A 72089-nucleotide genomic window follows, 5' to 3' on the forward strand; every position below is an offset into this window, starting at 1 on the left:
CTCCAAATATTGTTAAATAAACTTATTCATGTAGCCAACCAAAAGCTCCCCGAAAATTCCAAAATTTACTCACGTAAATCACTTGTCTCATGCACCTCCGTGCCACTGCTTGTTGTTTTTTCTTTTATCTTCACATAAAATGTCATCAAAGCACCAAATAAATTTGATTTGTAGGTACAGCGTGTCTCATACCCATAACCCTTAGCTGTCTGTGTGCCGGCATCTCGTCCTGGGCTCTGAATATATCTCCACAATACCTGGAAGAGCTCATTAGCGCAGGATCCCATGAACTCAACAGAAGAATGAGTTACGAGCAGTTGAACCTTCACCATCACACGGAACCGTGTTCTGAGCATCAGCATATACAAACTAACTACATGGCAGGACCTTAGAATTAATTTTCAGGCTTTTCACCTGAGGAACCAGTGCAAACACAAAACTGAGCATCTCCTCCTGCCCTTTTACCGAGTCTTCGACACAAGGAAGCAGCTTCCTTTTGATCCGGACCCATATTATTTCTGGCTGGAAATTCACAGAAAATCTCTGTGAAGGTTGTAATATGAAATGTCAATTACATACCAAATATTCTATTTGTAATCATGTTAAGGGTTGTCTCCACCAGTATCTTCCTTCTGTCAGTTGTTATGTGGCCCTGAGAAAGCTCTTCTGGAGCTTCTTCACCGCTTCGTGTTTGGTCCACATTCAATTCACTTGCGGGCATCTTGGAATAAGTTTCTGGGCCCTCAGGGACCACACAGCCGCTGGCCCGTGGGCAACACAAGTGGTAAACTCCGAAGCACGAGCAGCGCTAGAGCTGGCTGAGGCTCTGCGGTCGCTAGTCCCTTGGCTCTTGCTGTATGAATGAGCAAATAAGACCCAGAGAAGTCATGTATTCTATTTACATGAGTTGCAAAGAATAAAACTGAATCTCCTATAAAGAAGTGGGGAGGGGGGTATAATGGAATACTACTCTACCATAAGAAAGAGTGAAATAACGCCATCTGCAGCAACATAGATAGACTTAAAGATTATTATACTCAGTGAGAAAGACAAACACCATATGATATCACCACTTATACGTGGAATCTAAAATATAACATAAATGAACATACCTGCCAAACAGAAAGAGACTCACAGACATAGAGAACAGATGTCTGGTTGCCAAGGCAGAGAAGAGATGGATTAAGAGTTTGGGGTTAGCAGATGTAAACTATTATACAGAGAATGGATAAAAACAAGGTCCTACTGGATAACACAGGGAACTATATTCAATATCTTGTGATAAACCTTAATGGAAAAGAATAAGAAAATGAAAATTTATATTTAACTGAATCACCTTTCCATACAGCAGAAAATAACACAATATTATAAATCAATAAAATAAACTTTTTAAGTACCAAAACATTTAAAAAAAGAAAACATCATGAACCTCCTGAATCCTCAGCAACTCAAATGGGACGGACTTTGGGTATTAGACTCACCACAGAGACTCTGCCAGGAGTGGGGATCTCTTGATTCTGTTGTCCCCTCTCAGGCCCAGGCCTCCCTCTGTCCCCACCTTCTAAGTGTCCTTTTGCAGCCCTCCCTGAACATGGCTGACATATGTCTTGTGTAAGTGTCCACAGGCAGGGCCAGCTTCCTGAGGGTGTGACCTGAGTGTAGAAGGGCCCATGCTGGATTACTTTAATTTTTTTTTTTTTTTATGTAGACCATCTTAAAAGTCTTTATTGAATTTGTTACAATATTGCTTCTGTTTTATGTTTTGATTTTTTGGCCACAAGGCGTATGGGATCCTAGCTCCCTAATGAGGGATCGAACCCACAACCCCTGCATTGGAAGGCAAAGACTTAACCACTGGACCACCAGGGAAGTCCCTTCGCCTCCAGCCTCCATAATTGGTTTAATATTCTAACACCATCATTTTGAAAGTCTTAGTCATTTTGGATCCTGGAAACCCATTTTCATTTTGCTCTGGGCCCTGTAAATTATATAGCCAGTCCTATCCACAGTTCATACAATAAAATAGTCACCTTCAACTAGATAGCAAGGAATACAAAGCTTAAAACTCTCCCTCACATCTTGAGTGGGCAGAACACAGACTGATTCCAGAGCAACAGGGACCTCCCCCACAGCTGTCTCCCAACGGGGACAGAGCAAAGAGATCAGTAAGAATCACTGCTCAAAAGTGAGTCAGATATATGTCAGGAAAGCTGGGGAATCAGTGCCCTAAATCAGTGGGGATCAAGACTATTTTTATGGAGATGTAGCAGATTATATCATAAAAAAATCCCAGGTGGTCAAAAACTACAAACTTCCAGTTGTAAGATAAATCCTAGGGATGTAATGTAAAGCCTGGTGATGATAGTTAACAATACTCTATTGTATATTTGAAAGTTGCCAAGAGAGTTGATCTTAAAAGTTCTCATCACAAGAAAAAAACAAATTTAACTATGTGTGGTGATAGGTATTAACTGAACTTATTATAATAATCATTTTGGAATATATACACTTATTAGATCATTATGTTGTATGCCCAAAAGTAATACAATGTTATATGTCAATTATATCTCAATTTTTTTAAATCTCAAAATTAAAAAAAAAAAAAATCATTGCTGAGAAGCCCCTATCCCTGTGCTGGGAACTCAGGGAAACGACCCTCGTTCCTGACACCCAACCACCTATCTGCAGCTGATGCAACCTTGAGCTAATTAACTAACCTCTTCTCTCCAATTATAAAAGCAATAAATGCACATTATAGAAAAAGTGCAGAAAAACAAAAGGAAAGAGCACCTCTAACCTTATTATCTAAGTACCAGCGTTGTTAACACACTTGCCAGTCTTCTTTCTCTAAGTTTCACTCTTTCAGATATGTAAGAATGGCCCACCTTCTTCCCCTTCCCCCAAAAAGAATTTGGGTAACCTTGGGAAGTTTCTACTGCTGGTTGCCTAGAAAGCAGATTGAAAGGGTGGAGAAATAGTAGATGACCTCAAGGGTGGTGAGAGAAGCTGGGTGTTGTCCAGACACCAAGGCTCTTGGGAGGGCTGCTCTCTCTGGATCGAGAGGGGGCCCCAGAGAAGGACCTAGACAGGCCACCCAGCCTGTGACAGATGGTCTCCACCCTAAGTGCATCCTGCTCACTGGTTGCTACCCCAACTCAGATGACCAGGAAGTGGAATGAAAACAGGGAAGGAGAAATCTTCTATTGTAGGAGAGATTGTCAGAGGTAAGCAAACACGGGCTGGCAGGTCAATCTTCAAACCACAGCCCTCCTAGATGAATAGAAAAGATGGCCATTTCTGAGGCCAGCATCTTTCCAGGACCAGAGGTGGGGCCTTCCATGAGGCTGGTGGGGGATGAGTTGGGAGATAGGAGGAAGGCACTGCAGGTCAGTCTCCAACTGACCCTGCGGGCTGATGGCATCTGGGAAATACCTGCAATATTAAGAGTGGATCAGAGTGTATGTAATGGTCTATGCTGTTTCTTCATGAAGCCTTATATCATAAATGATTTTCCACCTCATTATTAATCCTCATAAACTTTATAATTTTCCATTCCATGGATATACCACAATCAATTTGACAATGCAATGAACATCTTAGTAATTAAAGATTTTCCACATTTAGAATTATTTCCTTAGGCTATAATCCCAGGAGAAAAAATTAGATGAAAAGTATTGTACTTTTTTAAGTCACTCAATATACCAATTTCCAAATTACCCCAATTTGCAATTCACAGTTTTGGCTGAAAACTCTGTACAAAGGAGAAAATATAAGATGTCTGCCCTCTCTTGGCTACGCAGCGTCCAAAGCTGCTTGCCACCCAGGCTGTTGGCACATGGTCATCTTGGCTACAATTTTTGCACCCACATTCCTTTGTTCGTGTTAATTTTTCAAGCCTAGTTCTTTCCTGAGCCCAAGCTTGACTTGTCAGTCAATTCTGCATGTTACTCGGTGGCCTTCCAAGGAATAACCTTTTCTGCTCAGGTTAGCAGGTGTCTAGTCCTGATGCTTCCAAGCAAGTGCCCTGACTAATAAACCACCTCGAGCAGACCTGTGCTGGTGCCCACCCTGTGAGCCCTCGAGACAAAACAGACTTGCTCAGGGAGACAAATACAACCCCAGGGTAGTTGTGAGAAGGTAGATGGAGACCAGTAGACGTATCCCGTCACCTCCTCCCACCTCTACTCCTCTGAGAGGGAATCCAGGATGATTATTGCTCCACTGGTGGCCAGGAGTTTGTCTTGCTGAGTGGCCCCCCACCAGCAGGGACCTCAAGGAGGCTGGGGAAGTGGGGAAAGAAAATAGAGAAGAGACCTGGCCAAAGACAGAGTCCAGCAGAGAGGATGCAGGAGAGAGATGCTGAATCTGGAAATCAATTACATCACGCTGAGTGGAGTGTCATGTAACCCCCAAACCGTTCTCCCCTTAAAGTCCTCTCTAAAACTCTAAGAAGTTTCTACCTCTCAGGGTCCTCTCTGCAACTAGCACCTTGAAACTGAGCCTTTATTGTTATTTATGCAGAGACAAGTCATCATCCAGCTCCTCTGCCTCCCAGACCTGGCCTTGTGGCCTCCACACTCCCAGGATATAAAACCACATTCAGTCATCTTTTCAAGTAAGAAGCCCACCTGTTCCTCAGGGGCCACAGTGCCCCCTTCATAAAGGCTGAAACAGCTGAGGAACTGCTCCTGCAGATCCAGAACATGGGGAAGTAGGGACTGGCATCATCTCTGTAACTAACAGGGAGACAGGAAGGGCAGGTCCTGCTGGCCTGTGGCTCTCCACTGCTGGCCCACACAGTGCTGTGTGTTACCCCCGCAGGGTTAGCTTGATTTCTTTGAATTAGCTGCCAATTTTTTGTAAGTTCTCTCTCTCTCTTTTTTAATTAAAATATAGTTGATTTGTTGCTGTTGTTTAGTCTCTAGATCATGTCCAACTCTTTTGAGACCCCACGGACTGCAGCCTACCAGCCTATTCTGTCCATCAGATTTCCCAGGCAAGAATATTGGAGTGTGTTGCCATTTCTTTCTCCAGGGAGTCTTCCCAACCCTGGTGGCTCAACAGTAAGAATCTGCCTGCCCAGCAGGAAATGTGGGTTCAATCCCTGGTCAGGGAAGGATCAATATGTGTATACTATATACATTATATATTTTTTTAATTTTTTAGACTTTATTTTGTATTGTGTCATAGCTGTTAATATTGTGATAGTTTCAGGTGAACAGAGAAGGAACTCAACCATGCATATACATATATCCATTCTCCCCCAGACTCCCCTACCAACCAGCCTGCTACATATTATTGAGCAGAGTTCCATATTCATACACTAGGACCTTGTTGGTTATCCATTTTAAATACAGCAGTGTATACATGTCCATTCCAAACTCCCTAACATCCTTTCCCCCATTCTTCCTCCTACCCTGCAACAGTAAGATTGTTCTTTAAGTCTGTGAGTCTCTTTCTGTTTTGTAAATAATTTTACTTGTATCATTTCTTTTTAAATCCTGCATATCAGAGATGTCATATATTTTTCCTTCTCTGACTTACTTCACTCAGTGTGACATTCTCTAGGTCCATCCATGTTGCCACAAATGGCATTATTGAATTCTTTTTAATGGCTGAGTAATATTCCATTGTATATATGTACCACATTTTCTTTATCCATTCCTCTGTCGATGGATATTTAGGTTGCTTCCATGTCTTGGCTATTGTAAACAGTGCTTCAATGAATACTGGGGTGCATATATTCTCTCAGATAATGTTTTTCTCCAGATATATGCATAGCAGTGGGATTGCAGGATCTTGTGGTAGTTCTATTTTTAGTTTTTTAAGGAACCTCCATACTGTTCTCCATAGTTTAGTTCAGTTCAGTTCTGTCGCTCAGTCGTGTCCGACTCTTTGCGACCCCATGAAGTGCAGCATGCCAGGCCTCCCTGTCCATCACCAACTCCCGGAGTTCACTCAGACTCACGTCCATCGGTGAGTCGGTGATGCCATCCAGTCATCTCATCTTCTGTCGTCCCCTTCTCCTCCTGCCCCCAATCCCTCCCATCATCAGAGTCTTTTCCAATGAGTCAACTCTTCGCATGAGGTGGCCAAAGTACTAGAGTTTCAGTCGGAGCTACACCAATTTACATTCCCACCAACAGTGTAGGAAGGTTCCCTTCTCTCCACATTCTTTCCAGCATTTATTGTTTGTGAATTTTTTGATGATAGTCATTCTGGCTAATGAGAGGTGATATTTCATTGTAGTTTTTATTTCTTTATACATTTATATATATGTGTGTATATATATACACACACACACATTCTTTTTCATATTCTTTTCAAAGGATATTGAGTACGGTTTCCTGTGTTGTACAGTTAAGACCTTATTGTTTATTCATTCTATATATAAGAGTTTGCATCTGCTAATCCCAAACTCCCAATCTTTCCCTCCACCACCCCACCCTCCCCTTGTAATCGCCAATATTTAAATTTTGGCTGCTGCTCTCAAGAATCAGGAGACCTGGAAGCTCTGGGCCCACATGTCTGCAGCAGCATAGGCCACCCAGAGACAGAGTGTGTGCACTGTAGCAGCCCGCAGACCCGTTCTCTCCTGTCTTTTCCACGACAGAGGGCCTGGGCCATCCCCAACTAACCTGCATGGGGCTGGGGTTAAATGGAAGGCAGACCCAGTGGAGGCACTACGCAAGGGCAGCCTCTTTCTGTTCTCACCTCCGTGATCCACTTTTTTCACTTACCCGTCATCACGAAAGCAGTTAGCAACAAAGGAAAAGCAATAGAACAGCAATCAGCTATCTTCTGATGGGAAATCTAACCATGACCAGAGGCTGAAGCACTGGGAAGCCAAACCTTGTTCGAACATCCTCTTACCTAACAGCGGCAAAGAGAGGTTCCCATAGCAACTGGAGCTCTGGCCTCAGTGGTGAGTTTTCTCTGCCTGATGCTAACTACTGTGTTCAGAAAGCAGGAAAAAAGACAAAGACAGTTGAGCAAAGGCCCACAAGCAGAAAAACTGCTTTTTCATGAGCTCTCTTCTGTAGTCAACTTCCCACTGATCAGAGTGGCCAGCTGCTTCTGAATCATGACCTCTAAATCTGGGAGTACGGAGGGCTCTCTGACCCCCAAACACAGGTCACTTTCTCTTCCTCCCTCGTGTTTTGCAACAGCCCTCCCTACACTGTCTTGTGTAGCCCCCACACTGTAAGCAATCACTCAGTCGATGAGCACTTAATTGAGCATCTACTATGTGAACAGAACAAATGTGGTCCCTTTTGCAGGCAAATCACAACAGCTGTGATGGCCACTCTGAGGGGAAAATGCTGGTGGCTATGAGTGAGCCTCATTCACAATGAAAGAGGCTGAAGTTCTCTGTGAGGAAGGACCATTTACCCTGAGACCAGAGGATGAACAGGAGGAAGCTGGGCTGTGAGCTTTCCCAAAAGCAGAGCAAGTAGAAAGGCACCAAGGTGCACAAAACGCAGGCTGCTGGGGGGAAGCTTAGTAAACGAGGGGGGACAGTGGCCAAGCTGAAGCTGGGGACAGAGTGGTAGGGCTGGCCTGCATGGGGCCTTAGAGCCTCAGCAATTATTTTATGTTAAGTGCAATGGAAATGCAATTCAGGATTTCTAACAGAGCTGCAGTATGAAGAAAGATTAGAAAAGAGATCATGACAGGGTGATTTAAGTAGTGTCAGGCAAGGTGGAGGAAAGGAAGTGATTTGAGATAATTTTTTATGTAGACTTGACAAGCCTCTGTGATAGGGACAGGAGGCCAGGGAAGAGTATTCAAGCTCACTCCTAGAAATTAATTTTTCTAAGGTGTAAAATGGCTCTTAAATATATGAAAAGATGCTCAACCAGGCTCACAATAAAGGAAATACAAATTAAAACCACAAGGAGATTCTTTCCATGTCTGGGCAATTGTAAATAATGCCTCTATGAACATAGGGGTGCATGTGTCCTTTTGAATTAGAATTTGTCCAGGTATATTTCCAGAAGTGAAATTGTTGGGTCATATGGGAATTCTAGTTTTAGTGTTTTGAGGAAACTCCATACTGTTTTCTATAGCAGCTGCACCAATTTACATTCCCACCAATAGTGTACAAAGGTTCCCTTTTCTCCACATCCTTGCCAACATTTATTATTTGTAGACTTATTGAACCTAAGGGCCCATCAACAGATGAATGGATAAAGAGGATGTGGTACACATATACAATAGAACACTACTCCGCCATAAGAAGAATGAAATTTTGCCATTTGCAGCAACACGGATGGACTTGGAGGGTATTATGCTAAGTGAAATAAGTCAGAGACACAAAGATAAATATTATATGATATCACTTATATATGGAATCCAAAAAATACAACAAACTAGTAAATATAACAAAAAAGAAGCAGATTCAGAGATAGAAAGAACAAACTCAGTTGAGTTCAGTTCAGTCACTCAGTCGTTTCCGACTCTTTGCCAACCCGTGAATTGCAACACGCCAGGCCTCCTTGTCCATCACCAACTCCTGGAGTTCACCCAAACTCATGTCCATCGAGTCAGTGATGCCATCCAGCCATCTCATCCTCTGTCGTCCCCTTCTCCTCCTGCCCCCAATCCCTCCCAGTATCAGAGTCTTTTCCAAGGAGTCAACTCTTCGCATGAGGTGGCCAAAGTATTGAGCATCAGTCCTTCCAAAGAACACCCAGGACTGATCTCCTTTAGAATGGACTGGTTGCATCTCCTTGCAGTCCAAGGGACTCTCAAGAGTCTTCTCCAACACCACAGTTCAAAAGCATCAATTCTTCAGCGCTCAGCTTTCTTCACAGTCCAACTCTCACATCCATACATGACCACTGGAAAAACCAGAGCCTTGACTAGATGGACCTTTGTTGGCAAAGTAATGTCTCTGCTTTTTAATATGCTATCTAGGTTGGTCATAACTTTCCTCCAAGGAATAAGCATCTTTTAATTTCATGGCTACAATCACCATCTGCAATGATTTTGGAGCCCAAAAAAATAAAGTCTGACACTGTTTCCACTGTTTCCCCATCTATTTCCCATGAAGTGATGGGACTGGGTGCCATGATCTTAGTTTTCTGAATGATGAGCTTTAAGCCAACTTTTTCACTCTCCACTTTCACTTTCATCAAGAGGCTTTTTAGTTCCTCTTCACTTTCTGCCATAAGGGTGGTGTCATCTGCATACCTGAGGTTATTGATATTTCTCCCAGCAATCTTGATTCCAGCTTGTGCTTCTTCCAGCCCAGCATTTCTCATGATGTACTCTGCATATAAGTTAAATAAGCAGGGTGACAATATACAGCCTTGATGTACTCCTTCTCCTATTTGGAACCAGTCTGTTGTTCCATGTCCAGTTCTAACTGTTGCTTCCTGACCTGCATATAGGTTTCTCAAGAGGCAGGTCAGGTGGTCTTGTATTCCATCTCTTTCAGAACTTTCCACAGTTTATTGTGATCCACACAGTCAAAGGCTTTGGCATAGTCAATAAAGCAGAAATAGATGTTTTTCTGGAACTCTCTTGATTTTCCGATGATCCAGCAGATGTTGGCAATTTGATCTCTGGTTCCTCTGCCTTTTCTAAAACCAGCTTGAACATCTGGAAGTTCACAGTTCACGTATTACTAAAGCCTGGCTTGGAGAATTTTGAGCATTACTTTACTAGCGTGTGAGATGAGTGCAACTAGTGGTTACCAATTGGGAGAGAGGAGAGACAATTTAGGGGTAGGGGAGAAGGAGGTACAAACTATCGGTTATAAGATAGGCTCAAGCATGTATTGTACAACACAGAGCCAATATTTTGTAGTAACTGTAAATGAAAAGTAACCTTTAACATTGAATAAAATTTTATAATTTTTATTAATTTTTATTGGAATATAGTTGCTTTACAACACTGTGTTAGTTTCTGCTATACATCAAAGTGAATCAGTTATACCTACACGTATACCCCATCTTTTTTAGATTTACTTCCCAATGAGGTCACCCCAGAGCGCTGAGTAGAGTTCCCAGTGCTATACAATAGGTTCTCATTAGTTATCTAGTTTATACATAGTAGTGTATATAAGTCAGTCTCAGTCTCCTAATCATCCCATCCTCTCAGTTTGTTCTCTACGTCTGTCTCTATTTCTGCTTTTCAAATAAGTTCTTGTCTACCATTTTTCTAGATTCTGCATATAAGCAATATTATACAATACTTGTTTTTCTCTTTCTGACTTATGTCACTCTGTATGACAATCTCAAGGTCCATCTGTGTCTCTGCAAATGGCACTATTTTGTTTCTTTTATGGCTGAGTGATATTCCATCATATATATGGACCACATCTTATTCATGCATTCTTCTGTTGATGGACATTTAGGTTGCTTCCATGTCCTGGCTATTATAAATAGTGCTGCAAGATAGGCTGGGTGAAAGATAGGCTCAAGGATGTATTGTACAATGTGGAGAAAATAGTCAACATTTTGTAGTAACTGTAAATGGAAAGTGACCTTTAAACAATGTATTAAAAGTTTTTCTTTTAATGTTAAACCCACAGGGAGATACCATTTATCACATACCAAATAAATGAAAATCTATAAACTTAACAAAACACACTGATGATAAGGTATGGAGGAACAAAACGTCTCTTCCATGACTAGTTGTGGAACAATCCTTCCAGAGGGGAATTTGGCAAAATTACATATGCATTTCCCTTGTGTACCAGATACTCCACTTCTATCTCAAAGAAATGTCAACAAAAATGAAGGAGAAAAAAAGATCATTGCACAAAGCTATAATCATAGTACTATTGTAATAGCAAAAGACTGAAAAATCCAAATATCCATCAACAGGAAATCAGTTGGATCAACTATGAGACATTGAAGTACTCTGCAGCTGGAAAAAGGAATAAGAACTATCTCTAAACTGATATGGGGTCATCTTAAGGGTTTAACTATGCAGGGAGGGAGGAAAGATCAAAGCACATAAGAGATAAATAGTATGCTATATTTTGCAGAAGACTAAGTGGAAGATTCATTTGTTTGCATCTGCTTATATTTTCAAAAAGAAACATGGAAGCACAAGCAAGCAAAGAAAAATAAATGTACTGGACATCAACCAAACGACAAATATTGTATACCAATGCACGTATGTAGAATCTGAAAAAACTGGTACAGAGAATCTTATTTACAAAGCAGAAATAGACACAGACATAGAGAACAAACCTATGGATACCAAAGAGAAAAGGGGTGGGATGGGAGGAGTTGGGAGATTGGGACTGACACATATACATTATTGATACTACATATAAAATAGATAACTAATGAGAAACTACTTATAGCACAGGGAACACCACTCTGTGATGACCTAAATGGGAAGGAAATCCTAAAAAAACAAGATATATATATGTATACATATAGCTGGTTCATTTTGCCTACAGCAGAAACTAACACCACACTGTAAAGCAACTATACTCCAACTAAAAATGTTTTTAAAACACAGCACCAGGGAAGTGAAAAGACAGACAACAGAATGGAAGATAATTATTAGCAAATCATGTATCGGATAAGAGACTTGTATCTAAAATATATGTGTTTAGTCGTTTGTCACATCTGACTCTTTGCAACCCCATGAACTGTAGCCCGACAGGCTCCTCGGTCCATGGAATTCTCCAGGCAAGAATACTGGAGTGGGTTGTCATTTCCTTTTCCAGGGGATCTTCCCAACCCAGGGATCAAAACTGCGTCTCCCGTGTCTCCTGTGTCTCTGGATTGCAGGCAGATTCTTTACCCACTGAGCCCCCTGGGAAGTCCAGAATTTATAAAGAAACTCTTATAATTCAACAATTAAAAGACAAATAGACTTGAATAGACAAAAGACTTGAATAGACATTTTTCCAAGAAGAGACACAATTGGTCAAAAAGTTATGGAAAGATGCTCAGCATCATTAGTCATCAGGGAAATGCAAATCAAAACTACAGTGAGAGAAAAAAAAAAACAAAACTACAGTGAGATGCCAGTTTCTACCCCTGGGATGGCTATCATCAAAAAGTCAGATAGAAGCCAGTAGGAGCCTGAAACGTCCTGTAGCTGCTGAAGATTCTTCAAGCACTGTGTCAAGTGACAGAGACGTTTCTCCTTTTTCATATGATGAAGATCAGGGATCTAAACTTATCCAAAAACCTAGAGAGGCACCATTTGTCCCATTGGAATGATGGGTTTTGCAGCAATTGTTACATATGTATTATATAAATTGAAGAGCAAAGCAAATACTAACGTGTCTGTTCATCTGATCCACATGCATGTAGCGGTCACAGACTTTGTTGTGGGAACAATGACTTTCGATATGGAATATTCCCTGTATAGAAAATTCTGGGCAAAACTTAAACCTCCAAAGAGGAGATATTGCCTTGGTCTTGTTGGTGGTGCTTGCTTTAGCTAGACATCTCATATAGAGGTGATACGTCTATGTTGAAAATAAATTGTTTGGGTCAGACAAGAATATGGAAATTTGAATACTGTCTTCCTTTCTTGCAGGCTTGTACTGGGTACAAAGGCAGGCCATTCCTGAGGATGCCACTCCAGAAGAGAGTGGTGATGAGGGTAAGAAGACCCTGATAAGCGAATCTCATTGTGTTCCTCAAACAAACAAATTGCCTGTAAGGAACAGTTCTCTGACTCTGATGAGGAGGGAGAAGGCGGTTGCAAGAACTCTTCCAACTTCAAAAAAGCGGAGAATCAAAACAGAAGATGAGAAGGATAAAGACCAAGAAGAGAAAAAAGAAGTCACAGAAGGGGAGAAAACCAAGGAGAAGCAAGAAGCCAAAGGAGGAGGTCAAGGTGGCCTTAACAGACTTCTCCAGTTCTGGCTTCTTACCAAGTCCTCCACCTTTATCTTTCAATCCCTAAAATTGGATATTTTTTATTTTTCTGTGCATTTATATAAAATATATTAAATATAATACCACACATCTTGGATCATGTGTGGTTCGGTGGTTCTTGGTTGTGCAGAGAATTAGTTGTGCCCCATCTTCACAGCTAGATTTTCAAAACTTTCAGCATAGGCAACCCTACACAGCCTTCCAGTTCTGTCATCCAAGAAATGATGACTGCTCTACTTACCTGCGATAGGTATCATTTACTGAGCCCTTATTACGTGCCTAACACTGTGCTAAGAGCTTTACATATTTCATTTTATCCTTATGTGATTTTGTAAGGTAAACATTATCTGTATAGTATATGCCATAATAAACCAGTGATCACTAACACCCTGTACAGTGCTTACAATGTGCTAAGCCACTGTTCAATAGAAATATTATGTGAGCCACATATATAATTTAAAATTTCTAATTGCCACATCAAAAAATTCTAAATGGTAAAAATTGTTTTTTTAATTTTTATTTTATATTGGAGTATAGTTGATTTACAACGTTATGTTAGTATCAGGTATACAGATGCTGCTGCTAAGTTGCTTCAGTCGTGGCTGACTCTGTGCCACCCCATAGACGGCAGCCCACCAAGCTCCCCCATCCTTGGGATTCTCCAGGCAATAACACTGGAGTGGATTGCCATTTCCTTCTCCAATGCATGAAAGTGAAAAGTGAAAGTGAAGTTGCTCAGTCATGTCCGACTCCTAGCGACCCCATGGACTGCAGCCCACCAGGCTCCTCCATCCATGGGATTTTCCAGGCAAGAGTGCTGGAGTGGGTTGCCATTGCCTTCTCCAGGTATACAGTAATGTGATTCAATTATACATACAGATGTATCTATTCTTTATTCTTTTCCCACATAGGTTATTACAGAATATTGAGTAGAATTCCCTATGCTATTCAGTAGGACCTTGTTGACATTGATATCGATTGATATTATTTATTTTATATATAGTAGTGTGTATATGGGCTTCCCTGGTGGCTCAGATGGTAAAGTATCTGCCTGCAATGCAGGACACTCGGGTTCGATCCCCTGATCAGGAAGTTCCTCTGGAGAAGGGAATGACTACCCATCCCACTGTTCTTGCCTGGAGAATTCCATGGACAGAGGAATCTGGCGGGCTACAACACATGGGGTGGCAAAAAGTCAGACACGACTGAGCGACTAACACTTTCACTTTTCAGTGTGTGAAGTGAAGTCGCTCAGTCGTGTCCGACTCTTAGCGACCCCATGGACTGTAGCCCACCAGGCTCCTCCATCCATGGAATTTTCTAGGCAAGAATACTGGAGTGGGTTGCCATTTCCTTCTTCAGGGTATCTTCCCAACCCGGGGATCGAACCTGGGTCTCCCACGTTGCAGACAGATGCTTTACCAGATGTTGACATTTATTTTAAAAGATTTTATTTAAAAAATCCTAAGGGCAAGGAAAAAAACATAAAAAATATATTAAACCATATTCAGCAGACTTAATATTAATAACATCATTGGAATCAATATTGTGAAACTGTTACAGAGAGAGAAATGGATAGAGACACAGACAGTAGGACAAGGGATATAAGAAACTATGATTATATCATCCAGCACAAAGAAGTTTAGAGTAAGAGAGAAGAGATACAAGCAGAAATTTCAGACTTAAAACCTGATAATCTATAAACTGAATTGGAAATATAAAAATAAACTTATGCATTATTTTTCCATTTTAAAAGCATGTCTTAGATAAACAAGGTCCTTCCTACTGTACAACATGGGGAGTATATTCAATATTCTGTAATAAACCATAAGGGAAAAGAATATGAAAAAGAACACACATATGTATAACTGAGTCACTCTGCTGTACACCAGAACTAACACAACACTGTGAATCAACTATATGCCAATAATAAATAAGTAAATGTTTTTTAAAATATGTCCTAGCAGTGTCTACTCAAAAGGTCCAACAGCAGTGATAAGCAGGAGCAGCCAGCACTCCTCGTGCCCACACTGGGTCTTCAAACACCATTTCTCATTAACAGAAAACCAGATACCCTGGAGACTGAATAATGAGTCTGGAGTATCTTAGGTTTGAATGTATAAAGCATTCAAACACTCCTAACTGCATCAAAATGTTACAGAAATTATTCTACTTAAGTTCACAAAGAGGCAAAATACACCCACTGTCAAGTCAGGACAGTGGTTACTTGAGGAGTAGGCAGAGTACTGACTGAGGATGGACCAGAGCATCTGGGGTCAAGGGGTCAAATTTCTGATACCTTAATCTGGAGGTGGTCACACAGCTGTATGTATGTGTGTGTGTGTATATATATATATTATATATTTCATATATATATTATTTTATATATATATATAAAATATATATATTTCATATATATATTATATGAAAGAGAAAAGTGAAAAAGTTGGCTTAAAGCTCAACATTCAGAAAACTAAGATCATGGCATCCAGTCCTATCACTTCATGGCAAATAGATGGGGAAACAATGGAAACAGTGACAGACTTTATTTTCTTGGGCTCCAGAATGACTGCAGATGGTGACTGCAGCCATGAAATTAAAAGACACTTGCTCCTTGGAAGAAAAGCCATGAGCAACCAAAATAGCATGTTAAAAAGCAGAGACATTACTTTGCCAACAAAGGTCTGTCTAGTCAAAGCTTTGGTTTTTTTCCAGTAGTCATGTATGGATGTGAGAGTCGGATATAAAGAAAGCTGAGCACTGAAGAATTGACGTTTTTGAACTGTGGTGTTGGAGAAGACTCTTGAGAGTCCCCTGGACTGCAAGGAGATCCAACCAGTTCATCCTAAACGAAATCAGTCCGGAATATTTGTTGAAAGGACTGATGCTGAAGCTGAAACTCCAATACTTTGGTCACCTGACTCATTGAAAAAGACCCTGATGCTGGGAAAGATTGAAGGCAGGAGGAGAACGGGATGACAGAAGATGAGATGGTTGGATGGCATCACCGACTCAAGGACATGAGTTTGAGCAATCTCCAGGAATTGGTGATGGACAGGGAGGCCTGGAGTGCTGCAGTCCGTGGGATCATAAAGAGTCAAACACGACTGAGCAACTGAACTGAACTGAACTAGACAGCAAGAAGATCAAACCAGTCAATCCTAAAGGAAATCAACTCTACATATTCATTGGAAGGACTGATTCTGAAGCTAAAGCTCTAAAACTTCAGTCACCTGATGCAAACAGCCGACTCACTGGAAAAGACCCTGATGCTGGGAAAGACTGACCGCAGGAGGAGAAGGAGATGAGAGAGGATGAGATGGTTGGATGGCATCACCGATTCAATGGACATGAGTTTGAGGAAATTCCAGGAGACAGTGAAGGACAGGGAAACCTGGTGTGCTGCAATCCATGAGGTTGCAAAGAGTCAGACACAACTGACCAACTAAACGACAAAGTATACAGTTCAGGAGCGTTAAGGGCATTCACATTGCTATGCAATCCATCTCCAGAACTTTTTCGTCTTGCAAAACTGAAACTCTGTGTTTATCAAACACTAACTTCCCATGCCGCCTTTTCCCAGCCCTGGCATCCACCCTTCTATTTTCTGTCTCTATCTGTTTGACTACTCTAGGGACCTCATATAAGAGGAATCTTACATATTCGGTATTTGTCTTTTCCTGATTGGCTCATTTCACTCAACATAATGACCTCAATATCCATCCATTCTGTAGGATGTGTCAGAATTCCATTCCTTTTTAATGCTGAATAAAACACCTGGAGTAACAGGCAAATTTGGCCTTGGAATACGGAATGAAGCAGGGCAAAGACTAATAGAGTTTTGCCAAGAAAATGCACTGGTCATAGCAAACACCCTCTTCCAACAACACAAGAGAAGACTCTACATATGGACCTCACCAGATGGTCAACACCGAAATCAGATTGATTATATTCTTTGCAGCCAAAGATGGAGAAGCTCTATACAGTCAGCAAAAGCAAGACCAGGAGCTGACTGTGGCTCAGATCATGAACTCCTTATTACCAAATTCAGACTTAAATTGAAGAAAGTAGGGAAAACCACTAGACCATTCAAATATGACCTAAATCAAATCCCTTATGACTATACAGTGGGGGTGAGAAATAGATTTAAGGGCCTAGATTTGATAGATAGAGTGCCTGATGAACTATGGAAGGAGGTTCGTGACATTGTACAGGAGACAGGGATCAAGACCATCCCCATGGAAAAGAAATGCAAAAAAGAAAAATGGCTGTCTGGGAAGGCCTTACAAATAGCTGTGAAAAGAAGAGAAGTGAAAAGAAAAGGAGAAAAGGAAAGATATAAGCATCTGAATGCAGAGTTCCAAAGAATAGCAAGAAGAGATAAGAAAGCCTTCCTCAGCGATCAATGCCAAGAAATAGAGGAAAACAACAGAATGGGAAAGACTAGAGATCTCTTCAAGAAAATTAGAGCTACCAAGGGAACATTTCATACAAAGATGGGCTCGATAAAGGACAGAAATGGTATGGACCTAACAGAAGCAGAAGATATTAAGAAGAGGTGGCAAGAATATACAGAAGAACTGTACAAAAAAGATCTTCACGACCTAGATAATCACGATGGTGTGATCACTCACCTAGAGCCAGACATCCTGGAATGTGAAGTCAAGTGGGCCTTAGAAAGCATCACTACGAACAAAGCTAGTGGAGGTGATGGAATTCCAGTTGAGCTATTCGAAATCCTGAAAGATGATGCTGTGAAAGTGCTACACTCGATATGCCAGCAAATTTGGAAAAGTCAGCAGTGGCCACAGGACTGGAAAAGGTCACTTTTCATTCCAATCCCAAAGAAAGGCAATGCCAAAGAATGCTCAAACTACCACACAATTGCACTCATCTCACATGCTAGTAAAGTAATGCTCAAAATTCTCCAAGCCATGCTTCAGCAATACGTGAACCGTGAACTTCCTGATGTTCAAGCTGGATTTAGAAAAGCCAGAGGAACCAGAGATCAAATTGCCAACATCTGATGGATCATGGAAAAAGCAAGAGAGTTCCAGAAAAACATCTATTTCTGCTTTCTTGACTATGCCAGAGCCTTTGACTGTGTGGATCACAATAAACTGTGGAAAATTCTGAAAGAGATGGGAATACCAGACCACCTGACCTGCCTCTTGAGAAATCTGTATGCAGGTCAGGAAGCAAGAGTTAGAACTGGACATGGAACAACAGACTGGTTGTTGTTCCAACAACCAGTTCCAACAGACTGGTTCCTGGTTCCAAATAGGAAAAGGAGTACGTCAAGGCTGTATATTGTCATTATGCTTATTTAACTTACATGCAGAGCACATCATGAGAAATGCTGGGCTGGAAGAAACACAAGCTGGAATCAAGATTGCTGGGAGAAATACCAATAACCTCAGATATGCAGATGACACCACCCTTATGGTAGAAAGTGAAGAGGAACTAAAAAGCCTCTTGATGAAAGTGAAAGTGGAGAGTGAAAAAGTTGGCTTAAAGCTCAACATTCAGAAAACGAAGATCATGGCATCTGGTCCCATCACTTCATGGGAAATAGATGGGGAAACAGTGGAAACAGTGTCAGACTTTACTTTTTTGGGCTCCAAAATCACTGCAGATGGTGACTGCAGCCATGAAATTAAAAGACGCTTACTCCTTGGAAGGAAAGTTATGACCAAACTAGATAGCATATTCAAAAGCAGAGACATCACTTTGCCAACAAAGGTCCGTCTAGTCAAGGCTATGGTTTTTCCAGTGGTCATGTATGGATGTGAGAGTTGGACTGTGAAGAAGGCTGAGAGCCGAAGAATTGATGCTTTTGAACTGTGGTGTTGGAGAAGACTCTTCAGAGTCTCTTGGACTGCGAGGAGATCCAACCAGTCCATTCTGAAGGAGATCAGACCTGGGATTTCTTTGGAGGGAATGATGCTAAAGCTGAAACTCCAGTACTTTGGCCACCTCATGCGAAGAGTTGACTCATTGGAAAAGACTCTGATGCTGGGAGGGATTGGGGGAAGGAGGAGAAGGGGAGGACAGAGGACGAGATGGCTGGATGGCATCACTGACTCAATGGACATGAGTCTGAGTGAACTCCAGGAGTTTGTGATGGACAGGGAGGCCTGGCGTGCTGCGATTCATAGGGTCGCAGAGTCGGACATGACTGAGCGACTGAACTGAACTGAACTGAATATTCCATTGGAGGTATATACAGTACTTTTTTTTATCCATTCATCCACCCATGGACACTGGAGTTTCTTCCACCTCTTGGCTATTGTGAATATGCTGCTATGAACTTAGGTGTGCAAATATCCCTTGGAGATCCTACTTTCAATTTTTTTGGATATGTACCCAGAAGTGGAATTGCTAAATATAATGATTCTATTTTTAATTTTTTGAGGAATATGCTTACATTTTTTCTTACCCTATCCCTATGCTTACATTTTTATCTAGCTGTGTACTTGAGATTTGTGCAGTATATAGAACATATGCTACTCATTGATCAGTAAGAATCAAAATGGTGTTTTTCTTTCTGGCTTACTTCACTCTGTATAATAGGCTCCGGTTTCATCCACCTCATTAGAACTGATTCAAATGTATTCTTTTTCATGGCTGAGTAATACTCCATTGTGGATGACCCAGAGGGATAGTATGAGGTGGGAGGTGGGAGGGGGGTTCAGGATTGGGAACACATGTACACCCATGGTGGATTCATGTTGATGTATGGCAAAACCAATACAATATTGTAAAGTAAAAAAAAAGAAATTAAAAAAAAAGAAAATGGTATGACCACTTAAGAAAATAAATTAATAAAGTTAAATATACACCTATCACATGACTCAGCAATTTCATTTGTAGATTTTTATCCAAGAGAAATAAAAACATATCCACACATGGGAATTCCCTGGTGGTCTAGTTGTTAGGACTCCAAGCTTCCAATGCCAGGAGCCTGGATTCAATCCCTGGTTGGGGAACTAAGATTCTGTGTGCAGCACAGCCAAAAAAACACATGGCCACACAGAGACCTGTATGGGAATGTTTACAGCAGCTCTCTTCATAATACCCAAACATCCAATCACTGGTGAATGGATACATTGTGGTACATACATACAAAGTAGTCTACTCAGCAACAGGAAAGGAAAAACTACTGATCTGCAAAAACCATACATGAATCTCAAAAGTATTATACTAAGTGAAAGAAGTCAGACACAAAAGCTACATACTATACATTTCTATGAATGTATATGGTGACTATACATGGTGACAAAGCAGATTAGTGGTTGCCAGAAGCCAGGGTTCAGGAAGAGGGCTGACAGTAAGGAGATACAGGAGACCTTTTGGGATTGGCAGAATTGTCCTACATTTTGATAGTGGTGGTGATTACATGATTACAGTCAAACCTCAACAAAATTGTATGCTTAAAACTGGTGAATTTTTTAAATTTAAATTGTACCTCTGCATCAGAATTTAATACAACATTGTAAATCAACTATACTTGTTTAACATAGATAAATAAGTAAAAATAAGAGCAGTTCATAACGAGAGAGTTAAAGTTTACAGCCCTTTAAAGAGGAAATGAACATTCTCATGCTTTCCTTAAGCTTTGTGCAACGATGCATCTTGCCTAAGAACGGGCCTTCATTTAGGTTGGGAACTAATAATCACACTGCACAATGTTTTACTCATGGATTTGCTTTTCTTAGGCTCTACGTTAATGATTATAATTGTAACAAATCATGCCTGGGAACCTGTTTCTCAAGACCTTGTACCCCTGATTACACAGCAACAGTATATCTTGCCCAGAGACATCGCCCAGGACCCGTTCTCCCTGGCTGATCTTATGCCAAAGTTATCTTATGATGGATGCCTTGGGAAAGGATCTGGTGGAACTCTTAGAACCTTGAGGTATTCCTTTTATCTATTCTCAGCAGCCAGTTGAGAAGTATATAAGGCCCCGCTTAAACTAGTGAGGTGGGTACTCTCCTACCCGCTTCTGATGTCTGTCAGAAGCTTTTTCTGTCACTTTCACTTTAAATAAAATCTACACAAAGCTCTGAGTGACTGAGACTGTCTTTGGTCCCGGAGTTAAATCTTCTTCGGAGACCACAACTACGGCAGCACGTTCACCATTCACCACTAAGCTATCAGTAGCTTTAGTATAGCTTCTGGGAGCTGTTCTATATATTTCCAATAAATTCTTTTTTAAGATTTTTAACTTAACTGAAGTTACATTCATTTATCACATTATATGCTTCATGTTTAAAATATTATTTCTACTTCTGTATATCCTATAGTGGGATCACCACCAAAAATTTAGTTTCCATCCATCCTCACTCCCAATCACAACTCTGTTCTCTTTATCTATGTGTTTGTTTTTGTTTGGTGTGGTTTTTTCACTTATTTGACATTTTTTGTTTGCTTACTAGTTTTTTATATTATATATATGAATGAAATCATATTCTATTTATCATTCTTGTAGCTAAAGACTTCTAGCTAATTCTTAGTTATTACTAGATGCCCAGCTGGCAGGATATAACCAGGAAGAAAGCCACCACAAAATCTCAAAGATGTCCATAATCTTAAAACAAAATGTATGCAGATTTTACTCATCAGCTTCCCAACAAATGGGAGCTAAGATAGCTCCAAGTTGTCCAATATAAATAAGTAGTCTGGGGATTTCCCTGGTGGTCTAGTGGCTAAGACTCTGCTCTCCCAATGCAGGGGGCCTGGGCTCCATCCTTGGTCAGGGAACTAGATTGCATATGCCACAACTAAGATTCTGCATGCTGCAACTAAGATCCAACACAGCCAAATAAATAACTTAAAAAAAAAGTCTGAGATACAATATGAAGAAAAGATATAAAATATTTCATTAGTAATTTTTATTTTGATTTTCACCTGAAATACTTTTTATATATTAGGTTAATAAAACATTAAAAGTAAAAGTAAACAAATAAGCAACCTGATTTTTATCTGTCAAGCCTCACCCCCATTTATCTCTCCAAGTCTCTCCCGATACATATGAATGACTTCTTCCCAGTGTCTGAGGCCTGGGCTACAGCTGACTCCATCTAGACACTTAAATGACCACATCGCCTAACTGGGATCTGCCACCCATCTTTTTTAAGGATATAAGATTCTTCAGTTCTTCTCTCAGGTCTCCTCTGTAGCCCTTTCCCATCCAGCTTCCTACAGAGGCAAGAGCTTGCTATAACTGCAGTATAATGAGAGGCTGAGAAGAGAGAAAGAGGCAAGAAATTGGGGTCCCAATGGGCCAGGCTCTAGAGTATCAGACTCTATTCTCTGTGCTTATGGAAACGTTTTTGACACCTGAGGGGCTAGCATCCTACTTTATCTATTCTCCAAAAACACTGCACACTTTGCTGAGATAAAATTTGAATGATGTACTTAATGAAAGTGAAAGTTGCTCAGTCGTGTCAGACTCTCTGTGACCCCACAGTCTGTAGGCCCCATCAGGCTCCTCTGTCCATGGAATTCTCCAGGCAAGAAAACTGGAGTGAGTAGCCATCCCCTTCTCCAGGGGATCTTTCCAACCCAGGGATCGAAATCAGGTCTCCCACATTGCAGGCAGATTCTTTAATGTCTGAGCACACCAGGGAAGCCCAGAGGTACTTCATGTATTCCGTCAATTTAAAATATCTGTTGAGCCTCTTTTACATGCCAGGCACTAGTGCAAGAGGCTGGCATTCAGTGATGAGCAAGACACAAGTCTGCCGACAAGGCAGTCAGATGGAGGTGGTGATGCAGTCCAGCAGAGGAGCGAGTACAGTGCAGTCTCAGCGTCATAGGAGCCGTGTGTACACAGTGCCATTTACAGAGCCCTGATGCTGGGGGCAGGGCCTGCAAGTGAGCCTGCTCAAGGATCCTTCAGCTTGAACCACTTAGCTGGCTGGGGTCTCAGTTCATCCTCTGCTCAGCCCCATACCTCAAGATGGCCTTCCTGGATGCTTTCATCACTGATATGCAGGAATTTTCATTACCCACTTGAAGTCACTCAGTATCTTAACTTCTTCTTTTCCACATTTCAAGAGTAGAATTCTCTGCTTTTGCAGTTTCTCAGCCTTGGCACTGTTAACATGTAGGACTGTTTTTCTTGATTGCAAAGGCTGTCCTGTGCCTCGTAAGGAAGTTTAGCGGCATCCCTGGCTTCCACCCACTAGATGCCAGAGGCACTTCCTTCCCACTGTTGTGATAACCAAAACTGTTTTCAGACACTGCCCAGAACCCCTGGGCCCCCAGCTGAAAAATCACTGCTCTTTGCTGTTCACAGATTTGAAGAGCTCTGGAGGCCTCTGAATGTGCCCCCTTTGAGTGTAGAGGTCTGCTTCTCACCAGAGTCATCAGTAGAGCCTTTGGTGAACTCCAACCCACTATGGCCGAGCTCCAAGTAGCCCAGAAAGCAGTGCTCAGAGATATGCAGGGAGGCTGCTCCAGGAGGAAGACTCTGTTGTCAGAGTCTCCCATGCAGCCCGAGGAGCGTCTGCTCAATCCATCAGGACACCAGCAGCCATGGAGTGCATTAGAGCAGGCAAGGGACCAGAATCAGACTTGAGGATGATACTGGGGCCAAAGAATACTTGGCAGATTAGAGCAATGATAGTTTGGAAGCAGTGGACCAGCAGGCTTTTGGGACCGGCCTGGCAACAAGTGATGGCATTCTGATGGGGTAAAGTGGTGGAGTTGACTGGAGATGTACTGGGAACAGGTGGAGAGTGGAGAGGCCAGGGGAGAAGGGGCCTCAAGGCTGAGGCACTGGGGGTACTGGCAGGGCTGGCACTAGTCAGCTGAGCAGGGTCTGAGCCATGGCCTGGCAAGGGGCCAGTCATGTGGGCCTCTGTGCTCCATGCTTGTTTCTTCCTCTAGAAATGGAGATGAGATGAAACATCATGTGTACCCCCTATACACAGAGCCTGGCAGGCACTGGTGCATCTCCACACAGGGTCCCTGACAAAGATAGGGAAACCATGTGAGCAAACTGGGGAGTATATGGCAAGATCAGTTTTGGTTGTTTGTTAAGGTCTAATCTGCATATGATAAAATTCATCCCTTTTCTGAAAAGGTAGGGCTTAGTCCTTGGCTGCCTCTTTCTGCATGGGGGCCGTGAAATTGCTCAGCTCATCTCTTTCCCTCTCTGCAGAGATGTGTTCTCATCCTTTTCTTGGTGGACTTGACAGCCTACTTGTCCTTGGAGAGCTTGAGCAGCTCCATGGCCCTCCGCTTCTAAGGGGTCACACACCCCCAGATCGTGTCCCACACGAATTTAATGCGCCTGGGGGAGCACCCATGGTAGCAGCTGTGCTCAGCTTGCTCACGTTCCTGTCCACTTTGTGGCCCTAGTTGAGGCCCATGGCCATAGGGTAGCACAGAGGCATGGCTGCTGCTCTTCAATGGCTGCCATGGTGGAAGAAAATTCATCCTTTTAAAGTGCAAAGTTCATTGCTTTTTGGTAAATTCATAAAGTTATACAAACATCACCTCTATATAATTCTAGAACACCTCATCACCCCAAAAAGAACCTCCATGCCCATTAACAGCCACTCCTCATTCTCTCCTCTCATTACCACGGCAACCATGAACCCACCGTCACTCAGTTCAGGTCAGTTGCTCAGTCATGTCTGACTCTTTGCGACCCCTTGGACTGCAGTACGCCAGGCTTCCCTGTCCGTCACCATCACCCAGAGCTTACTCAAACTCATGTCCTTTGAGTCAGTGATGCCATCCAACATCTCATCCTCTGTCGTCCCCTTCTCCTCCCACCTTCAATCTTTCCTAGCATCAGGGTCTTTTCCAATGAGTCAGTTCTTCACATCAGATGGCCAAAGTATTGGAGTTTCAGCTTCAGCATCAGTCCTTCCAGTGAATATTCAGGACTGATTTCCTTTAGGATGGACTGGTTTGATCTCCTTGCAGTCCAAGGGACTCTCAAGTCTTCTCCAACACCACAGTTCAAAAGCATCCATTCTTCAGCGTTCAGCTTTCTTTATGGTCCAACTCTCACATCCATACATGACTACTGAAAAACCATAGCTTTGAATAGACGGGCCTTAGTTGGCAAATAAATGTCTCTGCTTTTTAATATGCTGTCTAGGTTGGTCATAGCGTTTCTTCCAAGGAGCAAGCATCTTTTAATTTCATGGCTGCAGTCACCATCTGCACCATCTGCAGTGATTTTGGAGCCCAAGAAGATAAAAGTCTGTCACTGTTTCCATTGTTTCCCCATCTATTTTCCATGAAGAGATGGGACTGGATGCCATGATCTTCGTTTTTTGAATGTTGAGTTTTAAGCCAGCTTTTTCACTCTCACCTTTCACTTTCATCAAGAGGCTCTTCAGTTCCTCTTCACTTTCTGCCATAGGGTGGTGCCATCTGCGTATCTGAGGTTATTGATGTTTCTCCTGACAATCTTGATTCCAGCTTGTGCTTCATCCAGCCTGGCATTTTGCATGATGTACTCTGCATAAAACTTAAATAAGTAGGGTGACAATATACAGCCTTTCCCAATTTGGAACCAGTCTGTTGTTCCATATCTAGTTCTAACTGTTGCTTCTTGACCTACATACAGATTTCTCAGGAGGCAGGTAAGATGGTCTGGTATTCCCATCTCTTGAAGAATTTTCCACAGTTTGTTGTGATCTACACAGTCAAAAGCTTTGGCATAATCAATAAAGCAGAAGTAGATGTTTTTCTGGAATTCTCTTGCTTCTGTTACTAGAGTTCCCTCTACTAAATGGAATCACATAGTATGTGGTCTTTTGTGGCCGGCTTCTTTCATGTTGTATGTTTTCAAGGTTCACCTGTGCCGTAGCATGTATCTGGACTTTGTTCTCTTTTATTGCCAAATAATACTCCATTGTATGAATATAACACATTTTGTTATCCATTCATTAGTTGATGGACAGTTAGATTATTTCCACTCTTTCCCTATTATGATTAATGCTGTAGCAATCATGTATAAGCCTTTGTAGAAACACGTTTTCAACTTCTAAGTATTTACCTAGGAGTGGAATTGCCGGGTCATATGGTTAACTCTATGTTTAACACTTTGAAGAACTGCCAGACTGTTTTCCAAAGCAGCACAAGATCATTCTGAACCCTTGGTGCTGAGGTGTCAAAGCAGCAATCAGAATTCAAGACTAGACAAAAGCAGACCAGTCTGCAAGTGAATGACAACAGCGAGAACTCCTGGGAAAATCTTTGCCTTCATTTTCTGGGTCACAGTTTCCTGAAGGGTCAGAGACTGTATCACAGGATAGCATAAAAGTCAATGAGATGAATGTAAAAATACTTTCACAAAGCAGAATGTGACAAATCATTTTCTGATTTCATAGGAATATCCAACTGCAATATATTTGTTTCAATAATCCAAACTGGAATTCCAATAGTTTGTATGAAAGGGATGATGTAAAATGTGCTACTGAAGAACAGACGCAGTTTAAATGTAGAACCTAAACATCTCCATGGAGTTTGGTGAGCACTGGAGACCAATTTATCTCCTGCACCTTTGTGGAAGGCACTCAGGAAAAAAAACAGACATGTTGATTAGCTGAAGGATAATACTAGGACTTCCCTGGCAGTCCAGTGATTAAGACTCCATGCTTCCACTGCAGGGGGCAAGGGCTTGATCTATGATCAGGGAACTAAAATCCCACATTCTGTATAGCATGACCAAAAACTAAATAAAGGATAATATTTCTGATCAAAAGTTGATAGTAGAATCCATAATAAAGTTTGGATTTATTTTATCTCAAAGTTTTTTTAAGGCCAGTCATACATTTGGGATTTAAAAAATGTATATGCATCTCTAAGACTTTTTGTAATTATCCAATTTTCTACAATTGATTATACATTTATTTTTTCTTTTTTTCATATTTCTTTTATAATCACAGTAGGAACACAAGTCAAAAAAGGGAAAAATACATAAAACATCAAAAAGCAATGGTCTGCACATTGACATATTTCTCAGAGTGTTTGCATAATCCTAGTCAGCTCTGACTGAATGCCAGGCAGTATGATCTATTCTCTCCTTCCAATGTATATAAAATATACAAGGATTAAAGGCAAAGTTCTTCTAGGGTCAGCTTAGAAAATGTTCCTGCCAGTCCTCTTCCCTTCTCTTTGTTTTCCTTTGGGAGAGTATTTGGGAAGTATTCATTTTTCCAGACTGTTTCCAGTTGAAGGAAGGGTTGAAACCTTCCGCAATTTGAAGGTAACTTTGTTTTCAGCCACACCTCACAGTCTATGGAATCTTAGTTGCCCAATCAAGGACTGAACTCAGGCCCTGACAGCATGGTGTCCTAAGCACTGGACTGCCAGAGAAGTCCTATGAAGCCTTAAAGTTTATTGATCTTAGTTGTCTTTAACACTATGAGTTTTTGTCTTGTGTCAATTTTTTCAGTTCAGTTCAGTTCAGTTCAGTCGCTCAGTCGTGTCCGACTCTTTGCGACCCCATGAATCGCAGCACACCAGGCCTCCCTGTCCATCACCAACTCCCGGAGTTCACTGAGACTCACGTCCATCCAGTCGGTGATGCCATCCAGCCATCTCATCCTCTGTCGTCCCCTTCTCCTCCTGCCCCCAATCCCTCCCAGCATCAGAGTCTTTTCCAGTGAGTCAACTCTTAGTATGAGGTGGCCAAAGTACTGGAGTTTCAGCCTTAGCATCGTTCCTTCCAAAGAAATCCCAGGGCTGATCTCCTTCAGAATGGACTGGTTCAATCTCCTTGCAGTCCAAGGGACTCTCAAGAGTCTTCAACACCACAGTTCAAAAGCATCAATTCTTTGGTGCTCAGCCTTCTTCACAGTCCAACTCTCACATCCATACATGACCACTGGAAAAACCATAGCCTTGACTAGACGGACCTTTGTTGGCAAAGTGATGTCTCTGCTTTTGAATATGCTATCTAGGTTGGTCATAACTTTCCTTCCAAGGAGTAAGCGTCTTTTAATTTCATGGCTGCAGTCACCATCTGCAGTGATTTTGGAGCCCCAAAGAATAAAGTCTGACACTGTTTCCACTGTTTCCCCATCTATTTCCCATGAAGTGATGGGACCAGATGCCACGATCTTCGTTTTCTGAATGTTGAGCTTTAAGCCAACTTTTTCACTCTCCTCTTTCACTTGCATCAAGAGGCTTTTGAGTTCCTCTTCACTTTCTGCCATAAGGGTGGTGTTATCTGCATACCTGAGGTTATTGATATTTCTCCCGGCAATCCTGATTCCAGCTTGTGCTTCTTCCAGCCCAGCATTTCTTATGATGTACTCTGCACATAAGTTAAATAAGCAGGGTGACAATATACAGCCTTGATGTACTCCTTTTCCTATTTGGAACCAGTCTGTTGTTCCATGTCCAGTTCTAACTCTTGCTTCCTGACCTGCATACAGATTTCTCAAGAGGCAGGTCAGGTGGTCTGGTATTCCCATCTCTTTCAGAATTTTCCACAGTTTATTGTGATCCACACAGTCAAAGGCTCTGGCATAGTCAAGAAAGCAGAAATAGATGTTTTTCTGGAACTCTCTTGCTTTTTCCATGATCCATCAGATGTTGGCAATTTGATCTCTGGTTCCTCTGCCTTTTCTAAATCCAGCTTGAACATCAGGAAGTTCACGGTTCACATATTGCTGAAGCCTGGCTTGGAGAATTTTGAGCATTACTTTACTAGCGTGTGAGATGAGTGCAATTGTGTGGTAGTTTGAGCATTCTTTGGCATTGCCTTTCTTTGGGATTGGAATGAAAAGTGACCTTTTCCAGTCCTGTGGCCACTGCTGACTTTTTCAAATTTGCTGGCATATTGAGTGCAGCACTTTCACAGCATCATCTTTCAGGATTTGAAAGAGCTCAACTGGAATTCCATCACCTCCACTAGCTTTGTTCATAGTGATGCTTTCTAAGGTCCACTTGACTTCACATTCCAGGATGTCTGGCTCTAGGTCAGTGATCACACCATCGTGATCATGTGGGTCATGAAGATCTCTTTTGTACAGTTCTGTGTATTCTTGTGTCAATTTTAGGTCTAATTAAATAGCTTTTGATTACAATAGAAAGAAAGTGAAATCGCTCAGTCGTGTCTGACTCTTTGTGACCCCATGGACTGTAGCCTACCAGATCCTCCCTCCATAGGATTCTCCAGGCAAGAGTACTGAAGTGGGTTGCCATTTCCTTCTCCAGGGGATGTTCCCAACCCAGGGATTGAACTCGCGTCTCCCGCATTCCAGGCAGACGCTTTAACCTCTGAGCCACCAAGGAAGCCCAATAGAAGGGCCCAAATCACTGACTGCTCCCCCAAACAACCCCTGAATGATTTAAACAATCTTGCAGTCATCCCCCAGAAAGCAAAAACAAACACCCTGGTCTCTGTATTTCTCAAAATATGAGAATGAAAAATACTCTGGCTTCACTTCGATTGTCAGGATGAGCAGAAAGTTCATCCTTGGAAGGTTTGACAACAGGAACGAGGCAGAGGAGGCTGAAGGAGTCTTTACTGACTCCTGAACAGAGCTGGCTGGCCAGTCTAGCTGGCATGTCTAGATGGTGAGGCCAGCCTTCTGTCACCAAAACACGCAGCTGAAATGGATGAATGCAGGACTCTAGCCAGAGCAGATGGCTGCAGGTAAATGTTAATTAACATTAAATGACACCAGATCATGAAGGGGCAGGGTAAATTAGGAGGAGAAATGACCAAGAAGGGACTTCCCTGGCAGTTCAGTACTTAGGACTCTGCACTTCCACTGCAGGGGGTGAAGCTTCCATCCCTAGTTGAGGAACTAAGATACTGCAACCCATGTGGTATGGCCAAAAAAGAAATGTGACAAAGGAAGTAACTAACATGCCCAACTTTCTTGTCTGGGGATTCTACTTATTTTCAGTTTCGTTTCCCTTCAGTCAAAATCTTTAAAGTCTTTATAGTAAGTAAAGGATTTCCATGGCAATAGGAAGAAGCAGTATATGTACGTCATATTTCTGTTGGACCCTGTTCCTGCCTGGATAGCCCCGAACTAGAGGGAGTAACACAGGCCATCCTCTCTATGCTGTCAACCAGACACTGGCTCCTTAGGACAGTTCCGAGTGCAGACCTCCCCAATGCTCTCCCACACCTCTCCCCCTTTCCAAGTGAAAAGTGTGAATGCGTTAGTTCCTCAGTTGTATCTGACTCTTTGCACCCATGGACTACGGCCTGCCAGGCTTCTCTGTCCATGGGATTCTCCAGGCAAGAATACTGGAGTGGGTATCCATTCCCTTTTCCTGGGGACCTTCTTGACTCAGGGATCAAACCCAGGTCTCCTGCATCACAGGCAGATTCTTTACTGTCTAAGCCACCAGAGAAGCCTCCTTCCAGACAGAAGAGGATTCAAACGTCTACTTTATCTACAGGGCCCCAAATTCTAAGCCAAAAAGTACAGCCCCCCGTGCAATCAGTCCACATCATAATCAACTCAACACTTGGAAAAGTGAGCTTCACATCTTCCCCCAGAAGCTACCTCCAAGATTCCCATGTTTGTTCTTCTAGCAACTCAGGAACTTTTGACTCCTTTCACCTCCTCTTCCCTTGCCTTAGTCCATTCAGGATGTGGTAACAAAAATAGCATAGGCTGAGTGGCTTAAACAGAAATTGACATCTGGCAGTTCTGGAGGCCAGGAAGTCCAAGGTCAAGGTGCCGGCAGCTTCAGTGTCTGGTGAGGGTCTGATTCCTGGTTCATAGCCAGTTGTCTTCTGGCTGTGTCCTTACATAACAGAGGGTGAAAGGCTCTTGGGGTCCCTTTTACAAGGGCACTAGTAACACTCATGAGGGCTCCACCCTCATGACCTAATGACCTCCCACCAGCCCACCGTCAAATACAGTTAAGTTCCCTACATACAAACCTTCAAATTGTGAACTTTGAAAGATTTCAAACTGCATTCACACATCCAATCACGTAAGTTAGTTGTGTCTGGTGTGCGTTGTCACATGCCATCAGGTGGATGTTTTTATGTACTTTATAGTACTGTATTGATAGAGTACAGTGGTGCAGTATCTTTATTTCAAGCCCAGAATCTGTGCCAACAACATCAGGCATGAGTGAAATTGCAGCTCGTCCTCCGTCTCCTACTGCTGACTATCCATCAGCTCTACCATCTCCCAATTCCTCTCCCTCCTCCAGTCGGTAACTCTTCTGGCCTGTTTACTCAATGCCAGCCCCTGTATGCCAGCTGTTGTACTTTTCAAGAACTGTACTGTAAGATTAAAATTTTTTTTTATTTTTTATGTATTTGTGTGAAAAATGATTATAAAGCTATTACAGTTCAGTACTACATAGCTGACTGTGTTGGTTGGGTACCCAGACTAACTTTGCTGGACTTACAAACGTGCTCTCAGAACAGAAACCATTCGTATGTAGGGGACTTACTGTATCAATCAACTGAGGATTAGGATTCTGCATATGAATTTGAGGGGAGACATAAAGCATCCAGTCCACAGCATCTATCTGCCCATAGCTCCAATCAGCAGTAAGTTTACTTTTTTTTTTTTTTAATACTTTTTTAAATTTATTTTTTACTGTCTTCGTTGCTGCAAGGGCTTTTCTCTAGGCATGGCGAGCAGGGGTTGCTCTCTAGTTGCAGTGCACAGGCTTACTTTGGTGGCTTCTCCTGTTGCTGAGCACAGGATCTAGGACACATGGGCTTCAATAGATGCACATGCGGGCTCAGTGGTTTTGGCTCCCAGGCTCTAGAGCTCAGGCTCCGTAGTTGAGGCACACAGGCTTAGCTGCTCTGAGGCATGTGGGATCTTCCTGGATCAGAGATCGAACAACGGTCTCCTGCACTGGCAGGCAGACTTTACCACTGAGCCACCCAGGAAGCCCCAGAATATCCACACTATTCAGGAATAAAAAGGAACAAACTACTAACATGAAGTGAAAAGACATGAGGGACCATATACTCTACCATCCCACTTATAATAAGATATCCAGAACAGGCATATTTATAAAGAAAGAAATTAGACCAGTGGCTGCCTGGGGCTGAGAATGGGAACAGGGATATCTTGGGAAGATAAAAATGTTCTAAAACTGATTTATGATCATCTTTGCACTGTCTGGTAAATCAAATCATTGAATAGTTCACTTATGAGTCCATTTTACATGTGAAATGTATTTTAATAAAGCTGTCAAAATTTTTTAATTAGACACTCAGTTGAATATTCATCTTACTTGTTAATGTATTTTCTAGCCACCCTTTCCCCTGAAATAGACCCTAATCTTGAGGGCAAGACCAAATCTCCCACATATTACATGAAATTTTAATACAAATTACATATAATCCAAAGCTATACACATACTGTGTTCACAACGATTTGTGGATATGACTTTGCCTCGTCAGGCTATCGGGTGACTGTAACCATCAAGAGCAACAAGGAAGAGAGGGTGCGTGAGGATGGACTGGCAGAATAACTGCATTTGAATCCCAGCTCCTCTAGGTGTGAACTCAGGGAACTGCCCACTGTGAGCCCAATCTCCAGGTCTGAAGTAGGAAAAGGGTTTCCCAGGTAGTGCTAGTGGTAAAGAACCCATCTGGCAGTGCAGGAGATGCAAAAGATGCGGGTTCAGTCCCTGGGTGGGGAAGATCCCTTGGAGGAGGACATGGCAATCCACTCCAGTATTCTTGCCTGGAGAATCCCCTGGACAGAGAGGCCTGATGGGCTACAGTCCATAGGGTCACAAAGAGTCAGACACAACTGAAGCAACTTAGCACACGTGCATGCAAATGGGGGGAAATGTGGTAGTAACCTCATAAGGTTGATCAGAGGATGAAATGAGATGATCTGAATAAAACTTTTAGCATGCTGCTTGGAACATGTTACAGCTCACTGAATCTTGATTTAAAACACAAAAGCCCAATCACAAACACACACACACCAGAGGAATCTCTTCACACAGGAAACACCTTCAACAACAGGGGACGACTACAGATGACCCGCCCTCGTCCGTCACCCACCAGGCAGCAAGTGGCCTTGTGTCATCTCTTCTCCCTTCCAAGCCCAGTGAAATGCATGTGTGACCAGAAATACTACTCTTAATCATCTAACAAGAGGAGCTGAACAGCACCCACAGTTTTCATCATTTAGTTTGTCTGCCTCTCCACCCTCTATCCTACAAAGGTGGGATTCCACTTCCTGGCCCCCTTGGCATGAACAGGGTCACAGTTCTAACCAGTGAATGAGAGAAAATGACATGTCACTTCCAAACCGGAGCACGTGTTTGGACAAGACTCTCCCGAAGTAACTAGCAAAAGGTCCAGTTGGCAGCTGCTGTCAGTGAGCTACGTGAAGACAGCATGGAGTGGGTCCCCCGCTAACCTGTGACAGACAAGGAGCCTGAGTGGGAAATACACGTGCTCTGTAGTGCTCTGCATCACCCAGCCTCGCCTAAGTCACAAGGCTCATGGACTCGTGGTGCCTGCAGAGCAGCCAATTGAGATGTTCAGGACTCTGGGTGTGAGGGAAATGGGGAGAGCGCTTTGGGGAACCCAAGCACGTTGTGTCATAGATAAATCAGGGGGGCTGGAGGATGAGTGGAGCTTAGGAAAGTCACAAGCCCGACAAAGTCACAAGGCGCTCAGGCTGTGAAAATGTACATTTTTAATCTCTCACCTAAAAAACCTAAGATACTTTACTCCCCTAGCTTCTGTGATGAGCCACTCTCCCTGTTCTGTCACCCTCTCTGACCACTTTATCTTCCCGTGGGCTCCACTTCCTCTGCCTCCCTGTCCCCTCCCCTTGCTGGTAACCAGGGCTCTGTCCTCAGCTCCACATGCCCTCTTAATGCTTATTACAATGAATACTAAGAAAATAAATTATTTCAGGCTCAGGGAAAAATCTTACGTAGTGTGAGGCATGACAGTGATGCTCTACCTGGGACAAACAGTGTAGTCTAGACCAAGAAAGAAGAAAGTTGAAGAAAGTTGTAACTTCTGAGTGCACAATCATGAAACAGTGCAAAAAGAGCCATATCCGAATCATCTCTTTAGCCAAGTGAAGGTCTCAAAACACAGCCAAAGGAGCTTTTGTTCTTTATTACATTCCCCTAAGCATCACTCATTGTTTAAGGCAGGGCAAATCCTGTCAAGTATTTATGGAGCTCTTTTCTTCTCCTTATAAATAAATAAATCTGTAAAGAAAGCATCCACTAGTCTCTGTTTTCTCTAACCTGCTTGATTTTCTAAAGTTAAAAAAAGCAATCCTGGTGTCCTGAAACCACAGCCAAGGCTTCTCAACATTTTCAGTTAAAATACCTGTTATTTCCCAACCAGGGGAGAGCACACCACCATTACCTATACTTACAGCACACAGCTCAGTGCTGTTGACTTCTAACTATCACAGGGTAGTGTGTGCTCATTGCCCTGGTCTTCTTCAGCCGCAAAAATATTCAGAACTTGGGACTTCCGCAGTAGTCCTGTGGCTAAGACTACATACTTCCAACTCAGGGGGTGTGGGTTCTATCCCTGGTCAGGGAACCAGGCTCCTATATGCCAAATGGCATGCAAAAAAATTTTAAAAGAAAAAAACACTCAGAACTTACTGTCCACATAGAAGAGTTCTCATGGCAACACACTAAGTGACAAAAAGACCAAAAAATAAAAGAAACTGTTTTTATTGCTTTACAACAAGCCAGCAACAGACACAACACAATAATCACACATAACACTTGACATCCCCAAATGGTGTACAAAACCAGAACATGCTCCTCCACTTAAAATCTATTTGTGAAAACTGAAATCCAAAACTTCTCCCAAGAACTTTGCTATTCTCAAGCAGAGTCAATACTTAAAGAAGCAAAGAAAACTAGTATCAAACTTACTGCATATGTCTGATCACATAATTCAGAATCTTTTACGCTCAATCCAGGCAGTGCTATTACTGCACATTTTAGATGGCCATCCTAGGTACTTTAAGACTCCAACAACTTTCTTCTTTCCACAAATTCTTTGCAGAAAGAGCTGTCAAGAAAATTGTTCTAAAACCCAACAATGCACAGCAATTTATGCCTCATTTCTACTTCTTTCCTCATAATGGAAAATTTGGCCGTCCTTAACTCAGCCTGATAACAACTCCAATGCCCATGCCGAAAATCCTACTTACAAACAGGAAACCTAAACTCATATTAGGCATGAGAGGGTGACACTTCTAAGTAGTTCCTATTATTCTGGACACACTGGCACCTTCCTTTCAATGAGCTCCAAGATACTGTGGTTTAAGTCACCATAATTCAACAGCAAGTTACATGGCAAGTACTACCTGAAAATGGGGGATGGGGAGGGTGCGGGTTGCAGGGGACGGGCGCTGTGCCAGTAAGATATATGTGACTTGCCCAAAACTGGAATAATTAACAACCTGAGAGGATTGTTTATTCTTAAAAATATGACCATGTCAGCTACTTTTTGCCTTTTAATTCAAGGTTTTCTCTTTCTTCCAGACAAAGCACAGCATTCTTCTCTCAGAATATCACCTGTCAGGGTGTTGAGAATTAACTGACTGAGAGGCTGCACACTCCCAGACCTACAGGTCTACCTGGCCATTAGGTAAGAGGTTTCACACTCAGAAATATATGAAATGTTTAAGATGCATGTGGAGAAGATGTTTAATTCTGCAACAGCAGAATGTTAAGGCAACATCAGAAAATGGGTGTTTTAGAACCCTACCCCTACTCCCCACCTGGTAAACATAGCCAGATGATGCTACTCAATCCTTATTACCAAACTGTCCCAAAATAACCTGTTGAACTTGTCTTTGAAGTTTAATCTCTGATATTTTGATGGCAGTGAGATAGAACCCTGGGACTATACTTGCCTTGCAAAAAAATTCAACACCTGATTTACTCACAAGGCTTAAAATAAGGAAGGAAAATATAAAATAAGTTGTCCTTCACTTGGCAACCATCCGTTTAATTATCTGTTTTTACACTGTATCCAGGCCACACCTGGATATGGATGGCTAATGTGGAAATAGAAAACACAAGGATCACTCCTGGAAGAATCACAAACAAGACAATGAAGTTCTCAATCAGCACATCGACAGCATCAGGGTAAGCAAGAAAAGAACTTTACCAAGAGATCAACATGTACGTTTTCTGACAAAACTGAAGTATACTGAGTTACAGAGCAAATTCACTGAAAACAACAAAGAAAAACCTGTCTTTGTAAAGGCTATTCTGTCACCCCCTAAAAAGTGTTTCAACTCTGATACACCACACAACCGGTTAAGAAAATGAAGCGCGGTGTTTAGCGACGGGACATTCTAACTACCATGGGAGGTGCTGGGCTGGGCCTGGTGGGCACCACTGGAGTTAGCAGGGCTGGGGGGGAGCCCCCTACTTCTCCACGCAGGCTGCTGCCGTCTCCTTGTTGAAACCCCGGATGGAGAGGTCGTAGACTACCTCCTCCACTTTCTTCACGTCATACTTCAGGCCATCGTAGCGCTTCCTCAGGGAATCGTTTTTGAGGTTGAGGAGGCGGAAGCCGGAGTCCAGCTCGTTGATGAAGGTGGAGATGTGCAGGGGCCGGGAGTAGTCTCCGGCAGTCACGCTGTTGACAGACAACCTCGACTGTGGGACAGAAAAGGAACGTCACAGCAGGGCTCTTCCTCCAAGTCACAGCCACGAGGCCGGTGCTCCACATGACTTGTCCACACTATCCCTCATAATTACAGTTTTGACAACTGCTCGGTATTACTTACTTACTTAAAACTTAAGAAATCATTCCCCTTTTGATGGAGTTTCTGTGGTCTCCCGACTTCTCATAAATAGGGTTAGAGTAAATTCCTTTATAACAGCTTTCTTCTGCTTTTGATTTATTTTTATAGGACAATTTCTTGGAGTGGAATTAAGGGGTAAAAGACAATAACAACTAGTAAAAGTTCTACAGTTAATTGTTCCCCAAAACAACTATATAAAGGAACAAGTTACCAGGAATATATACTGTGCCACTGCTCTGAAAGGAAGAAGTTGTTCTCATCTTTTTAAATCGCATAATATCAAGTGTGCAAGGCCACCTCATTGTCTGAATTGCCATCCCAGCAAAACATTAACACACACAGTACGCAGTCAATGACTACCCTGTGACCGACAGATGGCTTAGAAAAGAATGGGACATCTGAATTTTTGTACCCATTTAAAAAAACTGACAATGATGTGGAAAGATCAAAAAGAGCAAATGGCAAATCACTAAGCTTCTTACCAGTTCACTAGCGAGAATAAGAACTCCCGAGAGATAATCTTCCACATCCAAGTGAAATCCCTTCTCCCGATCAGGCTCAACTGAAAAATGTGACACGGTAAAGACAGGGTCATGATGGAAACGTAACTTACACCTAAAATTTTTTTTAAATACACACACATATACACAAGTACAATTTCTCTCAAAGTAAAAACAGGAGTCTTTCAAAACTATCTTTTAAATGTAGACATATCCTTGGTAACAGACCTCACTGTGGAATCTTTGAGCTCTCAAGCAAAATTCAATCTTTCATTTCGTTTTTCTTAAAGTAATACCACCAAGAATAGTATCCTGTTATGCATGAGAATAGCTTTTAGAAGGTATGCGTTGAAACATTTAAGAAGTCATGGGATCTACACCTGACTTCCAAACAGTTCAAACATGCCCCCAACACACAGTGAGGAGACTACACAGACAGGGCAAAATGTGAACAAGCAGAGGATCTCAGTGGGAGTAAGCAGGTGTTCACTTTCAACTTTTCTGTAGACTTAAAATTTTTAAAAACTAAAAGAAACGCCCAAGTACACAGAGCAAGCCCCTACATATTTTTAGTTTTCATCTGTCCAAGAAACCAGTTTTCCACTTAGTTCTCATTTGTTTCCATAAACAGAAAGCCCCTCCCACCAAAAATTAAACCGATCATGTGGATGGACACGACTGAGGACACTCACTGCCTAGGATCTCTGTAACCGCTTCTCGGGTCACTAGGGTTTCGGACTCCAAGTACACAACAAACGCTGCCAAGAAGACCAAGCGCTGCAGCACAAACCTCCAGTGCTCGTGAAACCTGCAGTGAGTGCAAGGGACCAGGTGTTAGAAAAGACAGGCACAGGACAATCACAGCCAAACACATGAGGCACGGGACCTTTTCAAATAAAACCTTATGTGAAACTCCAAAATATAAAATGTGTTAAGAACAATACAACATTTAAGTATTATATATAGATGGATTTAGTGTACATTTTGCCAGTCCAAATTTATAACAATTATTTATTATAATTTTAATATATAAGAAGCACGGTCCAATTCTGATGAATGCAAAAGTTTACAACCAAATGTTATAGACAAGAGCAACTGTGCTTTAGAAGTTTAATCGGTGAACAATGATACTGCTCTGAGAAAAATAAATGCTGGCAAATGCAAATTGATGAGAACTGCAACGTACATCAGCCTCAGCATCTCAGTCCTACACTCTGAACTGAATGCAGGGTATCAAGAAACTCCAAAATAAAAGAAAAAGAAACTCCAGCTTCACACACATGAGAAAGAACTACCGTCACTAAACAGGTGACCTTAAAACGTTGGGAATACATTAGTTAAAGTGAGCGAGGAGACTGAAAAAGAAAAAAGAAATTTTATAACCCCTTGATGTTTATGCTATGCCTCCTGATTTTCAAATGTGGCAACAAATTCAAAAACATCTTTCAACACAACCTAGGTCAAACCAAACATTTTGAGGGCCAAATCAGCCAGAGGGCAGCCTGTATGTGAACGCCAAACTCCATGCTCTCTAAAGACCCTGCCAATTCTACTGTTCTATTCTCTAAGCGCCCACTATTAACCTTACAGCAGGGGTCAGCAAACCTTTTCTAAGACTGAGACTTTCTGGGTCACATTCAGTCTCTGTCACACTCTTATTTCTTTTTTTTTTCCTTAGGTAACTCTTTAAAATATAAATATATTTATACAAAATATAAAAGGTCACGGTAGTTTGCCAGCCCCTCCCTATCTTTCAACAATCTTGTGAGGTTACACTACCCACTCCCCACATACCTGTCTTAAGTATTTCTTGCCCTAACGTATCCTAAAAGAACATTGTCTCTAGTGAGAAAGCAAGTCTAAATAAAAAGTTTAGGTTCCTATTTACCATATTTCATCAACACTCAGTTTTTCCCAGTTTAACACCTGTGAAATCAGGAAGTATTAAACAATCTAAAACCTGTGAAATCAGGAAGTATTAAAGTATTAAACAAACATGTTTCATAATTATGAATAATAACAATCTTTTCCCTAATAATACAAAACGTAACATTGTTTCTTAAAATTAATAGTGTTGTAGATTTAATAAAATAATGGCATAAAATATTAGCTGCATATGTTACTTGGCAGCAAAATTCAATATTCAGTTTATACATATACACTGCCACTTAATTCCATAATCTTAATAGCATAGATTCGGCCCATCCAACTTTACAAGTAACTTCAATAAACTAAAAAAATATTCTCCATTTTGACCTTCACATAATACATATTTTATTTTTATTACTTTCTCATTGCAAAAATTACACGTTCCTTAAGAAAATTATGAAAGTAAAAGGGAGAAAAAGAAAGTCAGCAATTTTGTCACCATTAAAATACTACCACTATTAACAGTTCCTTTTCCTCTCTGTTGTTTCTTCTAAGTAGGATTGTCACCTAAATCTAAGCAATCATTTAGTCCACATAAATTTTTCTCTTGCCTTCTTTTACTTAATGTTATACAAGATGCTACTTGTCTTACAAACCTGTAATACTGTTCAGCAGGAAACTTGGTCTTCAAAGATGTTAGATGTGTTTTTACTGTACCAAAATGTTCTCGAGCTTTCAAACACCTTTTTGGAACTGATCACAAAAAGATAGTCAAATGAAGTAATGAAAGACTTACCAAATTTCAAATACAGTTCTTGCTTAACAATCTATGCAGTCTACCTGGAAATAAATCAATTTTTTTAAATCTCATGAGCAAATGTAGAGCATGCATCTCTGCTATCAACCTGGCTCTCAAAATTTCATATCTAGTTTCCCTACTGAAAAATAAACAACAAAAAATTGCTAAAAGGGGGTATGTCAGGAAACACACTGGCAAACTGTTATAAATTAACTAATCTTTAAGCTGCCTTTCCTAGTCAGTCGCCAAAGGATGCCTAAAACTGGATTTTGAAGGCTCCCATATTTGGTCAAGGACTTCCCTGGTGGCTCAGATGGTAAAGCATCTGCCTACAATGCGGGAGACCCAGGTTCAATCCCTGGGTTTGGGAAGATCTCCTGGAGAAGGAAATGGCACCCCACTCCAGTATTCTTGCCTGGAAAATCCCATAGACGGAGGAGCCTGGTAGGCTACAGTCCATGGGCTCGCAAAGAGTTGGACACGACTGAGCGACTTCACTTAGCACTTATATTTGGTCAAAAAGCAGCTTTAGGACTTCTTTGCAAGTTCAGTGGTTAACACTCCATGCCTCCACTGCAGGGTGCAAGGATTCAATCCCTGTTTGGGGAACTAAGATTCCACATGTCACACGATGTGATCAAAAATTAAAAAAAAAAGTTTTAACAGCTTTATTATTCTCAATCAGGCTGACCAACTCCCTATCTCTCACAAAAATGACTTGCCCCTGACACCTGTTAGCTACATTATGAAATAATTCTTAATCTGAAAACACATTTCACTTCTTTTAACTGTGTTATCTTTTACAATAGAGATTCCATTTCTAAACTTCTTATACTCTATCTCCATTCAAGAGACTGACTGTAAACACTGTGACAACATTTTACACTGGCCATTTTATTATCTAAAAGTACATACTAAATCACATTCAATGACTGAAAGATTGGTGTTAAGAAAAAGCCAAATAAAAGTTGCTATATACACAAGAGAACTATGGAACTACCACAATTATCATCAGAACTACACCACTAGAGAAAACATTCCTAATCCAACCTATGTGAAAGCATAAAATCAACAAAAATACAGAGAATTCCATAAACCTATAAAATGATCAACTCACTTATTTCTCCAATTTTTACTCACCATAAAAACATGAGGAACAATTTTCATAGTTAAACCTTACAGATTTGATATGTCTTCTGATTGTAAATTAATTCTTTAGATGAAAGACTGACAGAGTGGATAAAACCTTCCAAATCAAAACAAAGAACTTACTGTCCTGAAACCCAGCACCCTGATGGACCCCTTGCAGTAGAGTTAAAATCTCTCGAGCTGTTTGTTCTAAACTCTGTACAACTTTTCGGATTTCCTAGAAAGAATTAGATCAAAATATCAAATAAATTCAACATATGTATTATATTATCATAGCCTCAAACCAAACATACTAGATAGTATATTTGATCTATGACACCTTCACATACATTTTAAACACTATCAACCTTTACAATGACACAAATGGTGCACAAGACTTATTCAGAACTGAATTCTGACTTTTCTACCTTCTCTATGAGATCTTCAGGAAGTCATTAAAACACCTGAGATTCCTCATACAGATTTCAAACGGTAATAGCCACCCACTCGCCCCAAATATCCCATTGGAACACTGAAGGAGATGAGGTATCCAGACATAAACCAAAAAGAGAAAAACGTCCAGACACAACACAGGACTGAGTATTTTTCATTCATTCATTTTACAAATATTCACTGAGCACTTGTATGACTAGGGAACCAAGCAAATGGTCCCTTCTTTCCTGCAGTTGCGTCAAGCGGGAGGCGTTTAAAAAGTAACAACCGCACAAATTAATGCGCTACTATAAGTAAACATAACAGGAAAAAGATCCTTTTGATTGTGAGGTCAAGAAGATGACCAGAAAAAAAGAGTGGAAAAGAAACGCATTCCAGGAAAAGCAAGCAGTGCTTGCAAAAGTCCCGAGGCAGGACGCTATTTGGGGAACTGGAAGAATAAAAGGGAGGTAGCGTGACCATAGCATACAACAGAAGGAGTAAAATGAGACTGGAGAGACCCGTGGGCCACAGTTGGATCTGGATTTTTATCCTACGTGGAATGAGAAGCCATAGTAGAGTTTTAAAGAGAAATGGCCACACGTGCTTTTAAGACACCAATAACCCACACAAGAAACACGTGTTGTCTGAGTCCCACGCGCTGAGGGTTCGACATAAAAATGAATTAAAAATGAGAAAAACTGACACCCAAATAAGGTAGGTGATGCTGAAGAGCCGAGCCCTGAACACAGGGAACCAGGACCTGGCAGCAGAATCGGGGGCGGGGGCAAAGAGGTGCCCTAAGCCAAACGAGAAGGGTAGGAACCACCCCCGGAGGCTTCCCCACCGCTCGAATCAGAGCGACGGAGGAGGGCCGGGCGTCGCGGCCCAGCTAGGCAAGGAGAGGGGAAGGGATATGGGGAGACGGGGGCTCGCCTCTCGGATGTCCTGCTCGGCAGCCAAAAAGCCCTGCAGCTCCACGAAGATCTCGCTCACAGACATGGCGCCGGCCGCACGACCGTCAGCCAGGGCTGCGAGGGTGGCCGGCACAGTGCGTTCCGGAGACAACCTGCGCCTTCAGTTGCAACGTCCCGCCGCCACCGCCGCTGCCGCTGAGTCCACCGGGCCCTACACAGAGGCTGTCGCTGGGGTCCTCCCAGGCCCGCGGCGCCCAGGAAGCCGGGCTGTCCGCCGCGATGCCTGAGACGCTGGCCGGAAGGCAAAGCATGATGGGCGGGGCTCTTCGACAGGCATCGCTGGAAACAACCCGGGAGGGGTCCTCCGCGCACGTGGGCCTAAGAGAGGTGGGGACTTGGGCTAAGAAGTGTGGAACCATCCTGGTGTTAGCTAGTCGTTTCCTCCGTCAGTGTCATGCTATGTGTTTGGTCCCAGGAGCTGTGCACGATACCAAAACCTGAGGTCTCTTATATGAAATCATGTTAAGTTCAGTCGCTCAGTCGTATCCGACTGTTTGCGACCCCGTGGACTGCAGCACATCAGGCTTCCTTATACATCACCAACTGCCGGAGCTTGCTCAGACGCCCTGTCCAGCCAGTCGGTAGTGCCATCCGACCATCATCCTCTCTCTTCCCCTTCTCCTCCTGCCTTCAATCAGGGTCTTTTCCCAGTAAGTCAGTTCTTCGCATCAGGTGGCCAAAGTATTGGAGTTTCTGCTTCAGCATGAATTCTTCCAGTCAATATTCAGGACTCATTTTCTTTAAGATTGACTGATTGGATCTCCTTGCAGTCCAAGGGACTCTCAAGAGTCTTCTCCAACACCACAGTTCAAAAACTTAAATTCTTCAGCGCTCAGATTTCTTTATGGTCCAACTTTCACATCCATTCATGACTACTGGAAAAAACATAGCTTTGACTAGATGGACCTTTGTTGGCAAAGTAATGTCTCAGCTTTTCAATATGCTGTCTAGGTTGGTCATAGCTTTTCTTCCAAGGAACAAGCATCTTTTAATTTCATGGCTGCAGTCACCATCTGCAGTGATTTTTGGAGCCCAAGAAAATAAAGTCTGTCACTGTTTCTATTGTTTCCCCTATTTGCCATGATGTAATGGGAACAGGTGCCATGATCTTTTTTTTGAATGTTGAGTTTAAGCCAGCTTTTTCACTCCTCTTTCACTGTCATCAAGAGACTCTTCAGTTCCTCTTCACTTTCTGCCATAAGGGTGGTGTCATCTGCTGTATCTGAGGTTACTGCTGCTGCTGCTGCTAAGTCACTTCACTCGTGTCCGACTCTGTGCGACCCCATAGACGGCAGCCAACCAGGCTCCTCCGTCCCTGGGATTCTCCAGGCAAGAACACTGGAGTGGGTTGCCATTTCCTTCTCCAATGCATGAAAGTGAAAAGTGAAAGTCAAATCGCTGGGTCGTGTCTGACTCTTTGCGACCCTATGGACTGCAGCCCACCAGGCTCCTCCGCCCATGGGATTTTCCAGGCAAGAGTACTGGAATGGGGTGCCATCGCCTTCTCCGGAGGTTACTGAGGTTACTTCTAATATCTAATAAAATGCGTTATGTAAATAGTTGTTTAAAATAATGTGTAAATAGTTCCCAGTACACAGAAAATTAAAGTTTTACTTTTCATAACTCTGGAATTCAGTATTTTCTCTCTGGGGTTGGTTAAATCTGCCCATGTGAAACCACAGATTCAGAGGGCTGACTGTACAAGGTGTTTTGTCCTACAGCAGTTGGTAGGAAGATGCTTCAGTCCTGAAGGGTATTCGGATTCCAATCTTTGGAAAAACATTCGTCTCTGCAAAAAATACTCGGGAAAAATAAAAGTTATGCAGGACTGGAACAATAGGATGGATTAAGAGTAAAAATTTTCTCTATGTACTTTTTTTAAGTTTAACATCCCTGTAGGATTGTATTGCATTTTTTAAGATCATATGAATTTTTAAGCATTTCGAGTGTGAAGTTTCTCTTCTCAACTAACACTTTTCCTCCATTCTCCTTCCTTGAGGCAAGACTCTCTGTCTGACCAAATTCCATACATGTACCCTACAGATTGGAGCAGGAAATGGCAACCCACTCCAGTATTCTTGCCTGGAGAATCCCATGAACAGATGAGCCTGGCTAGCTACGGTCCATGTGGTTACAAAGACTCACACAACATGACTTAACAACTAAACAACAACAACCCTACAGATATGTGTGTGTAGGGTGGACTCCAAATGAATTAAAATGATTACTTATATCAACTAAATGATACCTTATTGTTTGCTTTGTCCCACATGTTATTCTAAAACTTTACATGAAGGATCTAAAACTTTACATGAAGGACTTATGCAAATCTGATACTATTTTTATCCTATAAATGATAAGATGGTTGAGAGGTGGGGGAGGGGCAAATACAGACAGGATTAAGAGGTACAAACTACAAGTTATAAAATAGATAAGTTAACAGACGTAATGTACAGCACAGCGAAAAAGCCAATGTTTTATAATAATTTTATATGGATATCTATAAAATCACCAAATTACTAAATTATATACTTGCAGTTAATATAATAAGTGAACTATACTTTGATAGTATAACTATACTTCCCACATTGAAGGTCAGGAAGGGCAGTGGTGAGGAGATATCCCTCGTCCAAGGTAAGGAGCAATGGCTGCGCTTTGCTGGAGCAGCTGTGAAGAGATACCCCACGCCCAAGGTAAGAGAAACCCAAGTAAGATGGTAGGTGTTGCAAGAGGGCATCAGAGGGCAAACACACTGAAACCATACTCACAGAAAACTAGTCAATCTAATCACACTACGACCACAGCCTTGTCTAACTCAATGAAACTAAGCCATGCCCGTGGGGCAACCCAAGACAGGCGGGTCATGGTAGAGAGATCTGACAGAATGTGGTCCACTGGAGAGGGGAATGGCAAACCACTTCAGTATTCTTGCCTTGAGAACCCCATGAACAGTATGAAAAGGCAAAATTATAGGATACTGAAAGAGAAACTCCCAGGTCAGTAAGTTCCCACTATGCTACTGGAGATCAGTGGAGAAATAACTCAAGAAAGAAAGAAGGGATGGAGCCAAAGAAAACAATACCCAGCTGTGGATGTGACTGGTGATAGAAGTAAGGTCCGATGCTGTAAAGAGCAATATTGCACAGGGACCTGGAATGTCAGGTCCATGAATCAAGGCAAATTGGAAGTGGTCAAACAAGAGATGGCAGGAGTGAATGTTGACATTCTAGGAATCAGCGAACTCAAATGGACTGGAATGGGTGAATTTAACTCAGATGACCATTATATCTACTACTGTGGGCAGGAATCCCTCAGAAGAAATGGAGTGGCCATGATGGTCAACAAAAGAGTCCAAAATGCAGTACTTGGATGCAATCTCAAAAACGACAGAATGATCTCTGTTCATTTCCAAGGCAAACCATTTAATGTCACAGTAATCCAAGTCTATGCCCCAACCAGTAACGCTGAAGAAGCTGAAGTTGAACGGGTCTATGAAGACCTACAAGACCTTTTAGAACTAACACCCAAAAAAGATGTCCTTTTCATTATAGGGGACTGGAATGCAAAAGTAGGAAGTCAAGAAACACCTGGAGTAACAGGCAAATTTGGCCTTGGAATACGGAATGAAGCAGGGCAAAGACTAATAGAATTTTGCCAAGAAAATGCACTGGTCATAACAAACACCCTCTTCCAACAATACAAGAGAAGACTCTATACATGGACATCACCAGATGGTCAACACCAAAATCAAATTGATTATGTTCTTTGCAGCCAAAGATGGAGAGGCTCTATACAGTCAGCAAAAACAAGACCAGGAGCTGACTGTGGCTCAGACCATGAACTCCTTATTGCCAAATTAGGACTTAAATTGAAGAAAGTAGGGAAAACCACTAGACCATTCAGGTATGACCTAAATCAAATCCCTTATGATTATACAGTACAAGTGAGAAATAGATTTAAGGGCCTAGATCTGATAGATAGAGTGCCTGATGAACTATGGAATGAGGTTCATGACATTGTACAGGAGACAGGGATCAAGACCATTCCCATAGAAAAGAAATGCAAAAAAGCAAAATGGCTATCTGGGGAGGCCTTACAAATAGCTGTGAAAAGAAGAGAAGTGAAAAGCAAAGGAGAAAAGGAAAGATATAAACATCTGAATGCAGAGTTCCAAAGAATAGCAAGAAGAGATAAGAAAGCCTTCCTCAGCGATCAATGCAAAGAAATAGAGGAAAACAACAGAATGGGAAAGACTAGGGATCTCTTCAAGAAAATCAGAGATACCAAAGGAACATTTCATGCAAAGATGAGCTCAATAAAGGACAGAAATGGTATGGACCTAACAGAAGCAGAAGATATTAAGAAGAGGTGGCAAGAATACACAGAAGAACTGTACAAAAAAGATCTTCACGACCCAGATAATCACGATGGTGTGATCACTCACCTAGAGCCAGACATCCTGGAATGTGAAGTCAAGTGGGCCTTAGAAAGCATCACTACGAACAAAGCTAGTGGAGGTGATGGAATTCCAGTTGAGCTATTTCAAATCTTGAAAGATGATGCTGTGAAAGTGCTGCACTCAGTATGCCAGCAAATTTGGAAAAGTCAGCAGTGGCCACAGGACTGGAAAAGGTCAGTTTTCATTCCAATCGCAAAGAAAGGCAATGCCAAAGAATGCTCAAACTACCGCACAATTGCACTCATCTACACGCTAGTAAAGTAATGCTCAAATTCTCCAAGCCAGGCTTCAGCAATATGTGACCGTGAACTTCCTAATGTTCAAGCTGGTTTTAGAAAAGGCAGAGGAACCAGAGATCAAATTGCCAACATCTGATGGATCATGGAAAAAGCAAGAGAGTTCCAGAAAAACATCTATTTCTGCTTTCTTGACTATGCCAGAGCCTTTGACTGTGTGGATCACAATAAACTGTGGAAAATTCTGAAAGTGATGGTAATACCAGACCACCTGATCTGCCTCTTGAAAAATTTGTATACAGGTCAGGAAGCAACAGTTAGAACTGGACATGGAACAACAGACTGGTTCCAAATAGGAAAAGGAGTTCATCAAGGCTGTACATTGTCACCCTGTTTATTTAACTTATATGCAGAGTACATCATGAGAAATGCTGGACTGGAAGAAACACAAGCTGGAATCAAGATTGCTGGGAGAAATATCAATAACCTCAGATATGCAGATGACACCACCCTTATGGCAGAAAGTGAAGAGGAACTAAAAGCTTCTTGATGAAAGTGAAAAAAGGAGAGTGAAAACAGTTGGCTTAAAGCTCAACATTCAGAAAACGAAGATCATGGCATCTGCTTCTGTCACTTCATGGGAAATAGATGGGGAAACAGTGGAAACAATGTCAGACTTTATTTTGGGGGGCTCCAAAATCACTGCAGATGGTGATTGCAGCCATGAAATTAAAAGACGCTTACTCCTTGGAAGGAAAGTTATGACCAACCTAGATAGCATATTCAAAAGCAGAGACATTACTTTGCCAACAAAGGTTCATCTAGTCAAGGCTATGGTTTTTCCAGTGGTCATGTATGGATGTGAGAGTTGGACTGTGAAGAAAGCTGAGTGCCAAAGAATTGATGCTTTTGAACTATGGTGTTGGAGAAGATTCTTGAGAATCCCTTGGACTGCAAGGAGATCCAACCAGTCCATTCTGAAGGAGATCAGCCCTGGGATTTCTTTGGAAGGAATGATGCTAAAGCTAAAATTCCTGTACTTTGGCCACCTCATGCGAAGAGTTGACTCATTGGAAAAGACTGATGCTGGGAGGGATTGGGGGCAGGAGGAGCAGGGGACGACAGAGGATGAGATGGCTGGATGGCATCACTGACTCGATGGACGTTACTCTGGGTGAACTCCGGGAGTTGGTGATGGACAGGGAGGCCTGGCGTGCTGCAATTCATGGGGTCGCAAAGAGTCGGACACAACTGATCGACTGAACTGAACTGACTGATACTTTGATAAAAAAGAAAAACTGAAAGTCAGAATTTAAGAAATAAGATCATTCTTTTGTTTAGTTCTATTTTTAAAATTCTTAACATATTTTGTCAAATCACTTTTCAAAGACATTGAACGAATTTCCATTCCCCTGCCACCAGGGCCTGAAGCAGCCAGTTTGCCTGCACTCCCCCAGTGTGAATATTAACACTGTAGACATTCGGGGCTAATTTAAGGGTGAAAATAAACCTCTTTTAATAGTACTGAGGACAGTGTGATGGGTGGTGCACGTCTGCAAGGTTCTTTGAAGAGCAAAAGAGGCCAGAAAGGAGCGTGGTTGGGAGCTGTGGCCTGCAGTCTGAGGACAGGAGAAAGGGTTAGGGAGTCAGTGCAAAGAGAGAAAAACGAGATGGGCCTGGAGCTGTGTACCCATGAGGGTTTGGGTTTTTTTTCCGATTTTATTTATTTTTGGCTGTGCTACAAGGGCTTTTTTCTAGTTGCAAAGAGCAGGGGCTGCTTTTTGTTGCACTGTGTGTGGGCTTCTCAGTATAGTGGCTTCTCTCGTGGTGCGCAGGCTCTAGGGCATGCAGGTGTCAGCAGCTGCTGCCAGAGGGCTCAATAGTTGCTGTTCCTGGGCTCAATAGTTGTGGCACCTGGCCTTTGTTGCTCGGTGGCATGTGAGATCTGCCCAAACCAGGGACTGAACCCATGTCTCCTACATTGGCAGGCAGATTCTTTACCACTGAGCCACCAGGGAAGCCCCCATGAGGTTTTAATTTACAGAGGTGACATAGTGACAACTGGAAAGGCCAGTGCCACTGAAAGAAGAATTTATTACTTACATTTCCTGAGAGGACAGGGCACCATGCCATGCAGGACCACATGGGGAAGCACAAGGCTTACTCAGGAGGCAGAAGCAGGAGCAAGGAAAGCCAAGCCAGAGCCTGTGTCTGTGAGTACTTTGAATGCTTCTGGTGGGCTTCTGACTACAGGCGTGGTCTCAAGTCACCTCATACCTGGCCCTGGCATGACTTAGGGCAGGGAACCAATATTGGCTTTGTACATGAGATTCAGGTAAGGAGATGCTCCAGGCTGAGCCTTTGCTAGCCCTGGGAGAAATAGTCCCTCTGCAGCCAGCTGGCTTTTTTAAAATTTATTTTGTAATCAAATATAGTTGATTTACCATCTTGTGCTAGTTTCTGGGACACAGCAAAGTGACTCAGTTATATAGATATTCTTTTTCATATTTTTTTGCTGTTATGGTTTATCACAGGATATCGATATTGTGTTAAACAGTAGGACTTTGTTGTCTATCCATTATATATATAATAGTTTGCATCTGCTAATCCCAAACTGCCAGCAAGCTTGTTAAGGTGTCAAAACAGAAAAAGAGAAAATACAAACATGATTAATACAGGCTAGGAAGGGGGCACCAGGATTTGGACTACAGGCCCTTCAGGACCCAGGACATCAGGGCCCACATCCCTCACTGAAGGGCTGGAAAGGATTCTGGGGTGAAAGAGGGCATTGGTGAGTCAGCCCAGTGGTTTTCCCAGGGAATCTGAACCCTCTGGGCAGCACCCACTCTCCTCGCTTCCCACCCCTATCTCCCAGAGGCCCACCCAGCTTCACCAGGGTCACTGCCACACTTGGTATCTGGATTTGGGGCCTGTTCAGGACATTAAACACAGCATAGGGCAGGGTGTGCCCCAGGTGACAGACATCCACAGGACAGAGGAAGAAAATTTCCCTTCCAGCCTCAGGTCATGGGCCCTAAGTGGTCTGCAGACTGAATGTTTAGTTTGTCAGGTGACATGCATGGAGGCTGCACAGTTGAAGCTGGTGACACAGATGAGAATCGCTCCCCACTTCTTCCCCTAAAACTGTGCCTTTCAGTCCCACATGAGAAGCCCTGTAACTGAGCAAGGGACAGTCCGGCAGGGCCAAGGGTGGGGTAGGGGAGTCTGCCCTCTTTAGTGGCAGCAGCTGGGTTCACGTAGCTGGGCTCTCATCCCGAGGGTGACATGTTGGATGACCCCACAGGGATCAGGCAGAGAGATGGAAGGGGAGGAGAATAGGGAAAGAGGAAGGTGGGCAGAGCTGGGCAGGCACCTTGGACCTTGTCGGTGCCCACCTGGTCTCCTCTCCTCCAGCCCTCAGCCCCACCCCACAGAGCCTTCTCCTCCCATGGCCCAGCTCCCCAGACACTCAGCACATCCTGCCTTGCCCTGCAGGTGGTCCCACTCTGCCATCCACCCCCCTAACCCCCACCCCCCACCCCCTGCCATCAACCCCAGCAAGCAGCCCTTGCTGTGCTGGGCCCCCAGCCCATAGGTGATGATAGTGGCACCATGGGAAAGACGTGCCCATATTCTATCCCAAGTGAGGGGTGGCATGGGAAGACAGAGGGGAGAAAGATGGGGAGAACTGCAGTGAGCTCACTCAACAGTCCACTTGGTCTGGGGAAGTGCCTGGGAGGCATTTGTTACACGTTGTTAAGTGACTGGGGTTGGGTGGCGCTGGCAATGAGTGCTGGGGACAGATGCCAAGGCAGTGTGTATGGGACAGTCTAACTCAGTGAGAACCATCTCACCCAAGTAGCCTCCCCATTCTACATGCAAATCAGGAGGAAGGAAGAGAGGGAGGAAAACAGGGAAAGAAGTTAAGAAGGAGAGAAGGAAGGAAGAGACAAATATAGGCAGCCCACGTCTATTACCTGGGCATGTGGAAGGCCAGCTGCCATTCTGATCATTAGTACTGATGCTGCTGCCACTAAACAGTACAGACTCCCCCACCTCCACCCAGGAAACTTAACAATCATCTCACCCAAAATCTTATTTATGGCTAAGAAAACTGAGGTACCACCTGAGAGGAGGAGGATTTTTCCCCAGTGACATGGCCAAGGGTCTAGTGGGCTTCTGGATTCTTTGACCAGAAGAGCACAACTCCTATGATCCCTGGGCTCTAGACAGCAAAGTCAGAGGAGAACGAGATGGTCCCTGGCAGGGCCAGAGCATACGTCATTGAAGGCGCTGTGACTGACTCAAGCTCAGAAAGGGGAAAATGAAACAGGTCTGGGATGCAGTGAGGATTCAAGGGCTGAGACTCTGTCCCCAGTTAAGGGCAGACTTCTATGATCAGGTGAAGGCCAAGGGGAGGGTGTCCTGGTAGCTTTCTGTGAACATCCAAGAGTTCTTCCACTACCTCATGGTAAGGTGTCAAGTAAGCCCCAAGATTAATCAAAGTGTTTTCCTCAGAACATCATTTAAGGCTGCACCAAAGTGGTAACTGTATTCGTTTCCTAAGGCTGCCATTACAAATGACCACAAACTGGGTGGCTGGAAACAACAGAAATGTCTTCTCCCACAGTTCTAGAGGCTAGAAATCCAAGTCCCAGATTTTGGCAGAGCCATTCTCTTGAAGACTCTAGGGAAGAATAGTCCCTTACCTCTTCCAGCAATTCCTGGTGTTCCTCAGTTTATGACATCTCTCCAATCTCTGCCTCCATCATCACGTGGCATTCTCCGTGTGTGTGTGTGTGTGTGTGTCCAAGTTTCCTTATTATAAGGACACTAATCATTGGATTAGGGCCCACCTTATTCCATAACAACCTCATCTGAACATGATTACATCAGCAAAGATCCTGTCTGCATCACAGGTGTTGAGGTGAAGACTTAAACATATCTTTTGAGGGGACAGCAATTCAACCCAGTTCAGTGATCAGTTCCCCATGTCTCTACTCCTGATAATCAAAGTGTAATCCACAGAGCATCAGCCTCACCTGGGAGCTTGTTAGAAACACAGAACCTGAGGCCCTGCCCCCACCTAGGAATCAGAATTGGCAATCCACATGCTCACTCAATTTTGATAAGACTTGTGTCACCACCTGATCCTTTGGAGGCCAGGAATTCCTGAAGCGGGTCGGAGAAATCTGAGAGGAGATCTCCCAGAAGATCCCGTCAGTTTGCCGTCTTCCCCTACTCTGCTCCTCCTTTTCCCTCCCCATAGGAACTAAGAGATGTCAGGAATAGAGGGGACTGTTCACACACACACATACACACACACACACACACACACACGGAAGGGACCCTCAGGGAACCGTAGAACCTGCTCTGTATCTGACTCGTATCTGACTCATACATCAAACATCTAATTTTGAGAACAGCCAAGAGGCCAGCCCTGCAACAATGCAAGGAGTGAAAGCCATCTCCTGTAGGCAACAGAAGACGACACCCTTGCTAAAAGCATCAGATCAGCTTAGAAAAGCCCTCCCAAGGGGAGCTCCCGGACACAGAGCCGACCTCGTTGGCAGGTAGAATCACTGTCAGGCAGGATATCTAAATATTGAGCAGCCAGGCGAATGAGCACCTCCAAATGCAGGCAACCCCGAACGTGCCAGACGACACCTGCCAGCCAGAAGCCCCTTGAGCCCTTTCACAGCGCTGCGCCACGCCCTATGCCTCGCCCCCGCGCTACGCTGTCGCCCAGGCTCCGCCCCCGAGCCGTGCACCCAGGCTCCGCCCCGGAGCCGTGCCGCAGGCCCCGCCCTCCCTTCCGGTTTGGGGAAGCAGAGGGTCTGGCGTTTCCGGGTGTACCGCGTGGGTCTCGTCGGAGTACGAGCTGGCGGAATGGCGGCGTTCGGTGGCCCGGCAAAGCCACTCCTGTCCCTAAACCCGCAGGAGGATGCCAAATTTAAAAAGGAGGTGGCTCAGGTTCGTCGGCGTGCGACCAAGGTGAGCGGCCGGCGCGGGCCCGACCGCGAGGGGAGGTGGCGGACCGGGTCTGGGTGTCCCACCCGCGCGCCTCGGCCTCCCCAAGCGTGTGCTTCGTCCGGCGTCACCCAGGTCGGGCCCCGACCTCAAGAGCTTGCGGGCCGAGGTTTCCTCGGGAGGACCGAGAAGTGACGGCTTTGGGCCGCGCGGACTTTAGGGTCCTTACGGAGGTAAGGTAAGGAGTGGATATCGCGGGGATGCTCGAAGAGAGGAGAGCCAGCTGTTGGGTCGGCCCTCGTCCCGCGGATCAGCTCCAGTCCTACTTCGGCTGGGCCCCCGAACTGGGGAGGTTTGTTTGCCTGGTTAGTGGTTTTGGAATTCTTAAAAGACAGTATTACCCAAGTTCTATTTGCTGTTTGGGGGCCCTGATATCAAGTTCAATAATATCTGCCCAAAATTTTATCATAAAATGTACACGGGAAAGCTTAAAAGTCTGTATTACCGAAGGCAGGGGTTCGAGGACAGAGATACTAAAAGGTTAGTAGGCTTCGTGGAGGTTTACTGACGTCTTAAAATTGTTTCTTTACTTGGGTGCGAGTAAATGGTGATCTGCAAACAATATTGAAGGGTATGTTTGTTAGAGTTCTTAGGCCAGAAGATTTTATCTGTTAATTCAGCGTGTAGTTACTGAGTATTCGTGCTCGGAGAGGGAAGCTGAGAAGACAGGCTACTGCTTGGCGATTGTCTTCGAGGACACCCTTTTTTTTTTCCCATTGGAGTTTAGTTGATTTACAGTGTTGTGTTAATCTCTCCTGGGGTGTTGAATATTGTTCCCTGTGCTATACAGTAGGACCTTGTTGTTTATCCATTTTCTATATAATAGTTTGCATCTGCTAACCCTAAACTCCCACCCCTCCTCCCCCCCACCCCCGGGCAACCATAAGTCTCTTCACTATTATTCTTTATAGTTTCTGGGGTTTTGATCTCTTGTCTTAATCTAAGAGCAGAGTTTCACAAGTTTTGTTGCAGTGTGATTTTTTTCTAATTAAAAACATATATATATATATATGTATTTCCCTGGTCTTTATGTTTTCAGCAACAGGAGAAACAAAAACCTACTCCTGGAGTAATCTACGTGGGCCACTTACCACCAACCCTTTATGAAACCCAGATCCGAGCATATTTTTCCCAATTTGGCACTGTTACAAGATTCAGACTGTCCAGGAGTAAAAAGGTAAGATTTTTGTATTGAATTAGATTTTTATTTTCCAAAAGCATATCATCCTTGACAGGTTTTGGAGCATGTTTGCATGTTCAATTTTCACACTTCATTCCAGAAAGGGATTGGATAAGGTCTAAAACCTGAAGCAGATGGAGAACAAAATTAGTATTCCTGTGAATGTGTATTTTACTTTTTTTTTTTTTTTTTAAGGTAATTGCCTCAGTTCCTCAAATTAAATTGGCAATCCTAGTGAGTCCTTTTTATCCTATAACTACTAACCCAAGGGTTCATGAACTTAAGTGTGAGGCTGGACTCTACACCTTATTGGTTGTGTGACTTTGGGCAAATTCTATAACCTGCGTGCTTGTTTTCTGATTTAAAATATGAGCAAAATTGCACCAGCCTCTCAGGAGTATTGAATCAAAGCTTAAATGAGGTAATAAGTATAAGATTCTTAGAACAGTGCCTGATACACAAAGTATTGTAAAAATGTCACTGTATCATACCTACCTCCTAATAAAGATTTGTGTGGTTTATTTCAGTAATAGGGTGTGGCCAACTTTTATGTTTTTCCCACATACAATACTTGTAACCACAGAATTCTTGTTATTGGAATCTCTTTTTTTCTTGATACAGTTTTTTCACATTTTACCACTTAACTTACAACAGAACAGAGTTAACTACTTGTCCCTGCTCTGTTGTCACTGCCTGAATATGCTGCAGTTTTGTTGATCCACCCTCTTGTTGAACGTTAGCTTTCTTCCAGTCTTGTCGATGAAACTGCTGGGAACATTCTTTGTGCAGGTATAGGTGACTTTCTCTTGAATAGTATTTTTCAGACCTTGAATCCACAATAAGAAGTAAGTTTTACAGCACAAGCCAGCACACATGTACCTGTACGTAAACATTAACTGAAATAAAAATCTAGGAAGATGATACTTAATTTTCCCATTCAGTTTATTTAAAAATACTTTTCTGGCATAATAAATTGATTCTGCTGCCCTTTAAAAGGGCAAGTTTTAAATTCTTCAAACTCTGAGTTTGAAAAATAGCACTTTATAATATATCCTCTGGTTGAGTGTAGAATGATCTGTCTCATTTTTAGTGAGATTCAGTCAGTTCAGTTGCTCAGTCATATCCAGCTTTTTGCGACCCCGTGAATCACAGCACGCCAGGCCTCCCTGTCCATCACCAACTCCCAGAGTCCACCCAAACCCATGTCCATTGAGTTGGTGATGCCATCCAACCATCTCATCCTCTGTCATCCCGTTCTCCTCCTGCCCTCAATCTTTCCCAGCATTAGGGTCTTTACCAGTGAGTCAGCCCTTCGCTTCAGGTGGCTAGAGTATTGGAGTTTCAGCTTCCAATCAGTCCTTCAGGGCTGATTTCCTTTCGGATGGACTGGTTGGATCTCCTTGCAGTCCAAGGGACTCTCAAGAGTCTTCTCCAACACCACAGTGCAAAAGCATCAATTCTTCTGTGCTCAGCTTTCTTCACAGTCCAACTCTCACATCCATACATGACCACAGGAAAAACCACAGCCTTGACTAGATGGACCTTTGTTGACAAAGTGATGTCTCTGCTTTTCAATATGCTGTGTAGGTTGGTCATAACTTTCCTTCCACGAAGTAAGCGTCTTTTAATTTCATGTCTGCAGTCACCATCTGCAGTGAGTTTGGAGCCCAGAAAAATAAAGTCAGCCACTGTTTCCACTGTTTCCCCATCTATTTGCATGAAGTGATGGGACCAGATGCCATGATCTTTGTTTTCTGAATGTTGAGCTTAAAGCCAACTTTTTCACTCTCCTCTTTCACTTTCATCAAGAGGCTTTTGAGTTCCTCTTCACTTTCTGCCATAAGGGTGGTGTCATCTGCATATCTGAGGTTATTGATATTTCTCCCGGCAATCTTGATTCCAGCTTGTGATTCTTCCAGCCCAGCATTTCTCATGATTTACTCTGCATATAAGTTAAATAAGCAGGGTGACAATATACAGCCTTGACATACTCCTTTTCCTATTTGGAACCAGTCTGTCGTTCCATGTCCAGTTCTGACTGTTGCTTCCTGACCTGCATATAGGTTTGTCAAGAGGCAGGTCAGGTGGTCTGGTATTCCCATCTCTTTCAGAATTTTCCACAGTTTATTGTGATACACACAGTCAAAGGCTTTGGCATAGTCAAGAAAGCAGAAATAGATGTTTTTCTGGAACTCTTCCTTTTTCGATGATCCATCAGATATTGGCAATTTGATCTCTGATTCCTCTGCCTTTTCTCAAACCAGCTTGAACATTAGGAAGTTCACAGTTCACATATTGCTGAAGCCTGGCTTTGAGAATTTTAAGCATTACTTTACTAGCACGTGAGATGAATGCAATAGTGAGATTGAGTATCATTATTTGTTTATCAGCCTTTGGTGTTTTGTGAAACACTTATTCATGTTTTTGCCCTTATTGTTCAAAGACTTTTTTTTTTTGCCTTTTGTGGGTTGTTATTTTGTAAGTGTTTTTCCATAATGAAGTGCAGTTGTGTTCACCAGCCTTGTGTTCTGAAAATGTTGACAGGGAAGTAGAAAGGAAAGTGTAATGAACATCCTCCCTTGGATTCACTCATTGTTAATATCCTGATACATTAGCTTCATCTCTTCTCATGTCTATAAAAACGTACATACCTTTTTGGGTTTTTAACCTTTTGAAGAAAGTGACAGTTGTAATACTTTAGTATAAATACATCATCATAAGTCTAAGAATAAGGACATTGTGCTGCTAAGTCGCTTCAGTCGTGTCCGACTCTGTGCGACCCCATAGACGGCAGCCCACCAGACTCCCCTGTTCCTGGGATTCTCCAGGCAAGAACACTGGAGTGGGTTGCCATTTCCTTCTCCAATGCATGAAAGTGAAGTCGCTCAGTCGTGTCCGACTCTAGCGACCCCATGGACTGCAGCCCACCAGGCTCCTCCATCCATGGGATTTTCCAGGCAAGAGTACTGGAGTGGGGTGCCATTGCCTTCTCCGAAGGACATTGTGCTACATAATCACAATATGATAATCTCATTTACTGCCCCTCTTCAAATATCCGCAATAGTCCCTGCCATTCTGGGATCTAGTTAGGGTTTATACATTGCACTTGATCGTTTATCTCTTCATCCTATGTAGAACAGTCTCTCTATCCCTGTTTTGCTTGTTTGGTTTTTCTTGACATTGGCTCTTTTAAAGAGTTGAGGCCAGTTTTCTTAGAAAGTCTGCTCCTTGATGCAGTGCACTGAAATGTAACATTTCCAGCTTTGTTGCATATTATAAAGCTACCCACCCCAGTTTTGACTATCTGCTTGGTATTTTTAACTTTCTTGGATTACTAGGTCAAGGTTTTGGCTTTTGAGTGTTTGGTTTGGGGGACACTTGACATGTATTTTCACATCAGATTTCAAAAGATTTATTATAGTGTCTTACACTCCACCATCGTTCCCCTCCTGAGTGAGAGTTGGGATGGTAGGAGGATTGTCAGACATTTAAAGTTTTACTAGAATCATCCTGTTGCGGATAACTAACCTGAGACTCTAGGTGGTGGCTGTGTCCTGATTGTTAGTCACTAGCACAGCTAGGAGTCAGCCTCCTGGCTCCCAACTCTTGTTAAGCCACACAGCCTGTGAATAGTTTCTTATTTCCAGGATCACATGACCAGTTTTGAGCCATATCCGAAAATAAGTTTGTTTAATGCAAGATTGTAAAGTTTTCCTAGTTGTTGTCACTAAGAATTGGAACTGTAGAGGAGGGAAAGTTCTTTTTCTACTGCCCTAGGCTGAGACCCTATAAATTGGACTGAAAAACAGATTAAAAAGAGACTAAAATGTTTGCTTACTCATGGGAGTGCTCAAAGAAAGGGTTGTGAGAACTTTGAGGAGTGACAAGATGAGGGAACAGTGCTTTGAGTTTATGTGGTTGCAAGTTGTGGGGAGGCAAATATCAGGAGGCTCATAAGAATTCTAAAGTCCAAATGCCCAGGTTTGGATCTTGGTGATAAAATCTGCTTAGTAAAGTTTGTTGTGTGGTTTCCTCTAACATCTTTCTGATAGAAGGGAGAGGAACCTTTCTAAATTTGTGTCCTATTTTTAGGTAAATAAGGGGAGGGCAGAGTTTCTTGTTCTATTTCTCAGTACCTTCAGCTCAATAATTATTTGCCAGAGGAGCAGATGTGGGGTAGGCATACCCTGCCACCCTAAAGTAACATGTATTGAGTACTTGACAAAAGTGTGGAGCACTTGCCAGTTATTTTGTGTTTTCATGGCAACTCTATGAGAGTGTTTATTTTATCCTCATTTTAGGAAAAACTGAGGCTTAAACATTCCTTATCTGAGTGTCAGAGCTAAGATCCAAACCTGAGCATTTGGACTTTAGAACTCTTGTTAGCAAGCTCATTATGTTATGGTGTAGAGGCCAGAATCCAGCATGTGTGTCTCTCAGAGAGTAGTCCCTGGTCCTGTGCCCTCAGCTGTGGAGATGGTCAGTCATTGTTAAACATGACAGTGAATGTGATGTTTTATTGATGGGCTGGGAGACACTGACTTGATTTCTTTTCATTTTTTTTCATATAAATGGGAATTACATTACCTGTATTTTTGTGACGCATTTATTCCATCTCCCAAGTAGATGGATAATATGACCACCCATGAGGGCAATGAATAAAGGACTATGGAGCCTACCAGATTCCTTTATGTTGGCTGTTGCTACTGAATAAATTCCAACTATAATCCCAGGAAATCTTCAAAACCAGAGGCAAATTTAGACTATTTTGGATCTTTTCTTTCCCTGTAACAGTCTGCACACTATGTGATTTGAAGTTGAAAATTAAAGGTGTCTTAATGTGATTCCTTAATGCTATTCCTACTGGGAATTCCCTGGTAGCTCAGTCGGTATCTGCCTGCTGTGCAGGACACCCAGGTTCAATCCCTGGATGGGGAAGATCCCCTGAAGAAGGAAATGGCAACCCACTCTAGTATTCTTGCCTGGAAAATCCCATGAACAGAGGAGCCTGGCAGGCTACAGTCCATGGTGTCGCAGGAGTCGGACGCAGCTATTGTACATTAATGACATTTTAGGGGTTTGGTGGTACATTAGTATGTAATTGTTCTGCTTTTTGTGGTGGATTTGTCATTGCAGACTGGAAATAGCAAAGGCTACGGCTTTGTGGAGTTTGAATCTGAAGATGTTGCCAAAATAGCTGCTGAAACAATGAACAACTACCTTTTTGGTGAAAGACTCTTAAAGTGTAAGTACCCGATTCTTAGCCTGTGGGATTTCAGGGATGCTCCTGCTGACGGTGGCTGCGATGGGAGGTTGCTTAGCTGCTTGGACGTCCCACCTTATCCCTGGGATGAGTCTCCTAAGTGGTGGTGCAACAATTTAAGTGCATTTTCAAGATAGGTTTGAACTGGAATTTTAAGATTTCTGGAGTGAGAGCTGTTTTCTGCTGAGATGGAGTTGGAACAGTTTCCTTAAGGAGTAAATAGGAAGGGCTTCCTGGTGAGGTGTGGGAGGCTTCCCTGAGGAAGAGTCATTAAAGTTGGAACCTGAAGATTAAATAACAGCCAGGTGAAGGGGTGGAACTGAGAATTTGGTGGGGGGACAGCAAATGCCAAACCAGTGACAAACGTAATTGCCTTCAAGGAGCATAGCGAGAAAATAGATGAATAAAGGTCAGGTTACCAGAAGCCATGTAAAGCACAGTTTAGAATACATGCCGAGGACAGCGGAAACCACTAATGGTCCTAGACAGGATGATTTTCAGGGTGAGGAGTCACATGTCAGCCAGTCTTCATGGCCTTGGCTGAAGCTCCTCTGCAGAGAAACCATTGGAAGTACAAGGGCGACAGTAGCAGATGAGAGGTTCATCCCGCAGGAGGTGGAGCTCCCACTGACCCGCCTCCCCAGAGCAGCTCATCCAGAGCCAGCACCCAGGTCACACCTCTCCATCTTAGTTCCTATTGCTGTGAGAGAGGGTCCTAGGAGCCCCCTGAGATCCTGGGTGTTATTCACACATGAAAAATGTGGCTCTTGCCAGGACGAAGTGGGTGATTGGGTGACCACGTGTGTGAGATCCCTGCTGTGCTCCACCTGACTTCTGAAGGGTGGCACAAACAGTGCCGAACTCCGATATGAGGTGTTAGCCACATCCCCACCTTTTCTTTTTTTTGCAGGGGAGTAGTTTGTCTTAGAGGTGATCCCAGGGAAATACTTGTAAGGAGTGGAGATTTGACAGTCAGTAAAGGAAGGAAGGAAGTCAGTAAAGGGTATTTTAGCAAGAGGGTTATTTAGGCATTTGGGCTCCTTCCTACTGGTCACCTTGGGAAACAGAATCATCCCAGCTGACAAGCACAGAAACTGGGATGTTTGTGTACCATCTATCACTGGTGGAGGGTAGATCCCAGGGATTTTGGCTTCCCCGCATAAGGGGCTCAGTGTGCATCCCTAAGCAGAGAGATACAGATAAGCAGTGAGCTGCCTTAGTCCTGGGCAGGTGCCTGGAGGATATGAGCCAGAAGGTAAGAGCTTCTGCTGTCGTGAGTCACACAGTCTAAAAGTGGGAGTCCTTTTAGCTTCGGGAACCCTAAGACTTAATTTCCACACTCTCCTCTATGCACTCGTCTTGTTCACTCATGTATCTCTAGTCCTGGAATCGTTCTTGGCACACAGTGAGTGAGTGGTGGATAATTGTGGGCTGCCTGACTTTCCCTTGGGTACCTGCTTTTTTCTTTCAGGCTTCTCCTTGTAAATGGGGGACACATCAATTTGATTATGCTACAAGTGACACAAGGGAGAGTCTGGAGTTCTCATTAAAATCCTCTCCCTCCTACTTGATTGAAAACTTTTTTTTTTCTTTCTTTTTTAATTGTAGGTCATTTTATACCACCTGAAAAGGTACATGAAGAACTTTTTAGAGAGTGGCATATGCCATTTAAAAGGCCATCATATCCAGCAGTGAAACGGTACAATCAGAATCGGTCACTTGTTCAAAAGCTACGGATGGAGGAGCGGTTTAAAAAGAAGGAAAAATTACTCAGGAAGAGATTGGCTAAAAAGGGGATTGATTATAATTTCCCTTCATTGGTGTGTATTCCTTTGTATAAAATGTCTAACCCAGTATCTCCCCCTACGAGATTTTGACTGAATTTTTGACACTGCAGTCATTGTAGGCTTGTCTTTGTAGGTTTGTCAAGCAGTCCTAGTATTTCCTGTTACACTACACAGGGGAGGAAATCCTGAAAGGGATTAACCAATTTGCAACACATACCTGATTTAGTAGTTTTAGATGATTGAGTGAAACCTTATTTGACCGAAAACCATAATGCTTGTAGATTACTAGTAAAGGTGTCATTGCCAGGATTAAATGTTTGGTTTATTGTATGTTACCAGTAAATACCAAGATTGTAAAATGACCATCCTTTATATGCCATTTTAGTTAAAATTTTGTTTCATGGTCCTTTTAAGTTGGAAATAGTCCTAAAAGTCTATGTCAGAATTAACTAATAAGCCTATGTATAATGATCTAATGGTAAGTTTTAAAATATACATATGTGAGACTGCTAGTTTTACAACTTCTTTTTCTATTACTTCTGTATGCTTATTTAGGTTAAGGTATTACATAAAAATGAGGAAAATGCTTCAAACACTGGTCCTCAAAATTCCAGAAAGCACCAGGTAAAACTTTTGCTTATCATATTACCCACTTGATATTAGAAAAAGATAAATGGGGAAGTCCATTCAGGACCACTATATCTAGTCAACACGCAGATTGATGTAGTCTCTTAAAATTTATTGAAGGCTTTACGTAAGAAGAAGAAAGCCGCTTCAGTCACTCCTGAGACTCCTGAGAAGGCTGTGGATAGCCAGGTAAGATTGTCCTCAGTATTCTGGGAATCCGGTATTGCAGTTTAAAGGAGGAAAGGCAGTTGCTGCTACTGTCGCTTTGCTTGCTCAGTCTTGTAACGAAGTGTGATCAGCACCTAAGCGCTTGATCATGTGCAGCTATATCATCAAATGATGGAAAGAGGCCAAAAATAATATGTGTAACTTATAAAAATAGAGGAGTGGTGGCGGGAGAGGGTCATTCCTAATGTCTTCCCACATTTATGTATTATAATCTTTCACTTGAACCCAGGGTCCCACACCAGTTTGTACACCAGCATTTTTGGAGAAACGAAAATCTGAAGTGGCTAAAATGAATGATGATGATAAAGATAATGAAATAGTTTTCAAACAGCCCATATCTGGTGTAAAAGAAGAAACACAGGAGACTCAACCACCTGCAAGTTCAAAGAAAAAAAGACGAAGGAAACACAATCAGTGATTTTTTTTTTTAATGTATTGTATATAGTTCTTCTGAAAAGATGATTTTATTAAGAAGACTAATTCTTTATATTTAACTGGGTACAGTGGAATGCAACCAGTAACAAGATAGTTGGGAAAAAACTGTCAATTCAAGTCCCTGAGGAAAGCAGTCGGTGATTCTGGCTCCCCTGCCCTTGCTGGAATGCAGGGGTGCACACCAGTTTACAGCAGCCAGGCTTCCACTGCCTCTTGTCCTGTCCCTAGTTTTCTTTGCAGTTTTCACAGGTGCTTTTAGTTAACTCTGCCTGGAGAGAAGATCACTATTAACTGCTGGTTTAAGTACTAAACTGTAACCTTTGTTGTTACCATCAAATAAAGAAAATCCTGCTTGACCATCAAAATAGTTCTCTATTAGACCAAGCACATTTAACCCATCAGATGGCTGAAACTAGAAGTCAAATTCTATGGGGAGTGAGAAGGAGGTGTCAGTACTAATAGAGACTCATTTATGTATATATGATCATTTTTACCAACGTTAAATTAGTTTGTGGTGGGCTGGCATGGATTAGTAACTACCATCTTATATCAGTATCATCAATCAGGAATTTGGTTTCAAGATTCATGTAGTGACCACCTGATAAACTTTTTCTGTTTTTTTGTATGCAAGGGGAACTTGGATATCCTGAAATAAAAAATTGTTGGGTTTTGCCTTTGAATGATCTTTTAAGGTTTTGATACCCTTGAAATGTGTCAGCTAATTGAAGTGAAGTAAAAATCTCTGAGTCATGTCCGACTCTTTGCGACCCTGGGGACTAATACAGTACAGTCCATGGAATTCTCCAGGACAGAATACTGGAGCGGGTGGCCTTTCCCTTCTCCAGGAGATCTTTCCAACCCAGGGATTGAACCCAGGTCTCATGCATTGCAGGTGGATTCATTACCAGCTGAGCCACAAGGGATCAGCTAATTCAGTTTCATTAAAAGGATTCATTACCACCAAACGTTTTTTCATGTAATATTTGTTACATATTATGATGATAATACTGACCTAGGTGAATCAGTTTTAATACACAGAGAGCATAGGGACTTGCCTGGTGGTCCAGTCGTTAAGAATTTGCCAGTCAGTGCAAGGGACACAGGTTCATCCCTGGTCAAGATTCTACATGCCACAGAGCAACTGAACCTGCTCACCTAGAGCCCATTCTCCGCAACAAGAGAAGCCACTGCAGTGAGAAGCCTGTGCCCCGCAACTTGAGACCAGCCCCTGCTCACTGCAACTAGAGAAAGCCCACAAGTACCAACAGAGCCACACGCACCCAAAAATAAACATACAAAGAACATCTTAGCTCTAGATTAGTCCCTATACAGACTATGTTCATTATGTTTAATTAAATTGAATGAGTAACAGAACTGCCTAACTCTTTGAACCATGTCTGAATTTGTGGATCTAGAAGTCCATCTGGTTTCCATTCTGGGAAAGCACCAGATAAGCTTACCAATGCAGCCTGACAGATTTTTATTATTTCCCTGTTTCCTGACCTACTGCCCAGACACTCCTCTTCCAGCATTGTACTGATCGTCATCACGTGACGTGTGAGGAGTTTTTTGATGTACCCTGGAGCTGGATGGGGAGAGGGGTTTTTAGCATGTATCATGGCAAAGAAATAGAGTTGAACTTAACATTTTCCTGGGGACTGTATTAGGAGCATTTGTCAAAGTAGTGTGGGGTTGATCCTCAGATTTTGTAGGGAAAAAATCAAGAATCTGGAAGTTGTAACCGTGGCTGATGGATCATGAGTGTGTCTCACTGCAGTACGGCAAAGGCTGTTCAAGGACTGACAGGTGGGCACAGCAGGGCTCTGTCCCCTGTGCAGTGATGCCCATGGCTGCTCTCAGCCCACAAGTGTGATGAATGTATACAAGTAATTTGCACTTTCTATAGGCAGAAAAAATCACAAGGCCCAAACCTAACTACATCATGGGGCAGCCTGTGGCCCTCAAAGCGACCAGTTATCCTGCTGCCCAATCCAACCCGCTGCAGGGTTTTGTTTTACATTTTTAAATAGCTGAAAAGATTGAGAAGTGAGTTTTAGGAAGTTCCCTGGTAGGGATCCTGCAAGCTGCCCATGCCGCTAAAAAAAACAGTTAAGGGTAGGGATAGATAATTTAGGAGTTTGGGATGAACATACACACCACTATATATGAAACAACAAACAAGAACCTGTTGTATAGCACAGGAAGCTGTACTCAATATCTTGTAATAACCCATAATGGAAAATAATCTGAAAATGAATACGCATATAAACAATCACTTTGCTGTATGTCTGAAACTAACTTTGTAACTTGAATTTTTTAAAAAAGAAGAAGCTGTAGCCTGGGTGCAAATATTTTCAAAGGACTTTTTATCCAGAATGGACCTGTGAAAAACAAGCAGCCTGAATTGTCTTATAGAACCCAATTTCTGCGTTCTGATAATAAAATGAAAAGTAATACAAGCTGTTTCCTTTTTTCCATCTCTGAGGCATCTTATTTCCCCGACCAGGGGTTAGACTGCTACTGCAGTGAAAGTGCTGAGTCTTAACCGCTGGACCTCCAGGGAATTCCCCAGACTATTTTCAATACTTGTATTTCCATTAAGGACTCAGGCTTGATAGATGTGTGATGATAATGAACATTTATTAAATCCTTCCATGTGTATTAGCTCATTTAATCAGGACAACCTATGAAGTTAGGCAGTTCTGTTCCTATCTGAACAATGAGACTGAAGCCCAGAGAGCTTAAAGAACTTGCCCAGAAATAGCATATGGTGAGCCAATTCAACTGACTTCTTTTGACGTCCTTCCAACAAAATGGGCATGAAAGCTAGATTGTTAGTGACAGTGGGAAAAAGGAAAGACGCAAAAGCTTTGTGCTGACATGGGCTGGTGACTGGAATGGAGGCAGAAGTGGGGCACTGGGGCAGGCGTGGGAGGAGGTGAAAAGTTCCATTCTTCGGAGCTCAGTTTTGAAGCAGCTGTCAGCAACCTAACACTAGATGGCAGCAGATCCCAGGCGCTTTAAATCTACAGTCCTCTCCGTTCGTTTAAGAAGCTAGCAAAATGCAAACTTACTAAAGGGGTTTATACCCTAATTATTTTTTAAACAAGACTTCCCTGAGAAAAACTATTATGTGTAGAATGGGTTAACAGCAAGGTCCTACTGAGTAGTACTGGGAACTATATTCAATATCCTGATAAGCCTTAATGGAAATTAATGTTAAAAAATAGTATATATATGTATAACTGAGTCACTGTTGTATGGATGGGATTAACACAACATTGTAAATCAACTACATTTCAATTTAAAAGAAATGACCTCCCTGAGAAGCATCTTTTTACACACCCACACAGCACCAATTTCTAGACAACCAAAGATAGAAACTGCCACTATGAAATGACTCTTAAGCAACAGGGTGCTTAGTAACATTCTTTGGGTAATTGGTTATTGTTAAAAACATACTCGCAAAAGGATGTCAGATAACCAGTAACACAACATACTGATGAAATGAACCGTGATCGTTTCTAGCTTATGAAGTTGCGTGTAGTTATGAATAAGCATAGCTTAGGGTCATTGGACAATAATTATGGGAAAATGGTTTTATAATTTGGTGTTCCCCAGTGTGTATTAGAATTTGGTGGCTGTATTTAAAAAGTTCATACAAGAGAATTTAGCTTTACTGTTGTCATCATTGTAAACAATCTTTAGCCCATTCTATTCAGAGTACTTCCTATTGTCCACACACTATGCTCATTTAGGTTTTTTATTCATGAGGCCCAAATTAAAAGCACAAAATAAACAGATTGGGGCTTTTTTTCTTTTTTCGCACCATGCAGCTTACAAGATCTTAGTTTTTCAAACAGGAATCGAACCCTGTTTTACAGGCCCTTGGCAGTGAGAGCTCAGAGTCTTAACCACTGGACCACCAGGAAATTCCCTGGGACATTTTTCTATTTCAATTAGTAAATCTAAACATTTGAAATTATTTTCAAGTTCTATCTAGGTGTTATATTTCTGGCCATTTTCCTCTTAGGAACAAAAACAGAAACAAAACATAATTGTTTGGGAAGTCAGGGCTTCAGTTGGCTTCAGTTCAGGGCTTCAGTTACTGCTCCATTGATCCAGAGAATATTTCACATGCTTATCTACAAATTTCTCCTGACTCAGGAAGCAATCTGTTTTAGAAACAAATTGCTCACCAAGTATCTGGGTGGCCTGCACTGCCTCTGTGTGTGTTGACAGAAAGAAGGAAATGTGTTCTGTGTTATGGAAGTTACATTTTTGTGCTCATAAGTGGCCAAGTTTAGAATTTCCCCTGTTAAGAATAAGTGCTGTCAACCCTACCATGCCCAGGAAAAGAAGTTCAGACATTCGATACTTGCCAAACATAGTTTCCACAGCAAATGTGCCCTGAGCGACGCTGCTGGTCTCTGGCGGCTCCATTCACAGGTTCTACTATGACTTGAGCACCAGAGGAAAGAGCTGTGGCCTTGGGTCAAGGGAAGAAGCACAGCTTTTGGACGAGAAACAAGGGAACAATCTGAATTGTCCATCCAAGAGAGAAACTATTCAGATGGTTTTTGGCAGGGGTATAGGATCATCACTGATGATTTTTTTCTTCTGAAGGAAGGTGTCAATTTTTCTTCTATTTCTGCTTTAACACTTAGCTAGATGATAAATATTGTGGTTTTTTCTAATTAGCTTTAAAAAAAAGACTGCCAATGCATGTCTGGTACAATAAAAAATGCAAGCAAGTTGTTTAGTAAATGCAAATTGTAGAAGTGTTTCCTACCTTGCATATTTGTACAGAGCTAGTTATCTGATTTAATGTTAATGTAGAATCAGCCATATAAAGGCATGTTACTCACCTAGCTCATTATTTTCTGGTGACTTTTTATTTTTTTCAATTTTAAGTTATTGCCTGAATAGGTACTACACGCAAAAGGTAGAAAAGTTTGAATTGTTCCAACCGAGTGAAACATCAATCTGTCCATCCTGTTCAATTGCTCACTGGGCTCCACCCCACCAGCCATGTCCCTCAGCTGGAGAAGTGCTCCCCCTTCGTCCTCTTGGGGTGCTGCCTCCCCAGGAAGCTGCCCAGTTTCTGGAAAAAAGAAGCCTTTTTTGTTTCCTCTTCATTGTTTGTTTGTTGTTGTTTACTTGCTAAGTCGTTTCTTTGCAACCCTGTGGACTGCAGCACTCCAGGCTTCCCTGTCCTTCACCATCTCCCAGAGCTTGCTCAAACTCACGTCCATAGAGTTGGTGATGCCATCCAACCATCTCATCCTCTGTCGCCCCCTTCGCCTCCTGCCCTCAATCTTTCCCAGCATCAGGATCTTTTCCAGTGAGTTGACTCTTGGCATCAGGTGACCAAAGTACTGGAGCTTCATTCAGCTTCAACAGCCCATTCCAAGTACCAGTATTCCTAAGGGTAGGAGCTTTGTCCTAGTAATGGTTATACCCCAGTGATTGAAACAATGCTGGTACATCATATTTGTTTCATTAACTCAGTGAGATAGCCCCCACTGTCACAACTCAAGAAAGCCTGCACAAAGCATGAAGACCCAGTGTAGCCCTAAATCAAATTTTAAAAAGATACCAGTGTAACTGGCACAGAGTTGGCGAAGAAGGCAGTGGGAGGAATGAGGGGGAAGGAAAGTGACGCCAGATGGGGCAGGTCCTCAGAAGCCATTGTTAATTGTTAGCCTTGACCCTGTGTAAGACGAAGAGCACTGGTGAATTTACATTTGGTGGTGAGGGGGTGGGTGGCTGTGTGGCACAGCTTGCGGGATCTTAGCTCCCCAACCAGGGATGAACCCTGACCAAGGCAGTAGAAGTGCTAACTCCTAACCACTGGACTTCCAGGGAATTCCTGGTGGGTATACATTTTCAAAGGATCCCTGCTATACTGAAAACAGACTGAAAAACCACCCAAGAGGAAGTTGATGCCCAGGCCTTCATCCAGTGGGCATCCATAGTGGGCTGGACCAGGGTGATACAATGAAAGAAACGAGGGGTGCTCAACTTTTGGAGATGGTGTGAAGGTAGACAGATTTGCTGATGTTGGCATGGTGTGAGAGGGAAAAAAAGAGAAGTTTGACACCAACTATTTTGGCCACAGCATCTGGAAAAACAGAGCTGCACTGACTGAGATGAAACCTGTGAGAAGGTGCTTCAAGGAAGGTCGGGGACCAGCAGCTACATGCCAGGTGGAAGTCAGAGGTGCCCATCAGACTGCCTGGAGATGTTCCTGAACTCAAGTCCGGCTGCTGCTGCTCAAAAATCGATGACTGAGGGAATCCCCTGGGGGTCAGTGGCTAGGACTCCGTCCTTTCGCTGCTGAGGACATGGGTTCAATCTCTGGTCAGGAAACTAAGATCTCGAAACTGTGCAGCCATAAAAAGAATAAATAAATGTTTAAGAGAGAGACAAATGTAGGTAGAAAGGAAAGTTACCTTTAATCAGAATGAGGGCAATCTAGAGATGGTGGGCTCAGTGTACCCATACACCACCTCTGAAGATTTTGCTCGGCCATGAAAGTTGTTTGTTTGTTTTTTTAATAATTTTATTTATTCATTTTTGGCTGTGCTGGGTCTTTGTTGCTATGCAAGATTTTTTCTCATTGCAGTGAGCAGGGGCTACTCTCTAGGTATGCTTCCAGGGTTTCTCATTCCAGTGGCTCCTCTTGCTGCAGAGCACAGGCTCTAGAGCGCACAGGGCTTCAGTAGTAGCAGCTCCCAGGCTCTAGAGCACAGGCTCAATAACTGTGGTGCACGGCCTTAGTTGCTCCAAGGCACATGGGTCTTCCTGGAGGATCCAGCCCGTGTCTCCTGCATTGGCAGGCAGATTCTTTACCACTGAGCCACCAGGGAAGTCCGGCCATGAAAGTTTTTAAAGGGGAAGAGGGAAGTAATCTCAGTGAATCACTGAGATGAGGGGTCAGAGTGGCTGCCACCCTTTACTGTGTACAGGCTGCTGCTAGGACTGCTCCTGATGCTATCTGTTTACACAGTTTATTCCTGAGATTACTGAAGGGGAAGCTGGGGAAGAGATCTGGTCATCTGTTAATTACTTGTTCATTTCTCTTCTTTGATCTATGGAAAGAACCAATACGTTAGACAAGGTATTGTGTGATTAAAAGATCTGAAAGGTATGCTAGGGCCAGAACTGAATAGATCATGGGGGCACCTGGTTTAAGGTTAATAACAAGACAAAGGGGCCTCCTGCAGAAACCTCTTTCCTGCCAAAAGCGACTTACAGAGATGACAGGTGCAATTGGACATACAGTCTGATATTCAGTGGAGACCTCTGAGCTGAAGACAAAGATTCAGGTTACAGTCCTAAGACCTAGTGAGCCCTAGAGGAGGTGGTGAGGGAGCTGGGGCACTCTAGTACATGGAGGTCAGGGTGAGGGGCAGGAGCCAGTCAAAGCAGGAGAATCGAAGTAAGATGGGAGGACAACCAGGACACAGAGGGCCTGGAAGTCAAGTGAAGACGGTGCCACTGGACAGGTCAAGGAAGATGAAGCCTAGGACGGACAGCTGGATTCATTAATGTGGCAGTGACTTGCAAAGGGACATCTAAGCTCATTTCCAGCCCTGAAGTTTTATGACTATCCGTTTGGTTTATGCAGTCTTCCCAGATGACTCAAGCAGTAAAGAATACGCCTGCAGTGCAGGAAACACAGGAGAATTGAGTTTGATCTCTGGGTTGAGAAGATTCCCCTGGAGGAGGAAATGGCAGCCCACTTCAGTATTCTTGCCTGGAGAATCCCATGGACAAAGAAACCTGGCAGGCTACAGTCCATGGGTCACAGAGTCGGACACAACTGAGTGACTAACACTTGGTTTATGCAAGTTACTCTGTTTTGAATTAAACAATTAAATAATGAACAGTCAAATCCTTCTTTCAACACAGTCCCCGCCCTCTCCCTGCTTCTTGTAGAATAAGGGCAGGAAGCACGGAATCCTCTTCCAGTCAATCTCTAACGCCATTACTCCTTCAGACGTTAATTCTGCTTAGAGACTCAAGCTTTTAGATTGGAGTCAGGATACAAACCCACTTTAGCCTAGTTTCAATGTCTCTATCCTCATTACATGTTTCTTTCCAGAGACATCCTGAAACTTCTGGAAGTTACAAATCAGTCTTTTCATCCATCTTCTGCTCCAAATTAGAAAAATTTGACACCTACATAAGGATGTTCTTTTTATTTTCCTCCAGATACTTTGATGCTGCTGCTTGGTCTGAAAAGCATCATTCCTCTAATCAAGAATTACATATTTGAGACAATTAGGGCCAAGGCTAAGACACAGGATCCCATAGGAGGGAGCAAGGCAATTAGGAGCCAGGCTCACAGAAGACCATAATTTGTTTTTGTTTTTGTTTTTTTTTCATATAAGCAGTGCTTTAATAGCATTGGAGTTTGTATGTTGTTTCATTATATGTTACTTATATGTTGTTTTATTAAGTTTATATGTTTTTCATTTTCATTCAATTCAAACTATTTTTTAACTTCCCTTCTGCTTTATTCTTTGACCTGGATTGTTTAAGAGTATGTTATTAAGTTTCCAAATATTTGAGAATTTTCCACATTTTTTGTTACTGATTTTTAAATTAATTCCATTGTCTAAAGATAACATACTTTGTATGATTTTAATCATTTTAAATTTATTTAGGCCTGTTTTATGACTCATAATGTAATATATATATGGGTAGATAGTCTGTGTGCATTTGACAAAAATATCCATTCTGCTGTCAAGAGAATTGTTCCATAATCTCCAACTAGGTCAAGTTAGTTGATAGTATTGCTCAAGCTTTTATGTTTACTAATTTTCTGTCCGATTATCAATTATCAAAAAAAGAGTGTTGAATTACTAACTATAATTATGAATTTGAGAAGACCACAGTTTTGTTGTTGGTGATTAGGGAGCCTCTGTCCAACTTCTGGGATACGTGGCATCCAAACTTATGTAACATAAATTCCTCCTCTATGAGTCTTTAGCCTGCCTCGATCAGGCATCCTTGATCTGTGTGCTTGGTCCTCATGATTTGTACTCTCCCTCAGGAAGATCCAGCTACATGCCCTGAATTTGACTACAGACATGATCACTAATGTGTCAGAGTTTAATGGGCAGAGTGCTTTATTTCTTAATGCTACATGAGATAACGGGGTGTCTGACAATACACAGGTGTCTCCACTTCAGTTAAGTGTGATACTAGCTGCATGCAGACCCTGTGCCAGACATGCACGCAGCTGTAGGTACCCTGTCTGTGTGCACCACGCTCTCTGATCATCTCCTTCTCTTACCTCCCAACACACTATTTTTTTTTAAATTGATATTAGCTACTTGTTATGTTCTTATTTCTTTTAATGGCCCAATGGAAATTTTTCTCGGCAACCCATCTTCCTTTCTTGGAAATGGCACTCTGATTGCCTTTTAGTTTTTCTCACACTGGATTAATTTTTTTTCGTCCCAGGTAATGAAATTGAGACACTTTGGGTAAAGCCTGGGCCTGGGTG

General features: G+C 42.6%; 2 protein-coding genes across 3 annotated transcripts; one reads left to right on the plus strand and one right to left on the minus strand.

The window, feature by feature from the left end:
• Positions 1-34504: 34504 nt before the first annotated feature.
• On the minus strand, positions 34505-42504 carry TSN (translin). Of its 2 annotated transcripts, XM_005911659.3 has the most exons (6): positions 42284-42497; positions 41060-41153; positions 39645-39741; positions 37812-37927; positions 37102-37181; positions 34505-36470 (listed from the first exon to the last, which is right to left on the minus strand). In XM_005911659.3, the coding sequence occupies exons 1-6, from the start codon at positions 42347-42349 to the stop codon at positions 36237-36239; spliced, it is 687 nt and encodes a 228-aa protein (XP_005911721.2). In that variant the 5' UTR covers positions 42350-42497; the 3' UTR covers positions 34505-36236. The 2 variants fall into 2 exon arrangements, with proteins under 2 accessions (XP_005911721.2, XP_070245202.1); XM_070389101.1 differs by lacking the exon at positions 37102-37181 and having other exon boundaries at positions 42284-42504.
• Positions 42505-52830: 10326 nt separating this feature from the next.
• Positions 52831-63249, plus strand: NIFK (nucleolar protein interacting with the FHA domain of MKI67). The gene is made up of 7 exons (XM_005889857.3): positions 52831-53013; positions 54089-54226; positions 59366-59474; positions 61101-61312; positions 61835-61903; positions 62027-62095; positions 62364-63249. The coding sequence occupies exons 1-7, from the start codon at positions 52909-52911 to the stop codon at positions 62550-62552; spliced, it is 891 nt and encodes a 296-aa protein (XP_005889919.1). The 5' UTR covers positions 52831-52908; the 3' UTR covers positions 62553-63249.
• The last annotated feature ends 8840 nt before the right edge of the window (positions 63250-72089 follow it).

The sequence above is a fragment of the Bos mutus genome, chromosome 2, assembly GCF_027580195.1.
Source record: "Bos mutus isolate GX-2022 chromosome 2, NWIPB_WYAK_1.1, whole genome shotgun sequence".
Classification (NCBI taxonomy): Eukaryota; Metazoa; Chordata; class Mammalia; order Artiodactyla; family Bovidae; genus Bos; species Bos mutus.

What these genes read in the sequence shown, in the direction of transcription:
- TSN (XM_005911659.3), bottom strand. Translation starts at nt 42,349, where the DNA reads ATGTCTGTGAGCGAGATCTTCGTGGAGCTGCAGGGCTTTTTGGCTGCC. An exon ending in GGGTGCTGGGTTTCAGGACA is followed by an intron (nt 39,742 to 41,059) that starts GTAAGTTCTTTG and finishes TTTTGTGATCAG; the next exon opens with TTCCAAAAAGGTGTTTGAAA. An exon ending in CCTGCTGAACAGTATTACAG is followed by an intron (nt 37,928 to 39,644) that starts GTTTGTAAGACA and finishes CACTCACTGCAG; the next exon opens with GTTTCACGAGCACTGGAGGT.
- NIFK (XM_005889857.3), top strand. Translation starts at nt 52,909, where the DNA reads ATGGCGGCGTTCGGTGGCCCGGCAAAGCCACTCCTGTCCCTAAACCCG. An exon ending in ATTATAATTTCCCTTCATTG is followed by an intron (nt 61,313 to 61,834) that starts GTGTGTATTCCT and finishes ATGCTTATTTAG; the next exon opens with GTTAAGGTATTACATAAAAA. An exon ending in AAAATTCCAGAAAGCACCAG is followed by an intron (nt 61,904 to 62,026) that starts GTAAAACTTTTG and finishes AATTTATTGAAG; the next exon opens with GCTTTACGTAAGAAGAAGAA.